The sequence below is a fragment of the Coffea eugenioides genome, chromosome 11, assembly GCF_003713205.1.
Source record: "Coffea eugenioides isolate CCC68of chromosome 11, Ceug_1.0, whole genome shotgun sequence".
Classification (NCBI taxonomy): domain Eukaryota; kingdom Viridiplantae; phylum Streptophyta; class Magnoliopsida; order Gentianales; family Rubiaceae; genus Coffea; species Coffea eugenioides.
Window position 1 is genome coordinate 11435697 of NC_040045.1, and position 72089 is coordinate 11507785.

Genomic DNA, 72089 nt, shown 5'->3' on the forward strand with positions numbered 1-72089 from the left:
ACACAACCGCGGGACAGATAGAGAGTTAAAGACATGTTACAGTTTATGGTACAAAACAATAAATTCAAATATGAACATACAAAATCTAGACAAGTTTTGCGCATGCTCCAAGTTGACATGATTAGAAATGTCTTTAAGTCTGCTTTTGTTTATCTGGGATATAATTCAAAATCGAAACTACGTTCATCGAGGAGCTTGGTAGAAACTTGGTGCCACTAGATGTATCAAATTCTGGTAAATTGTTAGGCAAGCTTTGTATTCTACTTTGACCAAATATGCAGGTGGATTAGGTGCAGGCAACGTTACAGAGTAACTGTTGAGCATAAGAACTACTGAAGCCATGGTTGGGCTTTGTTCAATTTTGTCTTGAACGCATAGCAAGCCAATATGGATGCTCTGGACCTGGTTTGTTTGGATAGTGAAATTATCCCAAATAATATTTTGCTTGTATCATAGATACATTTCCTAACCCATCTTTTTATATTCTCAAATACTTTTTTATCTCATAGACATTACATCACAAAAAGTGTTACAGTAATTATTCCAAATAATATTTCAAATAATACACTATCCAAATAAACATCTATCAATGCTAGTGTTGTTCCATCCCTCCATTGTCTCCAAGCCTGCAACATGTATTGCAAGTGATGATAGCGGAATTGACTATGTCGTTAAAATGCATACAAGAGCTCTCCAACGAGAACGCCAAGAAATGCCAAGAAAATGAGATGTTTATTTTGCACTCACATAACTTAGAAGGTCATCTCCGCAGTGAGCTTGGTAGAATTGACTGTTCTTCTTGCCACTTAGAATTTCTAAAGCTAAAACACCAAAACTAAACACATTTGACTTTACAGAGAACAAGCCATGCAATGCTTACTCAGGAGTAGAAGTGTCAAAATGGGTGACTTGGGCGGGTTTGGGTTGGGTAAAATGGGTAATGGGTATAAGTGAATCAACCCATTTATACCCATTATACCCATTTAATTAGATGGATATAAATGGGTAAATCAAAAAATGAATTGGATTCATATTTCTATCTAGTAATACGTTACTGGCTTTAAGATCGCAATGTATAATCCTAAGTCGTGAATCTTCATGAAGATAAAGAAGCCCCTTTGCTATTCCTCCTATGACCTTGTATCGTTTTGACCAATTTGACAATGGCTTCTTTTCTAGGTCTATGCAAACATCAAACATGACAAGTCTTGTTAGTTTCTTTGGGTACAAAATTTGATTTCCACAAACGGCTCGGCAATTCCAAAATAAATCATGAGTATTTGATTTGAAGTTGAAGCCTACCAAAGAGACAGTAGTCAGGGCTTTTGTTGGTAATAAATTCATAGATAAGTATCCTTTCTTCTCTTTCCAAGCAGAAACCAAGTAGTCGGACCAGGTTTCTGTGTTTAAGCCTAGCAACCAGGGTAATTTCATTTTTAAATTCTTTTGTACCTTGCGCTGAGCTTCTTGATAGTCTTTTCACAGCTATTTCTTGTCCATTATGAAGTGTACCCTGATTGCAAATTAACAAAGTATAAGCAAAATTTTGATTTACAACGATCATATTCATAAATTTTCAGCATACTTGAAAATGGCTCAAACTTAATGTACCTTGTATACAGGACCGAATCCACCTTCACCAATTTTGTTTCCAATGGCAAAGTTGTTCGTGGTAGCTTGAATATCAGTGAGGTTATATTGTAATGATTCTGTGATTGAGATTTCACTTGTACCTACAAAAAAAATGATACAAACTTAGTGAATTAAATGAATCGACCCTTTTAAGAATGATAAATATGTTTACTTCAACTGCACTTCTTAGTCCTTATAATATACCGATTGTTGCGATAATGGCATCATATTTCTTCCTGGATCTCCTTGCTATGTAGAAGCCCACAATAAATAGCAAAATGGCAATATAGACTGGGACAACGATTGCAACAATTGTTTTTGTTGAGATTCGGCCCCCCTCTGAGTATTTTGATAAAAGTTCTTTAGCTCAAAAATATGCTTTTAAAGTAGGTAAGGATCTAAAAAGTGAAATGTTCAGATTCATTTATTCCTTTAAATTCTTTATCAAATGAGACAATTTAAATTCTAATACTGGAATTTGTCAAAATAACGGATCAAAGGAAAAAAAGTAATGAAATCCATACAATCCACATGGGAATACGATGAGTGTAGTTGTTGACTACCACGTGGGCTCAATAGCTATAAGGGTGAAAGACTTGAATTACTAACTAATCCTAAAATAAAATTGCAAATGAGAGTTCAGATAAATTCATATCAATTTAGTAAGAACTGGAAGTGACCTTCACTATTAGTGGAATTGGGAGAGGAGTAGGACCAAGATTCGATGCAGGCTTGGGTGTTGGGCTTACAGAACTGTAAAACTTGTACAGTGCATACTTAATGTTATAGCTAAAAAACATAGCTTTACAGCCCAAACTATTCGAACAGTATCTAGATATTTGAAAAATGGCATTTCTAAGGCACTTCTCGCAGTCATTCCTGGAAAGATCTGGAGTACACTGTCCAAGGGCGTATATCCGCTGAGATGGGGAATAATTAGCTTCTTGAACAGCAAATTTCTCCCTTGAACCCCATTTGGCAAGTGAGTTTTTTAACTATTTGTCTAAAACTTTACTGTAATTTATAGAAGTTTTTTAAAAAATTTTTGAAATGTGTAAATTTTTTAATATTTTAAAGTGCATAGTTTAAAATTTTTGAAAAGTTTTTTGAGATTATTGTAGTTAAAGTTTTTAAAAAACTTATAACAGACAAATTTAGCAAAAAACTCCAAACAAGGCCATCATTTGTAGCCCGACTTGCTATCTCTTTCATCATATCTCTTAAGACCTGGTTGAACTTGTTTGGATCAGCGGCATTATGTGAATTCCGAGCAAAGAAGGAGATACCCCAATCGGCTCTTGAGAACATGCACTCATTTCGAATAACGCAACAAGCATTCGTCATGCGAAATAAAAGCAGTCTTTCGATTCAAGAATGTCTTTAGAATCTTCCCACGGGCATTTGCTACACATTGTCCACAAACATCGGGATTCACATCACCTCGACAAAGAAACAGGCCATAGACCATGTTAGAGGGGTCATGGCTAGCAGTGAAGTTGTAGAAGCCATTCCTGCTGGTCAAGGAAGCATTTGAGGATAAAGTGGAGAGGAGGAAATTCAGGTTCTCTGTATACGTACTGCCAGTAGAGCTGTTAGGATTATATGTAGTATTTACACACCACTTAAAAGGCATAAATCTGTCTCATGTTGAAGCTAATCAAACAAATTAGCAGGAAACACGAGAATAATATACTTCTGGAGATCATCTTGATCAGAATCAGGCAGATCAAAAGTAGACAGTGGTACATTTTTGCATTCAAGCATGCTTGATACTTGAGATGGAAGTATGAAATGCACTATGCCAGAGAACAAGTCACATAGGAAGACTTCTGAAAGGTCCATGGACGTGTTACATACATTCCTTGATTTGTGAAAGGGGGAATCACGAAAGTAACGAAAAGTCTTTGGTCTTTGATATTGAACTAGGAGGCATAAACTGCACAATACACGGTAGCAACTAAATAGTGCATGCCTAGTTAAACATAAATTATGGAGGCACTCCTCCTCTATTCATGTTTCTATGTATCCACATCTTTATCTGTAGTGCGTGTGTCTATATATATCTGTTAATATATAATATAATGGTGTTTCTTCCCTTTTTTTTTGTAATGCATAATATACTCTTACTTAGATAATAATCAATTTAATCTAGCAAACTCCTAATTCATGTCACTTCATGATCCTATGATTCCTATCTCAATATCACATAAGAGAAGTGCTGAATTGAATTACCTTCTTTTTTTATTTTTTTTAAGCTCTATTTCCTCCGATGAAGTAAATTAGAACCCTAAATCTCCAGCCACAACTCTTTGCCAAGAAAAATCAGGTACCACAATTTACTCCCATAAAATATGTAATCAAGCATAGGACAAAACTCATCAAGATGGTATACTTTCCATTTGAAGAGATTGACGATATTTTGAACCTTATATGTATTGGGTGTGGGCCAGCCCATTTGTGGGCCAACCCAAAACATAAGCTACTAAGACCTAAGGGTTCCTCAAGCTTTATTTAAAAAGAGCAACCACAGGAAGCTTCAGCGTTTTTGGGCGAGAGAAAAAGAGCCAGCCGGCATCCTTTCTTTGAGAGAGACGAAGAGAGAGAAAGAGGGAGAGCTAGAGAGACAAAATTCTTCGCAACTTTGAAGCCTCAATTGGAGGGTGATTTGAAACCCGATTGAGACGAAATTTTACACACGGGATCCTCTCATCAAGCTCTACTCATCTACCGGTTCAGATTTCAGATTTCCTTTTCATTTGGTAACACCTTTCCAAACCCACTTCTTTGGCAGTTGTAGTTTTTGGGGGGTGATTTTGTAGTAGATTGGCTTGGTTGGTATTGGTGATATTATTGTCATTCGAATATTTCGGGTAGACCTGTGTATTCCCATTATTGTGATAGTGGAGATTTTTGACTGGACTAGGTCCCGTGATTTTTTCCAATTTGGATTTTCCACGTAAAAATTTTGGTGTCCTGTGCCTTTTATTTTTTCTTGCATTTTATTATCACTATTGGTATTATTACTTGGTGATTTGGTTTATTCCTATTTTAACTGGTACTTGGGGAAATAGAAATTTATCCTGGGCTAACTCTGATATTGTGTGCTGTACTAGTACCCCTTTCCCAACAAGTGGTATCAGAGCAGTCAGGTTAGGCTGCTCAATTGTACCTGTTAAAATGGATGATTTGGATAGTGGTTGTATGATAAAATTCAATGCTACTAATTATTCGATTTGGAAGCCTAGAATGGAAAATTACCTGTATTGTAGAGATTTGTTTGAACCTGTTCTAGGGAATAAATATAGACCAAGTGATATGAGTGATGAAAAATGGGCTAATATGCACAGGAAAACTATTGGGAATATTAGAAAATGGATTGGTCAAAGTATTTTTCAACATTTTGCTAATGACACCAGAGCTGATATATTATGGAAAAGACTTGAGAGTATGTATGAAAGAAACACAGGTTTGAATAAGACTAGTTGTCTGAAGCAGATTACTCGAATGAGATATAAGGATGGGAAAGATATGACTGAACACTTGAGTAATTTTCAGGGATTGATAAACCAGGCAACTACACTAAATTTGAATCTGGATGATGAAGTGCAGACATTATTATTATTCAGTTCACTACCGGATAGTTGGAAAACCATGGTGGTTTTCATCAGTAATTCAGTTCCGAATGGTGTGTTGACCATGGCTATTGCAAAAGATGCCGTGATGAATGAAGATTTCAGGAGGAAGGAACGAGAAATTGTCTATGAGTCCCAAGCCCTGGTGACAGAAAAGAAAGAAAGAAGAGGAAGAAGTAAAAGTAGAGGACCCCATAACAGGAATGACAAATCTAGAGGCAGATCCGAGTCGCGAAAAAATGTTGCATGCTATTATTGTAAAAAGAATGGGCATTATATGAAGGAGTGCAGAATTGTAAAACGGGATCAGACTGAGAAAAAGGGTAAGGCGAAAGAAAAAGATGATGAGAACACTACAGCAGTTGTAGCAGCCCATGATGACATGTTTGTGTTCTGTGATGATGGTCAGGTGAATATTATTCACTATAACAGTGACTGTGTAGTTGATTCAGGTGCATCCTACCATGTTACTCCTCACAGGCATTTCTTCTCAACCTACACCGAAGGAGATGTGTTAGGATGAAAAATGAGGTCTCATGCAAAGTTGTTGGCATAGGAGACATATATTTGGATACAGATACCGGGTGCCAGCTGATATTAAAAATATTCGACATGTCCCTGATATTCGCCTTAATCTTATCTCTACAGGAAAACTTGATGATGAGGGCTACTATAGCTCGCAAGGTGGACGGAAATGAAAACTCAGCAAGGGAAATCTCGTTGTTGCTAGAGGAAAGAAGCAGAGTACCCTCTACTTGATGCAAGCCAAGTTGGGGAAGGGAGAAGTCAATGCAGTTCGTGATTCATCAATTGACCTGTGGCATAGGCGACTTGGACACATGGGTGAAAAGGGGATTCAGACACTTGTTCGCAAACAGCTCCTACCTGAAGTTAGAGGTAATGCACTTAAATCTTGTGTTGACTGCATTTATGGGAAACAACACAGAGTTGCATTTCAAAATTTTCCTCCATCCAGAAAATTGAATCATTTAGAATTGGTGCACACTGATGTTTGTTATATGAAAGATAAGTCTCTTGGTGGTGCTGTTTATTTTGTGACTTTTATTGATGATTTTGCTAGAAAGGTTTGGTGTTTTGCTTTGAAATCCAAAGATCAGGTTTTGGATGTATTTAAGGATTTTCATAGCAAAATTGAAAGAGAAACTGGTAAACAGTTAAAGTGTGTACGTGCTGATAATGTGGTGAGTACAGAGGACCATTTGAGATTTATTGCAAGTCCCGTGGGATCAGATTGGAGAAAACTGTACCAAAAATTCCTCAAGAGAATGGAGTAGCAGAGAGGATGAATAGATCCATCACTGAACGGGTCAGATGTATGCTCTCTAATGCTAAGTTGCCAAAATCTTTTTGGGGTGAGGCAATGAGGACTGCAGTTAATTTGATAAATCTTTCTCCATCAGTTCCTCTAGATGGTGATATCGCAGAGAGGGTATGGACAGGAAAAGATGTATCCTTTAAACACTTGAGAGTTTTTTGTTGTCGGGCATTTGTTCATATTCCCAAAGATGAAAGGTCAAAACTTGATGTAAAATCAAAGCAGTACATTTTCTTGGGTTAGGGACGTGAAGATTTTGGTTATAGGCTGTATGATCCTATTGAGAAGAAGGTGATCAGGAGCAGAGATGTTGTCTTCTTTGAAAATCAAATCATTGAAGACATTGATAAATGTGACAACTCAAAATTCTCAAATGACATTCCTGGTAGCTCAAATTCAGATCCAGATCCAATTCCAGTACCTGTTGATTTTAATCAAGGGGGAGCTGAGACAGAGCAAAGAGAGGATATTAATGACGGTGATAATCCTACTACTGATGAACCTGAGCATGAGGCACCACCCACTCCACCACCGCCACCACAAGATGAGGTTAGGAGATCTACCAGAGAGAGAAAATCTTCTAGCAGATATAATCCTCATGAATATGTGTTGTTGACAGATGGAGGAGAGCCAGAGTCCTATAGTGAGGCTTTAGAGCATGAGAATAAAGAAGATTGGTTGCGAGCCATGCAAGAGGAGATGGTGTCCCTGCATGAGAACCACACTTATGAGCTAGTGAAACTGCCTAAGGGCAAGAGAGTTCTGAAGAGCAAATGGGTCTACAGGTTGAAGACTCAGGATCACAGCTCACAACCAAACTACAAAGCAAGATTGGTTGTGAAGGGATTTAGTCAAAAAAAGGGTATAGATTTTGAAGAAATTTACTTTCCTGTGGTAAAAATGTCATCAATTCGAGTTGTTCTTGGTATTGCAACCAGTTTGAATTTGGAGATTGAACAACTTGATGTGAAGACAACCTTCCTGCATGGCGACTTGGAAGAGGAGATCTACATGGAGCAATTGGAGGGGTTCAAAGAAAGTGGTAAGGAAAACCTTGTATGCTGTCTCAAGAAGAGCTTGTATGGGTTGAAACAGGCACCGAGACAGTGGTATAAGAAGTTTGATTCCTTCGTGACAGACTATGGGTACCACAGGACTATATTTGATCACTGTGTCTATGTGAAAAACTTTTCAGATGGTGATTTTGTTATTCTCTTACTATATGTTGATGACATGTTGATTGTTAGTCGTGATACTGTGAAGATTGACAGATTGAAAAAGGATTTAAATAAATCCTTTGCAATGAAGGATTTGGATCCAACTAGACAGATACTGGGGATGAAAATCTCACGTGACAGGCAGAATGGGAAGCTCTAGTTGTTTCAAGAAAAATACATTGAGAAAGTGCTCAACAGGTTTAACATGAGCAATGCTAAGGAAATCTCAACTCCACTTGCAGGTTACTTTAAATTGAATATCAAACAGTGTCATACAAGTGAGAAAGATAAAGAAGACATGAAGAAGGTTCCTTATGCTTCGGCTGTTGGTAGTTTGATGTATGCTATGGTTTGCACCAGGCCAGATATTGCTCATGCAGTTGGAGTAGTCAGTCGGTATTTCTCTAATCCTGGTAAGGAGCATTGGAATGCTATCAAATGGATTCTCAAGTATTTCACGGGAACTCCTAGATTGTGTTTATGTTTCGGCAATGGTAAAACTATGCTAGATGGATACACTGATGCAGATATGGCAGGTGATCTTGATAATAGGAAGTCCACATCTGGGTACTTAATGATTTTTGCAGGGGGAGCAGTGTCGTGGCTAAATAAGCCACAGAAGTGTATCGCTCTTTCTAGTACGGAGGCAGAGTACATTGCAACCACTGAAGCATGCAAGGAGACTCTTTGGTTGCAAAAATTCCTTCAAGAGTTGGGTATGAAACAAGAGAAATATAGTCTCTATTGTGACAGTCAGAGTGCTATTCATCTGTGTAAAAACTCCACATTTCACTCTCGGTCCAAACACATTGATGTAAGATATCATTGGATTCGGGAAGTATTGGATTCCAAATTGTTGACACTTGAGAGGGTGCATACAGATGACAATGGTGCTGACATGTTTACCAAGGCATTGCCTAAGGAGAAACTTTTGTTTTGCAGACAAGAAGCAGGTTTGGTGGAGCCCCCCAAATGAGTTGGAGGGGGAGATTATTGGGTGTAGGTCAGCCCATTTGGGGGCCAACCCAAAACATAAGCTACTAAGACCTAAGGGTTCCTCAAGCTTTATTTAAAAAGAGCAGCCGCAGGAAGCTTCAGCGTTTTTGGGCGAGAGAAATAGAGCCAGCCGGTATCCTTTCTTTGAGAGAGACGAAGAGAGAGAAAGAGGGAGAGCTAGAGAGACAAAATTCTTCGCAACTTTGAAGCCTCAATTGGAGGGTGATTTGTAACCCGATTGAGATGAAATTTTACATATGGAATCCTCTCATCAAACTCTACTCATCTACCGGTTCAGATTTCAGATTTTCTCTTCGTTTGGTAACACCTTTTCAAACTCACTTATTTGACAGTTGTAGTTTTTGGGGGTGATTTTGTAGCAGATTGACTTGGTTGGTATTGGTGATATTATTGCCATCCGAATATTTTGGGTAGACCTGTGTATTCTCATTATTGTGATAGTGGAGATTTTTGACTGGACTAGGTCCTGTGATTTTTTTCAATTTGGGTTTTTCACGTAAAAATCTTGGTATCCTGTGCCTTTATTTTTTCTTGCATTTTATTATCACTATTGGTATTATTACTTGGTGATTTGGTTTATTTCTATTTTAACTGATACTTGAAAAAAGAGAAATTTATCCTGGGTTAACTCTGATATTGTGTGCTGTACTAGTACCCCTTTCCCAACAATATGTAACCTGTTTGAGATCAAAGTCATTCAGCCATCAGATATATAAGTCGGACAAAAACCAACAATCAGCAACTGATCCATTGCTGACAAGATGTAGAAAACACCAATCTACAAAACCAGCGGCATATACCAACAAACCAAGGGTGATGTGCGTTTACAGAATAAAAAATTGAAGCCTCAAGTTTATCAATTGTTATTGCATGAGTATAGGTGTTTTTGTTTTAAATTTTTCAAGTGAAGCTATTTATTCCTTTTCTTATGAATATAGTTAATATGTTTTAATACATGACTGTACCATCATATTCTAATTATTTCATTCTTTTTTTAAAAAAAAAAAGAATTGCTCTTCAACATTGATGGTTCATTGTTGTCCTAAAATATGTTATTTGTATTTGGGTAGTAAATTCCCATCCTGAATTCGAAATTTCATTCAACTTGAATTTATTTAGAATCAAGGATTAAAAGCTGTGATTGTCTTAAAAAGTTTGAATTTTATGGGTTATCTTTTGTATCAAGTATTGTGGAAAGTAGTGATTCTTAAATCCTACTTATTAGTAAGTCCTTCTTAATGCCCAAGAATATCTTCTGATTTTACTTTTACATTTGGTGCTGCAACATACAGGTGATTATTAATGTATTTTTTCAACATTTTTTGTATCACTGGTAGTGATTGACAAAAATATAATTTTTCACACGTGCACTTTCTCAGAAACATATGGTCCACAATAGAACTTCCCCAGTCTCAAGAGAAGAAAATGTAATGCCTTCTTTCTAAATTCGTATCTTTCAAGTCACTAAATATATAAGGCATCATTCCTATCAATGTCAATTATGCCATCCTCTCATTTAAGACCATGAGATAACTGGCAAAATCATCATCTTTTTGCAGCGGATTTTTTGTTGCTATTGTAGTGAATGCTAAAATCATTAGATTTACTTGAATCAATTACTTCTACAAACTTCATGCAGCTCTTCATATTAAAGTGTAGATTTTTTAATAATCAATTTAACTTATCAAGAAAATGAAGAAATAGAAGTAATGGCATGGCATGTCCTGACTTATACTCCTGAGTACGGATAAACTTTAATAGAGCTTGCAAGTGTAATGGATTTTTGATTGTAGTAAAAAGCCTTTTGAAGTAACTCATGATGGTGCAAGTGCTCCTCTCCCTATATGATTTTAGTTTATCTCTGATTGTAATTGTAGCTTTTAGTTCGCTTTTGATGCCCACAAATCTGGGGCCATTATAGTGGACAAACTTACTTTGGTATGAGAACCTAATGTATAGCAATTTTTTGTGTGATTTGTTGTATAAAAGGTTTACAAATTTCCTACATTTCGATTTGGAAACTTTCAGGTTCAACATTATAAATAAACAGTGCCGTAATGCGTAACAATTTATTCCATTATGCTAAGTAGATTCCTTAAATTGGGTTACGTTCTTAAATGTAAAATAGTGCTTGAATACTTTACTTAGAAAACTTCCTCTTTTCTTTTTCTTAGACATTGGTAAGTCGATCTCTATTCTTACAAAGTAGCTCAATGCAGAACTATAAGTGTAACTATGTGTTGGCCTTGGTCCCTTGCTTTTGATGTTTACAAAATAATGGATAATACTAATATCTCTTCAAGAAATACTTTCAACTATGAAGCAAATCAGATTCAAAAATTAATCACATTTAAAAAGGACAAAGTATGCTGAAGCTGTCGGACACTCAAGAAGTCAGGATCGAACGTCCGATAATCGTTGCGACACTTCGGAAGCAGAAAACCAGCCTATCGGACGTCCGAAAGAATTGAAGAAAAATTTCCAGTTTTACATCATACCTTCGGATGCAGAAAACCAACCTACCAGACGTCCGAAAGAATTGAAGAAAATCTCTTAAACTCACTGCCTGCTGTCAGACGCATAAAACAGGGCTATCGGACGTCCGACACTCCAACGGCTAGTTGACTCTTCAACTACTTTCTATCCGTTGAAAACATTAATGAGGCACTTTCTTGATCCTATATAAATAGTGATTGGTCAGATACTTCAAACAACTTTGACACACTGAAGATACAAAAGATCTAGAGTGATTTTAGTGAGAAAATACTCTTCAAAGAAGATTTGTAGTCTTAGTGGTGTGAGATTCATTGTAAGCTTTTCATTTGTGAGTGAATATTTCATGAATGTAGGTCTGTGAGGGTTGTCCTGAGGGATAGTAAAACGTCCTAACTTGATCGAGTGGAGTTCGGGGCAAGGAGGAGGTGAACCTTCCTTTGTACACAAGAGTGATTGTAATTCATCAACTTGAAGTAGCTTGGTTGAATTAATTTACAAGCTCAAGAGGAGCTGTGTAGTTAATTGGTTTGCAATTCTTTCCTTTTTATTTACTTTTTGTTACGTCAGTGTTCTTTAAATTGATTATCTCTTCTATTCCCAAGCAGTCTTGCTTTCTTATTAATTGTCTCATTGGTTGTCTTCGGGCATTACAATTGGTATCAGAACTTGGTCTCCTAGAGATTAAGCTCAATCTGTTTTGGAGTAAAGATGACAACCAACAATGCTATATTTTTTGAAGGACATTCTGTCATTAGACCACCTATGTTTAATGGGTCAAATTATATGAGTTGGAAAGAAAGAATGATTATTTTTTTACAATCTATTCATATTGAATTGTGGTTTATTATTAGTGAAGGTTCATATGATGCCTCTCTTATAGATGAAAATACTCAGAGATCTAGACCAAAAATAAGAAGTGAACTGACTGCTGCGGATAGAGCTCATCTCACATTAAATGCAAAAGCCATGAATGTGTTATATTGTGCTTTAGACTCAAATGAATCTATTAGAGTCAAAGGCTGCAAGTCAGCCAAGGAGATTTGGGATAAATTGAGAGAAATACATGAAGGTAGTGAGAATGTTAGAAAACAAAAGAAGTCCATTCTAGTTACAAAGTATGAATCCTTCAAAATGCAACCTCATGAAAACATTGATGAGATGTATTGTAGATTCAATGACCTTATTAAGGATTTGGAGGTACTGGAAAAGGAATACTCTCTAGGTGAGAAAAACAGAAAAATTCTAAATGCCTTATCCAAGGATTGGGAGAGTAAAGTGTCTGCTATTGAGGAAGCTAAAGATCTAAATACCTTACCCATTGAATCTCTTATTAATTCTTTAACTTCTTATGAGTTGAAACTCAAGTTCAAGGTGCAGGAGGAAGAAGATACAAAGGTGAGAAAGAATATTGCTCTAAAAGTCTCACAAGATGAAGATGATACAGCCTCGTTAGATGGAGATGACATAGAAGGTGATGACAATGATATTGCACTCATCACAAGAAGTTTCAAACGAATACTCAACAAGAGGAGATTCAGAAAAGGTGGACCTAGCAATTCATTTACAAATCAGTTCAATAACTCGAGAAACAAAGGGAAGCTAGAGTTCAACAAAAAGTAAACTGATAAGTGATTTGAATGCGATCAACCTGGACACTACGCAAGTGAGTGTCCAATGATGAAGAAGAAAGAAGGAAGAAAATCAAGATTCAACAACTTTCAATTCACATGGAACGAGTGCAACTCCGATGGTGAAATTGAAGAGGAAGAAGAATCTGCTCAATTGGCTTTTATGGCCATTGGAGATGATGAGATAACATCTTCTAACTCTCAATTTGAAAGTGATGATGAAACTGATGATGATCTTGAATCCTTCATTATAAAATTGCATGATAGTTTGAAAGAATCTTATGCTAGAAACAAGGAATTAAAACATAAAATTAGCTTTCTTTTTCAGGACAATGCACGTCTTTTTCAAGAAAATAAAAAGTTAAAAACTGAAAGTGATTTCTTAAAAAAGAGTGAAACTATTTTACACTTTGAGTTTGATAGAAAAATAAGTTTTTGTGAAATGTTCAAAAAGGAACAAGATAATTTGAAAAGAATGATGGATAATTTAAATGAGTTGCTCCAACATAAAAAACAAGACTGTTTTCAAAATAATAAATCAAAACTTCATTTTAAGATAAATTTTGCTGCAAATGAATTTGCTATTTATACGAGAAAACAAGTAAGATTTATTAAACCTGTTCATGTAAATAACTCTTTGGTTATGTGTAATTTTTGTTCTCAAAAAGGTCACATGAAAAGTGATTGTTATGTGAGAAAGAATTTGAGAAGAGGTATGAAATGCATGTGGATAGTTAGACATGATACTAACAAGTAGGAGATATTGATAAGTTTGATGAGATTCTTGTTTATAATGCTCTTTTATAATTTTCTTTTGATGTTTCTGATATTTTGAACTGAGTTTTTCTTGATATTTTTATATATTACTGAAATTTTATGATGACAAAAAGGGGGAGAAATGGATGCTATGTGTAAGGGGGAGTTATTTTGAAATTATAAGTTTGGATGCAATGAGTGAGGGGGAGCTTATGCTCATATGCTCAATCTTTTTATTTCTTCCATCCATTGTTTTGTCATCATGAAAAAGTGGGAGAATGTTGGCCTTGGTCCCTTGCTTTTGATGTTTACAAAACAATGGATAATACTAATATCTCTTCAAGAAATACTTTCAGCTATGAAGCAAATCAGATTCAAAAATTAATCACATTTGAAAGGGACAAAGTATGCTGAAACTGTCGGATACTCAAGAAGTCAGGATCGGACGTCCGATAATCGTCGTGACACTTCGGACGCAGAAAACCAGCCTACCGGACGTCCGAAAGAATTGAAGAAAAATTCTCAGTTTTACATCATACCTTCGGACGCAGAAAACCAACCTACCGGAAGTCCGAAAAAATTGAAAAAAATCTCTTAAACTCACTGCCTGCTGTCAGACGCATAAAACAGGGCTATCGGACGTCCGACACTCGAACGGCTAGTTGACTCTTCAGCTACTTTCTATCCGTTGGAAACATTAATGAGGCACTTTCTTGATCCTATATAAATAGTGGTTGGTCAGATACTTCAAACAACTTTGACACACTGAAGATACAAAAGATCTAGAGTGATTTTAGTGAGAAAATACTCTTCAAAGAAGATTTGTAGTCTTAGTGGTGTGAGGTTCATTGTAAGCTTTTCATTTGTGAGTGAATATTTCATGAGTGTAGCTCTGTGAGGGTTGTCCTGAGGGATAGTAAAACGTCCTAACTTGATCGGGTGGAGTTCGGAGCAAGGAGGAGGTGAACCTTCCTTTGTACACAAGAGTGATTGTAATTCATCAACTTGAAGTAGCTTGGTTGAATTAATCTACAAGCTCAAGAGGAGCTGTGTAGTTAATTGGTTTGCAATTCTTTCCTTTTTATTTACTTTTTGTTACGTCTGTGTTCTTTAAATTGATTATCTCTTCTACTCCCAAGCAGTCTTGCTTTCTTGTTAATTGTCTCATTGGTTGTCTTCGGGCATTACACTATGAATGCTTATTCTATCAGCAAAAATATGTAAGCTTACATGAATGAATATAACGTGTTGCTTTTTGAAGGCATCAACATGATAGTTACTCAATTGTGTTCAATGTATCGTTACACAAACTTTATGGGTGATTTTTATTTATAAAGCTTGATATGATTCAACTTAATACATTTCTAACAAAAAAAACCCAAATTTCCTACCATTTGACAATTTTTAAGACCATTCTTAATATTGACTTTTAAATGATGACACAAAAAGATAAAAGAACTTTAAGATCACTTGTTACTGCTAATCTAAATTAATGCTCAAGGCATGTATATGAACCTTGAATTGTATTTTCGTCTACGTACATAGAAAGACCTAATGTACAAATTACTTTGAAAAGTATCTTTCATGTAGCCTTTATTTTACTCATACAATAGTGGAGAATAAATCATAATAGCATCAATTTTTCCTTCTCTATTATTTTTGTCCTAAAAAATAGAGATTGGACAAAATAGTTGTTGGATTTAAGTTTCCAATGAAGATAAACAGTACTAAAACACACAACACGAATATAGCTGCATATGTGTTTGAAAGTATAGTATTCTTTCATGTTGTAAATTTTTAGACTAAAGAAAGGTAGCTTCGTCTAAGGAAAATTAATATTTTCCTTAATCAGCTTTCATGACACCTAAAATTAACATATAAAATGGAGATATTAAACAACGTATTGGAAAAAAGTCTGAGGACTAAAGTGATAAAACAAATAGCAAATTCTTTAGCAGGAGCCTTGTCTTATTCTATGTGGGAATTGAGACTAGCAAAGATGCTGTTTTTTATTCAATTGCAGTATTATTATAATTAATGAATATAACGGTTGCCTTCGACTCATTTGTCTCTCGCCTATTTTGTTACATGTAAATAACTTGATGAGAAGGGATCATGTCATGACACCATCAGCTATTCAAAAAGATTGATTTTAGATTTTGTATTGTTATTATGCAGCAGACATGAAAAAGTTTTGAGGTATGAAATGTGTGGAATAAGTCTTAAATTAACTTCATGTACTTTGCCTTTTTTTCCTTTTTTTTTTGGGATTCTAAATTTTTCCTCAAATTCTATGCTATTATCTGGAGAAAAAAAAACATTAATTGTCTTTGTTCACAAGTATTTAGCTCTATACGTAATTGGTTGTGCATACAAAATTAGATTCGTAATGCTCCTTCTACATGAATACTATATGAGTTTGAAGGTTAATTAATTTACGTGCACCAACTTTGAGTTTTGCTAATTCTTAATAGTATGTGGACTTCCTATTTTTTTTTTTTTGGAGTTCTTGAATTGTTCGCTTTCCTTTGAAAATGTAACCTTCTTTGGTAGATACTAAATGTTACTTGGTATCAGTAGGGATGAATTTTCAGGTCAATCTTATTATACTTTTCAAGTTTATATTAGAAGAGAGTATTAAGGAAACAATCTCATAAACACAAATTTTCTTTCTCCTAATTTTATTGTAAGTTGATAATGAAGATAGGAATCACAAAACCCATTAAGAAGCTTGACTTAATGGAATGAAAACTTCTTCACATATCGATTGTTTAGCAAATATTGCATTCCAGACAGTATAATATTTTCCTCTTTATGAAGTCTTATGCTTATCCAATTTTGAATCCTATCGCTGGCCAACATGTATAGAATCAATTTGGAAGCTCTATAACTTAATAATTGCACTAACTAGCAAATCCTTAAATTAAAGTTTCGGTTGATATTACTAAAACAGCTGCTTATGAAAAAAAATCAAGTTAAGTACAAACTTATGACTTTAAAATGAAAGAACAAAAAACCCGCACACACATATATACATGTATGTTTGTTCCAAAACTTTTTATAAAGTTATATCATTTCTTACCTTTTTTATATTTAAATCTTTAAGCTATCAAAAATAGCATTAAGTAAATATATTTTATGTTGTGGGATGGGATGGGTTGGCTAGTATGGAGGGAGGGAGTGCACGTAGGAGATCTCAGCACTTACACACTAAAAAAATGTAAATAGATTTTATGCATACAAACATAAATTTACGAAAAAAAGGTCTCAATTAGCAAGTCTATGCTATCTCTTCTTCTTTTAACCTATGTGGCTTATTATATTTTATCAAACGTGTGCAATCAAGTTTTATCCACCATCATATCCATTGATATGTGCATGACTTTCAACAAATGAATACATACTAAATATTACATCAATATTGTTAACAGTGTTGTACAAAAATAATTTTCTTTTTTTTCGCACTAAAAATATGATGTTATGATTCCATATGCCCAAGCACTTCTATGGGACATCCTGTTGAATTAAATTTTTACATCAAGTATGTCACTAATTAGAAGTTTTTCTTCTCATTTTATAGTATTAGTTCTGTTTCATCTTTTCTACTGCAATTTGTGGACTCTTTTGTGTTTTACATCAAATCAGTTTAGTGGTAGTTTAGACCAAGTTCTTTATTATACCTTTTTCTCATTTCTTAGTTTCATAAAAAGGCCACTTATAGGTGATACTTACCTATCAAATGATTTATAGGCACTCAAACGGATTCTATCAATTATGGCATTTACATTTTTATAGTAACCATATTTGTCATTTTACACAAATAACTTGAAAGCAAAGTATCATACAATATCTTATTTATCACAATAATTGTTTATGTCTTTCTAGAAGTTTATGCATCAACACATTATAGCTAACAAATAAAGACAAATGGTTATAAAAGAAATGAAAAGATTAGAGATCATTTGAAGGAAAAACAGTAATAAGGAAAAAAAATTGAACACACAATTAGTCAACATGGCTTCATAGAAAAGGTAACTTTTAAAATAAGCGTTTCTATTTACTTTTTTGTTAATTCTTTGCCTACAGTATATATAACATAGAAGCATGACAAGTTTTAGTGCAACAAAACACACGCAATGTACCTGCACTTTCCTAGTATATATATATATTGCTAGTTCCTATGATTCGAATACACATCAATTCTCGAGCTCCGCTGTTATTTGTTACATTTAAATAGGTTTGAGGTTGAATCATATCATTTTGAAATATGTTCTTTCAATGCAAGGGATGAAGGAAAAAAAAAGGAAATATTCTGTCTAAAATTAAAAAAAATTGCAATTTCCCAAGACTTATTTCTATTGGTTTTATTTTATTTATCCCTTATCTCGAAATAATGAATTGAGTCCGTATAGGCATTTTGGATGCTGCTATTGAAATAGCCCTTCTAGCTATATATATATATATATAATGCAAGTCACTGTAGCAAAGCATTCCGAATCTAAACGTTATAAACCAAAAGCATAATGAAGTAGTATGTTTTGAGAATAAAAGCCTAATTCTGATGACCACAAGCATGTATTTTTCTTAAATCAGGGTAAGACAGAAAGCTTTGCCCAATCATTTGAAGGTCAATCTATCCCCGCTGTCATCCAATTATTATACTTGTTTGTGCTATTCTTTTTTTTATCATATATCCCATCGTCAAACCATCTATATTTTCTTTTCCAATTGAAATGGTCATTACACTCTGGCGGCTTTGCAGTTGACCATCGTCTCTGGATTCTCCAAAGCAACTGCGGCCGGAGACTACATAGTCTGGATGGCTGGTCATATCAAAACCTCTCCTATCAATGAGCCTAAGCAGACAAAAGCAATCGGCTCTTGCACATGGTCAAAAATTAGCACTCGGCTTAGCATCAATTAGTAATAATCAATAAGGAGACAAATGCAACTATAACGCTGTCTTCCAATCTTTCAATACCATTGTCTAGAGCACTTGATCACTAATTGCAAGTAAATGCTCAAAGCACCGAAAGTGAAGAATGCCACTAACCTATTACACCTCTTGGATACAAAATTCATGACCTTTCTGTACTAGAATTCAGATAAAAACCTGCAGAGTACAAAACAATAAATTAAAAAATGAACTTACAAAATCTTGACAAATTTTCCCTATGCAACTACTTGACGTGATTCGAGGTGTCTATCATTCTGCTGTTGTTTATCTGGGATGTAACTCAGTGATTGAAACTTCGTTGATAGACGGGTTTGGTGCTGACTTGGTGCTGGTAGATGAATCAGATACTGGTAAATCGTTAGGTGAACTTTGTGTTCTACTACGACCAAAATATGCAGGCGGATTTGGTGCAAGCAACGTTATAGAGTTACTATTGAGCATGAGAACTATTGAAGCCATGGTTGGCCTTCGTTCAATTTCGTCTTGAACGCACAGCAAGCCAGCATGGATGCTTCGAATAACTTCATTTCTTGCATATGTATCTCCGATTGTTGGATCTACCAATGCTAATGGTGTTCCATCCCTCCATTGTCTCCAAGCCTGCAATATGTATTGCAAGTGATGATAGTGGAATAAAATTGTCTCATTCAAATGTATACAAAGCGCTCTCCAATGAGAATTCCAAGAAAATGAGATGTTTATTTTGCACTTACATAGCTTAGAAGGTCATCTCCTCCTTGAGCTTGGTTGAACTGACTGTTCTTCTTGCCACTCAGAATTTCTAAAATTAGAACACCAAAACTGAACACGTCTGATTTTACAGAGAACAAGCCGTGCAAGTATTCAGGAGCCATGTAACCACTACAAATTAGAACCATTTGTAATAAACTTCAGGATTCAGCAATTTGAAAATTTAAAACTGATGATGACAAAATGTAGAGAATGTAATTAAATATTAGAGTTTTAAAGATAGAGGGATCATTGTGTTATTACAATCATATAACCATGTAGATAACAAGATGTGGGTGCAGAACTTACTATGTCCCTGCGATTTTACTTGTATTTCCTTCAGATTGATCAACTCCAAAGAGCCTTGCCAAGCCAAAATCAGCGATCTTTGGATTCATATTTCTGTCTAATAATACGTTACTGGCTTTAAGATCACGATGTATAATCCTAAGTCGAGAATCTTCATGAAGATAAAGAAGTCCTTTTGCTATTCCTCCTATGATCTTGAATCGTCTTGACCAGTCCAAAAGTGGTTGCTTTTCTGGGTCTATACCATCAACAAACATGACACATCTTTGTTAGTTTCTTTAACTACAAAAGTTAATTTCCAAAAAAGACTAGACAATCAATTCCAAAATAAATCAAGGGTGTTTGACTGGAACCTAACCAAAGAGAAAGTAGTCAAGACTTTTGTTGGTCACAAATTCATAGATGAGTATTCTTTCTTCTCCTTCCAAGCAGAAACCAAGTAGTCGGACCAAGTTTCTGTGTTGAAGCCTAGCAACCAGGGCAATTTCGTTTTTAAATTCTTCTGTGCCTTGAGCTGAGCTTCTTGATAGCCTTTTCACAGCTATCTCTTGTCCATTATGAAGTGTACCCTGATTGCAAATTAACAAAGTATAAGCAAAATTTTGATTTACAACGATCATATTCATAAATTTTCAGCATACTTGAAAATGGCTTAAACTTAACGCGCCTTGTATACAGGTCCAAATCCACCTTCTCCAATTCTGTTTCCAACGGCAAAGTTGTTCGTGGCGGCTTGAATATCACTGAGGTTATATTGTAATGATTCTGCGGTTGAGATTTCACTTGCACCTGCAGCAAAAATGGTACAATTGCTTAGTGAAAATTAAATGAATCGACCCTTTAAGAATGGTAAATGTGTTTACTGCAACTGCACTTCTTAGTCCTTATAATTTACCGCTTGTTTCCATAATGGCAAAATATGGCTTCCTGGGTCTCCTTGCTATGCTAAAGCCCACGACCAATAGCACAATGGCAAGAGATATTGGGACAACAATTGCAACAATTGTTTGTGTTGAGATTCCGCCCCCCTCTGAATAAATCAATAAAAGCTCTTTAGCTCAAAAATCTGTTTTTAAAGTAAAGTAGGCAAGGATTTGAAAAGTGAAATGTTCAGATCCATTTATTCTTTTAAAATCTTTAACAAATAAGACAGTTTAAATTCCCATACTGGATTCTGTCAAAATAACTGACCAATGGAGATTTTTGTGGTTTTCATAGTTATATATAGAGAAAAAGATTCGGGATTTCTTCTTCCGCTGCTTCATTAAGCGAGCAATTGGCTGCAAAAAAGTAATGAATTCTATACAATCCACGTGAGAACTTGATGAATATAGCTGTTGACTACCAGGTGTGGCTCAATAGCTACAAGTGTGAAAGACTTGAATTACTAACTAATCCTAAAACAAAATTACAATTAAGAGTTCAGATAAATTCATATCATTTTGTTAAGAACTGGAACTTACCTTCACTACTAGTAGAATTGGAAGGAGGAAGTGGAGGAGGAGGAGTAGGAGGATGACTCAATGCAGGCTCGGGTGCTGGGCTTATAGAATTGTAAAACTTGTAGAGTTCATACCTAATATTGCAGCTAAAAAGCGCAACTCTACAGCCCTGACGGTTATTACAGTATGTGGGTATTTGAGAAATGGCGCTTCTAAGGCAATTCTCGCAGTCAAGACTGGAAAGATCTGGAGTACACTGTCCAAGGGCGTATAATCTCCTCTGAAATGGGGAATAATCCTCTTCTTTGATAGCAAATTTCTTCCCTGACCGAACATTTGCAGCCTGACTTGCTATGTCATTCATCATATGACTTAAGACCTGGTTGAACTTGTCTGGATCAGTGGCATTCTGTGTATTCACCCTATAGAAGATGATCCCCTGATCGGTCCAGGGGAACATGGACTCATTTGAATAACGCAACAAGCACTCGTCGTATAACATAAAAACCGTCGTTTGATTCCAGCATGTCTTTAGAATATCCTCACGGGCGTTTGCTACACATCGTCCACAACCATCGGGATTCACATCACCTCGACAATTAAATAGGCCGTAGACCATGTTAGAGGGGTCATGGCCAGCAGTGAAATTGTAGAAGCCATTCCTGCTTGCCAAAGAAGCATTTGAGGATAGAGTGGAAAGGAGGAAATTCAAGTTGTCTGTATACCTTCTGCCAGCAGTGGTGTTAGGATTTACGCACCAATAATCGGCATAAATCAGTCCCGTGTTGAAGCTAATCAAACAAATTAGCGGGAAACACGAGAACAATACGCTTCTGTAGATCATTTTGATCAGAATCAAGCAGATGACCAAAAGTAAACAGTTGAAAATTTTTGTATTCAGGCCTGCTTGATCCTTGAGATATTAGTATGAAATCCACTATAACAGGGAACGAAGTCACTTAGGAAGAATTCTGAAAGATTAGCTGGTCATCCTGCTTCGACGTTCTTTCTTGTGTGAAAACAGGAATCAGGAAAGTAACGAAAGTCTTTGTCGTTGATGCTGACGGGAGTGAAAAAGTGAGGACGCCCCACACTTCCATGCTTTGTCTTTTTTGCACGATATTCTGCAGATTAATAAAACCGGATACTGGGATCGAGGTCCAGTCAACTCAACTGCCGTGTCTCCTTTAAGCGAGTACAAGTCTTCCTCGAAGAATTTTCCAAATGTACCTAATTTCTCCAAGGAATTTCCTCGAAGAATTCATTCTTGTTTTATTTATTTACTCTATTAGAAAATTCAAGACAAACCGGTAAAAAATTAATATATGCATGTCATTATAAGAGTGTATATTACTAGCAATTTGACTATTTAAAAAGATATTAACAGACTAGGACTTTAAATTACTTAATATTTAAAAGTACATCCCGAGTAACTAATATTTTTATTTACGTTTTTTAATTGTTGATTAACTACCATATTATTTCAATCTGAATTTGTTATATTTGTCATTAAAAATTAATTTATTTTAAACTCTAAACGTATTGATTTAAATAATATATGAAATAGTTTATGCATATAGATAATATATACTTGGTTGTATATAGACTTTATATCATTATTAATTCTAATAACAAAAAGTTATAAATATAGAAATAAATAAAGAATAAGTTCAAGAAAATTAAAATCAAGCTATTAGAGTCTTCCCAATTGTCAAGTTTAGAATTCAAATCATGCACTTGTTAGTTGCGGGTAGGAAGGGTATGGGATCAAAAAAATAAAAAATAAAAAATAAAATGTAAATAATAATAGTAAAGAGAAGAAAGCAGTTAGTCACATGAGAGAAGGAAGAAAACCCAAAAAAATTAAAAAAATGGACAAGAAGAAAAAGGACAAAAAAGAGAAAAAAGAATAAATAATAAATAATATGGAATGAGTACTTTTGTCCTAAATATATAAAGCAATGGGGCAATATGCCTATTTATTGAGTTGAAGGGGAGGGAGGAGAAAAATAAAGTGTAACTGGGGATAAAATTCAAAGAGGGTTTAATGCTTTCAATCCTAAACAAAAATTTTTTTCATTAACCTAATATGCCATATTTCGTGGTGGTGACAGGAACCAGATCTATCCAAACTTTTTATTACCAAAATATAGATATGTATATATATATATATGTATTTCACCCCTAGTCTTCAACATGGAACTAAAAAAGCTCTAACAAACTTTTGCATCTAGAAAAGAGAAAGCTGGATTGCAGGCTCAAATTTCAGTCTAGAGAAGTTTGGGTTCTATATCCAAAGTTTAGGAAATAAAAATATTCAATAAGTTCTAGGATAAATTACACTAACTTCTCCTTTAGTTTTTGAAAAGTTAGGGACCTCCTCTCTTGATTTAAAATAACAAGATCTCCATTACCAATAATTTTCATCCAACCACAATCTATTATTTTTTGAAATTACAACTTTAGCCTTTACTTTTCTTGTTCATATTCTTCATATTAAACCAAAGAAAGTTGTCAAAACAAAGAGTTTTTATTTTCTCACAGAAGGAAGAAAAAGAAAAAAGTTTAATTCATGAAATTCGAAGACTTTCTCTATTTGTGGTTTTATTATATATTGTAGATTAATTTTTTATTCTTACCTATCAAAATAAATAGTTGTGCACGTGTATCTGCTCCTATAATAAAATAGATTCAAACAAAATGAGATATGTTTAACCCTACAGTTATCAAATTCTTTAATCCTATGAAATCCCAACTTATATATATATGTGAACACTAAATAACAAAATTAAGACTGAAAGTTAATACAGAAAAAAAGTATTGTGAATGTACTTTTGAAAACAGAAGCACTTAGCACTTAATTTTAAAAAATGAAAAACAAAGGTGATGGATGGGCAACTTTTATGGTTATACATACAATTAGATGTCATCGATTTTTGGTAAGCATAAATTTGAAGCAAAGAAAAACTTACCCTACCTTTTTTTCTCAGATTTTTGAAATATTTACTTATGTCACTATAAGGGCATTTTGGGGATATTGAAGTTAATTTATCACTAGATAAATTAATTTTCTTCCCTTAATTATCGATAGGGGAAGCTTTTGATATTATCTAACAGCCAAGAGAAAGGTAGCTGCTATTTAAAAATTAAGAGTAGAGATCCTTGACTGTGCAAAAACTAGAGGGGAGGTTAGTGTAATTTAATCCGCTATAGTTCGTACTTACTTTCTACTCTGGATCTTTTCTGTTTTAGAGAACTACAGGGAGGCAAATCCATCAATTTGCACTAGATAGGTCCAACTCAACTTTCCTCTCATGCGCACAAACCCACACTAATTACCAACTTAGCACAAGTCTGATAAGAAACTAAACATTAAAAGGTGATTGGAAGTCTCTTTGGCTTTCTAATGTGGGACAAAATCTTTTGAAATACTCAATTATTTACAACAATCTCCTTCCTACTTCAAAAGGTCTTGGACAAAAGAGTAAATTAAAAAATAATCTGCTAGATTTGTTTGGGTGTAATGTAATTAGTTTGGTGTCTTTTGGATTATCAATCAAACTTAGATTGACAAAACATGACCAACAGAATTATTAGTGAAATATGAATTTCTATAAACCAATAACTCTTGATGTATGACAGAGATTTTATCAATCACATTGCAACCCACAATTTACTGTTTAAAGCTATTTTGTGCTTTTAGGCCATGCACCTATCTGATTATTCATGAGAGCTCTAAAGATTCGGTTAAAAATATCTTATTGGAGCAGCTCACTCCATTTTCATATAGGTGAATTCATTAAGTGTATACTGCTTAAATGCACCATCTCAAAGGAATATGCATTCGTTAAAAGTTTTAAACTCAACCTCACAGCTACTAGTAGTCAAAACACTCACCTCAGAAGGGACTTAAATTCGAAGTGTTTTATAGTCAATATTGACTTGTTATTACCCATATGAACCTTAAAGATGGTAATCCAATCACATAGGTTGGGCAACCATCTTTATTGACAATTTATTAGCTTAAGTCCCATTTCTCCTATAGTTTAAAGAATTAATTTTCTTCTCCCAGGCTTAGTATCGGCTAAGTTCAACTCTGACTTTACAAAATCAGTGAAAATTATTCATCTCTAAGTATTTGCTTTACGATATCATGTTTCAATTTCATGTGTCGACTTTTATAATTATAGGACTTGTTTTTAATAATAGCAATTGCTGCTAGACAATCACAGTATATAGACACAGGAGGCAAAAGGTTCTTAGTTGGTGGAATATTGGTCAATAAATTTCTCAACCAATTGGCTTTAGAACCAACCAGCTCAAGAGTTATAAGCTCTGATTTCATAGTTGATCTAGCAATGATTGTCTGTCTAACTGATTCTATGTTATTGCACCACAATCAAGGATGAACACATAACCACTAGTAGATTTTGTCTCATTTGAATCAAAGATCCAATTAACATCACTGTATCCCTCTAATACATTGGAAAATCCACAATACAAGATACCATAATCCATCGTACCTCTCAAATATTTCATTAGTTTGACTAGTGCAAACCAAGCTTCCTAATGGGATTGTGAGTATATCTACTCAGTCTACACACGGCATAAGCTATATCAGGTTTTATGAAATTCATCGAATGCATCAGACTCCCAATAATTTGAGCATATTTAGACTGACCAATTGAGTCACCATTATTTTTTTTGAATTGAGTGTTAGCATCATAAGGGGTACTTATAGGTGTCACATCAAAAATTTCAAACTTCCCAAGAAATCTCTCTATATAATGTTCTTGTGACAACATTATACCATCACCTCTCCTTATGATTTTAACACCCAATATCATTTTTTATTCACCCAAATCTTTCATATCAAAATTAGAAGACAAAAAATCTTAGTACTATTAACAATATTTAGCCTTGTACCAAATATAAGCATGTCATCCACATATAAGCTAATTATTATATATTGATCATTTACAACGTTAATATCTACAGATGAAAATCCTTCTCTTATCAAAACTTGATCAAAATTTTCATACCATTGTTTAGGAGCTTGTTTTAGATCATAAAGAGATTTAACTAATTTACAAACCTTATTTTCTTGTCCAATTACAACATAACCTTTAGGTTGAGTCATGTAAATTTTTTCTTCTAAATCAACATTTAAAAAGGCTGCTTTAACATCCATCTGATGAACAAAAATTTATAGATAGAAACCAAAACAAATAAAATACGAATGGAAGAAATTCGTATTATTGGTGCAAATGTGTCAAAATAGTCAATATTTCCTTTTTGAGAAAATGTTTTTGCTACTAAACGACCTTTGTAATTTTCTATAGAGCCATTAGAATTATATTTTCTTTTAAAAATCCATTTGCAACCAATAGGTTTGCACCAATGGATAAATCTACCAAAGTTCAGATTTTATTTTTCATAATAGAATTAATTTCAGATTTAATTGCTTCTTTCCAAAACTTGCAATCGGAAGAAGAAATAGTATCAAAATAAGTGAAAGAATCATTATCAACAAGAAAGGTTTGAAAATCATTTGCATAAGAAAATTCTTTTCTTAGTCTTTTATTCCTTCTCAATTCCTCATTAGAGGTTATTTCTCTATTTATTTCAACACATACATGAGAAGTTTTATTAGATAGTGAGAAAATATGTTCAAAGAACTCAGCATTCTTTGTCTCAATAATTATATTACAATCAAGCACATCACTTCTTAAAACAAGAAACCTATATGCAACACTATATTTAGCATATCCAATAAATATATAATCAGAAGTTTTAGAACCTAATTTTCTTTTTTTAGGTTCAGGCAATAATACTTGAGTAAGACACCCCCCATACTTTTAAATATTTTAAATTTGGTTTATAATTTTTTTGTAACTCATAAGGTTTTTTGCCAGTTTTTTTATGTGAAATTTTATTTTGTAGGTAACATGTAGGTAATATAGCTTCTCCCTACAAATTATCAAAAGTATGAGAACTAATTAACATGGAATTCATCATTTCTTTTAGTGTACTATTTTTCCTTTCAACTACCCCATTAGATTTTGGTAAATAAGGAGGTGTTATTTCATATATTATACCTTCATGTTTACAAAATTTATCTAAGGCTAAGTATTGACCCCCCTTATCATATCTAATTCCTTTCATTTTCTTCTTAAGTTAATTTTCTACTTCAGACTTATAAGATAAAAAGGTATTATGAGTGTCATCTTTATTTCTAAATAAGTACAGTTCGGTATATCTAAAATAATCATTTATAAAAATTATATTATATTTTTTACCTCCTCTAGTCATAGTTTGTATTTTCTTGATATAGCTAGTGTTAACATGTCTTAAACTAACATAGCATAAAGAAATGGAATCAGCAATATAAGCAGAAGAAGAGGCATTTTCATTGATCATATAGAAAATGTTAAGTACAAAAAGTCCCTGGTTACAATAGCCTTCACCCACAAACACATTATTTTTGTCATTACAATTTTATTTGATTCGAATGACACTTTCACCCTAACTTTTCCTTGCAAAGCCACAAAAATCAGGTTTGCCAGAATGTTTGGCCTATGCACCGCCAAAGTTTTTCCTAAAGTGAGTTTCAAGAGCACTTTGCCTTTACTCAGAACTTTAGTAGTTTATGAATCTCCAAGGTAGACCACATCTTCATCATCCCCTATTGGAGTATAGAAGGTAAATGCTTCTCGATTTACAGATATGTGCCGAATAGCCCTAGATTCTACCACCCATTCTTTCATATTGTCTGCAATGTTCACTTGATAATAACTACATCAATTATTTCATCTCCTTCGGTTAAATTAAACTTAGGAGGATTAGCATTTGCTTTTTCGCCTCTATCTCTGTATCTATATTGGGCAGCATGGTGTCCTGATTTTCCACAAACGTTGCAATTGTCTCTATTTTTCTTACAGTTGGGATTTTTGGGCTTGTAATTTTGGGACTTGTTAGTGTACCTTTTATTGTTGTTTTGTACCAAGTTGGCTTTGAAAGCCATCTACTTGGCTTTGACAGCTCTTAATTCCTTCCTATTAGAATTTTCAATAAAGATGTGTTTCACAAGTTCCTCAATGGTGTAATTTTTCTGCTTGTGCTTCAAGTTCTTTTTGTAATTAGTCCATGATTCTGACAGTTTTCAATTAGCATGCTTGCAACAAATTTCTCAGGCAGACTAATGTTTTCATTTTTCAAATCTTTGAAAAGCATTTGGTACTCTATGATTTGACACTTCATTTCGATGTCATTGGTCATTTGCCACTGGTAGTACTTTGCAACGACAAAATTTTGATTGTTGCATCTTTTGCTGTAAACTTTGTTATCAAAGCTTCCCAGATAGTTTTGTCTCCCTTGCAGCTGGAGTATACGTCAAATAATTCATTAGAAAGTGTTTGCAAAATAGTATGTTGACATACCTTATTGGCATATTGCCATGACTCTTGTGACTTAGCATCTGTAGTTACAGCAAGTTGAGCATCAGTCAGTGCATAGGCAACTCCATGGATGTCGAGCTGTGAGTGTACACATTCTTGCCACCTTTTGAAGTTTTTGTTAGCGAAAACTTCAATTTTGGAGATGTCTGGAAAAGGCTTGGCGAATGGCATTGCGACTGCAACTGATGCGGATGATGAATACGATCTACTAACATTGTCAGAGGCCATAGTGTCTTAGATTGTTGGAAAATAATCCAAACAATGCTAACAATATTGAAGATGTAATTTGAGCAAGTTTGAGTCGTGCTAAACAGCACTATCCTAAGAAACTATTTCACGAAGTTGAAATGTTTCCCCAAGATTAAACAATCATTCTTCTTATAAACAAGAAGGAATGGAAACAACAAATATCATATAAACCCAGTAGAGAAGGAGAAAATGGAATGGAGAGAAGAAGAAGGAGAGAGTAAGCTGCCAAAAAAGATCAACTGGAGCTTTGTGTTGTCAGTGTGCTTTCTAAACTAGGAGTGACTAGTATTTATAGGGCTCAAGAAAGCTACATCGGAAAAAGAGTAAAATTTCAGTAACAAATGAAACATTAGAGTTCTGATTTTTGTAACAAAACAAAGGATAGTTTCTTGATTTTCAATCAAAGAAACATTGCTAAGAGATAAAATTTTATCATTTGATGGAAAGAGTCATTTGTTGTAGGGATAAAAATTTATCCGTAAAGTTTAAGATAAAATCCTTTCACCGTAAACGTACAAATAAAAATTTACTTCAGGTGAAAAAAATGAAGTAAAAAATTAGGTTGTGCTTAACACACATGTAAGGGGACTAAATCTATCAATTTGCAGTAGATAGGCCCAATTCAACTTCCCTTTCGTGCGTGTAAGCCCACACTAGTTATTAACCTAACACAAGCTCAATAAGAAACTAAGCCTTAAAAGGTGATTGGAAATCTGTTTGGTTTTCCAATGTAGAATAAAATCTTTTAAAATACTCAATTATTTACAACACTAGTGAAGTAGACTTTGTGCAAGAGATGAAGCCCTTTCAGAGCATCCATATTGGCTTCCCTCTATGCTCAAGAAGACATTGAGGAAAGGCCTAACATGGCCTTTGTAGTTCTCATGCTCAACAATTCTTCTCACAACATGCCAACACCTCATCCAACCTACATTCTACATCCATACTAGGTGAGAGAGCTAGCCAAAAGAGCCACGAGAGGCTTATAAAGGAACTTTTCTATTGAACTATATCGAGGATAGAGTCACAAGACCAGAAAGATCTAGAGCTAGAAGTAGTAGAACTTAGGGTAAATTACACTAACCTCCCCTCTAGTTTTTGCAAAGTCAAGGATCTCTACTCTTAATTTTTAAATAGCAGCTGCCTTTCTCTTGGTTGTTAGATAATATCAAAAGCTTCCCCTATCGATAACTAAGGGAAGAAAATTAATTTATCTAGTGATAAATTAACTTCAATAACCCCAAAATGTCCTTATAGTGACATAACTAAATATTTCAAAAAACCAAGAAAAGAGGGTAGGGTTAGTTTTTCTTTGCATCAAATTTATGCTTACCAAAAATTGATGACATCTAATTGTATGTATAACCATAAAAGTTGCCCATCCATCACCTTTATTTTTCATTTTTTAAAATTAAGTGCTTCTGTTTTCAAAAGTAAGCTTTACTTCTTTAGTTTTTCTACCATAAAGTAAATTTTTATTTGTACATTTACGGTGAAAAATGGATTTTATCTTAAACTTTACGGATAAAGTTTTATCCTTTTAATAGATGACTCTTTCCACCAGATGATAAAATTTTATCTCCTAGCAACGTTTCGTTTGTTACCGAAATTTTATCCCTTTTCCAACATAGCTTTCTTGAGGCCTATAAATACCTGCCACTCATAGTTTAGAAAGCACATTCATAACACAAAACTCCAGTTGTTCTTTCCTGGTAGCTCACTCTCTCCTCCTTCTTCTCTCGATTCCCTTTTATCCTTTTTTGATGGGTTTATACAATATTTGTTGTTTCTGTTCTTTTTTGTTTATAGGAAGAAGGATTATTTAATCTTTGGGGAACATTTCAACTTTCTGAAATAATTTCTTAGATCAGTATTATTTAAAAAGACTCAAACTTGCTCAAATTATATCTTCAATATTGTTAGCATTGTTCGGATTATTTTTCAACAACTAGGATCCACCAAAGCTAGCGGTGTTCCATTCATCCATTACTTCCAAGAATGGTTCACAATTACAGTGGTGGTTGAAATCTCGGTTGTTGCCATTTCACATTGATCGCGATATAAGTTATTCACAATAAAGGCATATAATGTGGTTTTTGAATTTATTTACTTGTTTTGTTTATATATATGTTGTTGGGATATCAAGTGTGAATCAATATCTCACATCGAAAAGAGATAAGTAGAATGAGGAACATATAAGTGGGAATGATCCATAAACCCAATGCCTTAAGGTTTTGGGTTGGATGTGGTGTCAAACCCATGGTTGTGATTCCCATTCTAGCTCATGGTTAAATTTTCCCCGAGTTTGGCTCTCTCAGAGCCCAACATATGTATATATGTATATGTATTTAGACATATACATACATACAATACATACATATATATATACATACACACACATATATGTATGTATGTATTATTTGACTCGCTTTAAAGCACATGTGTATGGTAATTAAATAATTTTACTAGTTTACCATGATAAGTAAAAGGCCACACTGGTTAAGACCTTAGGACCAAATTCTACATTTGCATTATTATGTTAATGGCGCACTTGCAATTGACGTGATTGTTCAATTAACCCGCAATATATATTTTTGGTAAAACTTAGTTGTCCTACATTGTCAATTCTGACAAAGATAAGGGACTAAATGGCAAATGGTGATGGATTAGGGGCCATACTCACCAAAAAAACACGAAAGAAAATGGACTAAAATGGTAATTTTCATTTAAGGTCTTCAAATACATGTTTAGTTAAGGGTGAACAACTATTAAGTCATTCAACTTTTTTTTATTAATTCAAATTTAGTCCTTTAACTTTTGTTTTTAGTCAATTCAGTCATTTTAGTCAAAGTTTAGCCAAATAGAAAAATTTCCAGCACCAACGAAGGGGTAACTTGGGAAACCAGCAGATGTGATTATTTAGAGGATTATTAAGGAGGTTTGAAACTGTGCGGCTAGTTGGCAGTATGTGTCAAGCACAAAAGGTAACTAGATGCCAAGCTTGAGTTGTGATTTCCCTCAACCCATTTTCCAGACAAAATAGATACCATAAGATTAGATAGTTAGTTGCAATTGAACAATCCTCTCACTACTTCTATATTTTGGTCTTTTTCAATGAATGACTAATATAAAGGGATTAGGGACACAAGCAATCATTAGTCCAAGAGTTCATTTTGAATTAACTGTGACATATGCAAGAGGAAAAATCATATGTGCACACAAAAGTAGAAAACATTCATTTTTTTCCGTCTTTCTTTCCTTGCCTTGTGTACGTAAGAATGATTATGTGTGCACATTTCTATTGTGATTTACATATGTTTACAAGCCCAAGCTAATTCTGCTCATATGCACAAACACTCGTTTCGAGATCCACGAGATTAAAGAAATGTTATATATATATATATATATATATATACTAGGGGAAAAAGCCCGCGCCACGCGCGGGAGTTTAGTATCTGTAATTAAAGATAGTTAATAATTATTATTTGGTATTTTGTAGTATAAGAATTGAAGTATGACATTTTTATTATGTAATATTAAACAGAAAAATCATAAATTACATATTGAGTCAAAAAATATAATATGCAATGAAATATAATTATAAGATATGATCAACCATTTTGCGTTTAATCTGATAAAATAAAATATCTACTTATATCTGCTCATGCACTTTAGGGATATTAAAATTTGTTATTTAGTTTAAATTTGATCTTGATATGAGGGCAATCCACCACATTATCTTGTCATATAAGTGAGATTTGAACAATTAGCATACTTGAAGAAATTATTGCCAGTGGAATTTTAGTTCTTGCAAGCCAAATTCTTGAATTTATATTGATTCCAATGACATATCATCATGAAACCTCCACATTGACGAATCAAGCAATTATGATTTATTGTATGATTTAGGACATATAGCAAAGCATCTCCTTCTTGATAGGGGTTACAATCACAAAACATCAATTTTTGACATAGTTACGAAAATATACAATAACTAACACACTAATCTAGACAAATAATTACCTCAAAAAAATCTTAATCCACTCAATTCAAGAATTAAAAGTAATGAAGTACATACTTTTAAGTAGATAGTTAAACATATTGGGAAATCAAATGAAGTGAAAAATGCCTAAATGGAATCATCAATAAAGTAGCAAACAATTTGAAAATTATAGTAACTAATAGTTAAAACAACAAAAGAAATAGATGCAATCTATAAATGAAAAAATTTATGATGATAAAATTATTTTAAACCAAAAATAACAATTAATAAATGTGATCTCCTCCCTATCAAGTCTATCTAACATGGACAATTGAATTAAAACACTAAAAGAAGTATTGCACATACAACTTGCAAGATCACATATTTCTTACAACCAAAAAAGTAGATTAGCTAAAGAAAACATACCTATTGAGAAAGATGCTGCAAAATGGGAAAGATGGGTAGCTAATATAACAACATCCGAATTAAATAGACTATATGATTGTAATGGAACAAAGTTATAAGTAAATGAAATGAATTTTAATAGATGGGGATTACTATGGCAACAGCCAAGAAACCAAACTTCTCTACTAATCAGCATTAATTGTGTCTTAACATCTATATATCATAAGTTTGCAAATAACTGATGAGAAAGGCTTTAAGAAATTAAGAGACTTGGATATCAATACAATTAAATGATTAAAAGGGTTTTTATGTAATTTTACTAAAACACAAGTTGAATTCAATTGTACCCAATGTTCAATCAAATATCGGTCACATGTTAAACTTACCCCTAGCTTTAAATATCTAAGAGGACATTTAAATAATTATTAAAGAACCAAATTAGCTATAATGATTCATATTCAATACTCCAATTGCACTTTAAATACTCTCATATTCCCAAAATAGCCCCATCTTTACAGTTGAAATCTTTGCCCTAAACTCATTCTTATATAGTATAAGGAATTATTAAAGAACCAAATTAGCTATAATGATTCATATTCAATACTCCAATTGCACTTTAAATACTCTCATATTTCCAAAATAGCCCCATCTTTGCGGTTGAAATCTTTGCCCTAAACTCATTCTTATATAGTATTACTCATTCTTATAGTTTTCCCACGGAGGAAGGTGGGTTAGGGGTTAGGTCGCTGGAGGACATGGTTAAAGCCTTCTCGCATAAACTGTGGTGGAGGCTACGCCAAAGGGGCTCCTTGTGGTCGGATTTTATGTACTCCAAGTATATTGGGGACCAGCACCCGTTGCAAGCGGCGGTAACAAGACCGACTGGTACATGGAAGCGATTGCTAGGTATACGGGAGGTGGCGGAGGCGCAGATTTCATGGAGTCTCGGCCCGGGAATGGTAGATTTCTGGTTGGACACGTGGTGCGAGTTGGGCCCTTTAACTGCATTGGTTCCTGAGGAGAGTGACAGACCCCATTTTTTGGTGGCAGAATTCCTAGATAGGGACGGATGGAACAGGGGCAGACTTCTCCACTGGCTCCCGGCCAATCTGGTGGATTTGATAGTGGACATTCCTTTTGACCTGGAGGGGCAGGATCATATCCTGTGGGCGACATCGGCGTCAGGGCAGTTTACCTTAACTTCGGCTTGGGAGTTGTGCCGGCAACGTTGAACCATATTGCCACTGGCCCAATGGGTTTGGAATAAGGGTACACCATTAAAAATTTCACTATTTGCTTGGAGGCTGTTGAACAACTTTCTGCCCTTGGACTCGGTGATGCGAAGACGTGGACTGCCCGTGGTGTCCAGGTGCTCATGCTGTCTTCAAGAGGCGGAATCAGTGCCACATCTGTTCGTTAATGGACCAATAGCAAGTGAGGTTTGGGGACATTTTGCAAGTAAGTTCGGCATTCTACACTCCACTCCGGATGATATTCAGCTTGTTTGGAGGATGTGGGCCACTTCGTTGACTCGCATCCCTGCTCATCATATTCGGTGTGTCCTACCGTTTGTGATTACATGGTTCATATGGCGGGGACGAAATAAGGCACGGTTCGAAGGCCAGGTTTTTTCAGCAAGGGGGGTCATCGTGGAGGTTGGCAACTTCTTGCACGACCTGGGCAGAGCAAATAGGCTGGATAAGGTACAGTTTCGGGGTGACCAGGATTGCGAGTGGGCACGGTTAGCATCAGGTACAGCCCGTAAACGGCGACCGGTGGTGGTAACCTGGGCAATGCCTCCGGCCCGGCAATACAAGCTAAACACGGATGCGAGTGTGGTCAACGGGAAGGCTAGTGGAGGAGGAGTGTTACGGGACTCACATGGTAGAGTTATCTTTGCATTCTATAAGGAGTTTGGGGACAAAGGAGTGCTGCATGCTGAGGCTTTGGCCGTATTAGAGGGGCTGTTAATGTGTGCGATCAGGGGATTACGAGGGGTTCTAGTGGAGGTGGACTCGGCGGTGCTTGTGTCCTTAGTTAAATCATCGGTACTGGGAGGTTGGTTGTATTGCAGTGTGCTACGGCAGATTCGCCGCCTGTTGGATCAGGTTGCTGTGTCGTTTAGGCACATATTCCGGGTAGCAAATGGGGTTGCAGATAGGTTAGCTGCTTTGCAAGGTTGTCCGAGTAAGGTTTTTGATTCACCGCAGCTCCTACCAAGAGAGGTTCGGGGGTGCATTGCTATGGACGTCGCTCAAGTCCCGTCTTTTAGATTAGTGCTTGAATAGGGGCTAGGAATCTCTAAATGTCTTGTACCTGTTTTTGGTATAAATAAAGGTTAATGTTAAAAAAAAAAAAAAAAAAGAGTTGAATTCAATTGTACCCAATGTTCAATCAAATATCGGTCACATGTTAAACTTACCCCTAGCTTTAAATATCTAAGAGGACATTTAAATAATTATTAAAGAACCAAATTAGCTATAATGATTCATATTCAATACTCCAATTGCACTTTAAATACTCTCATATTTCCAAAATAGCCCCATCTTTGCGGTTGAAATATTTACCCTAAACTCATTCTTATATAGTATAAGCATATGTAATTTTATTTTTTAAGACAAGTAATTTTTCCGTCACAATTAGTATATCATACATTTAATCTGTACCATGAACCAATTGGATCAAGGATTGTTTTGTGCATGGGATATGATCGTCGTAATTATTAATTGATTTGAAAAAAAATCTCAGTTGTTAGTATGCTTATATAGTGCAGAAATAATGAGGGTGTCCACACCAATAGAAATTAAATCTAAACCGCCCATTCATCAAGATTCTGCAAGACCGTAGGATTGGTTGCGTCGTGGTATTACAAAACTAACAATTAGATGCTGGATACCGGGTCTACAAGTAAAAAACACGTCTTTGGTACCAAATAAAAAATATCAAATTCTCGGAAGAGCAAAGCAAAGAAGGGAAACAGTTCTTGAATTTTTATACTTCCCTCCAACACGATCATATCTACAATTAATTGCAATAGCTCCTAAACATAAATCACACCATAAACTAGACGTTAAAGTGGTACTTGAACATTTATTGGTAAGAATTCAAAAAAAAAACATTTATTGGTACACTGAATTGGTTTTTGTTAAAAAAGTTATTTTGATTATGTGTATCTTTTACACAGTAGAGTTTGTTAGTAATAAATCCAATGCATTAAGAAAATACGCATACAAAATATTAAAAACAAATGCTGTTTTTTCAAATAATAAATAAGATATTCAACCTTGGATTTAAAAAAATAAAAAAATGTTAATTAAATTTTAAAATGTTTAAAATAATACGCTATTTGGTCTTTTAAGGTATTCAATTTTGGATTTTTTGAATAGATAATGAAAAAAAAGTGTAAAATATAAATATTAGACTACACAAGAACATATTTGCCTGCACTAAGACGTTACTCGCCAATCAAATCAAAGCAAACAAGTGATTTTATGAAGATTGGACTATAGTTGACCTTCTTAATCATCAAATTGCTAAGACGTTAGTGGCTAATTAAATTAAAGCAAATGAGTGTAAAGGCGCATGATTATATTATACAAGAACCTATTTACTTGCACTAAGACATTACTCGCTAACCAAACCAAAGCAAACAAGTGACAATATGAAGATTGAACTATAATTGACCTTCTTAATCATCAAACCACTAAGACCTTATTCGCTAATCAAATCAAAGCAAACAAGTGTAAACACGAAATTAGACTTATAAATGTAACATTAATATTATATTTTATGCAATTAATTAATTTATTACTTGTTAATTAAATTCTATAGTAATCATCTATTTAATGTATATGCTAATGGTACACACCGATATGTCATAGTACACTCTTTTAAAGAGAAATTAGAGAAAAAAAATCTAAACCATGTGAAAAATAGTCATTGTTAGGGGTCAAAGTCATATTTATGTAGCTAGTTATCCACTGATGCTTAACTCTAAACGTATGCATATTGCTTGATCTTTGTTGGGTTGAAGTGAAATTTTAATGAGATAATTTCATAAATCTCTCCTAAGGTTTCTGACTTTTTTGCTGGCCTCCCTCCAAGTTTCAAAATTTACACTGACTTTCATTGAAATTAATTATCTTGTAAGATTGAAATCCAACCAGTAATTAAAAAGTAATAGAAGGAGAGAAAAGACAATATTATGATTCCATCACCGTCCCTCATTTACTATATTATTTAGTTAATTTAATACTAATCCATACATTAAAAAAATACTAAAATTTGTTGTTTATCACTAAAGATCAAATTACATATAGCATTAAAAAATGGTATATCATTCTATATTTTTTACTTAAATGCAGTAGCCAAATTACTCTTTTTCAGTTACATGCCTAACATAATAAAAAAACAAATAATCAAAAAAATTTGCAACCAAAACATTATAAAGAGCGAACTTTAATATCATTAATATTCTTGTCAATATATTAAGTCACAAGGATATTTATGGTGCTACTGAGATTTTTTGGGCTTTAAAATTCACTCTTTATAATTTTTTGGTTGCTAGTTTTTTTTATGATTTGTTGTTGATTATGTTTGATAATGGGTCTGTAGTTGAAAAGAATAATTTGGATCTTACATTAAGTGTAGTGTGTAGAATAATATACTATTTTTTGATATTATATGTGATTTGATCCCTGATAATAAACAGCAAAATTTAGTATTTTTCTTTAATATGTGGACTGGTAGTAGATTAATTAAATAATATAGTAGATGAGGACAATGATAGAATCATATTATTTTCACTCTCCTGATATCACTTTTAAATTGCCAGTTGGACCTAGATGTTACAAGAGAATTAACCACAAGGGACAATAGTGTAATTTTTAAAACCTAAAGGGTGGCTAGTAAAATAGTTATAAATCTCAAAGGAGGTTTCTAAAATTATCCCAATTTTAGTAGCAACAAAGTTATTATTATTATTTTTTTTTAGACAACAACCAGCAATAAGGTGTTAAAATCATTAAAAGCAAAGAACAGACATCAATTCAGTACGAGTAACTGCAAACTAATTTACCGATGAATACGACATAGTACCGAATAGAACCAGATATTGCATTCTACAACAAATAGGTTTCTCAGAATGTTTGACTTCGTATTTGCAGCAAACTGGTAAAGGCAAGTAAAGGCTGGGCTAAATCTTCATTTTCAACAACACACAGAGAGACCCATCTGTCAATTGCCCAAGCTCTAGTGACCGTACTTCTGGAACTCCAACTCACTGTTATCTAATGGGCAAACCTGGCGTGTCTTGAGCCATCTGCTAATACAGTGGAAGTGAAAAGCATGATTGCAAACACCCCAAGCAACTGTGCATTCCTCGCTAGTAGCACTGGATTGATTAGCTTGACACTCGATGCAAAGATCCATAATATGATTCCTGCAAATTGCACAGTTATCCACTGAAGAAGCACAGAACTTCCCCTTACCGAGCTGACCTAATGAGTTCGGCTGGATGGCGGAAAGAGCGCGTCCTAAGCCTGAAAGGAAGACAAGAGGGTGAACTGACGGGGGCCCTGAGGTTGTCCCCGAGGGCACTCCGACGGTCAAGTTAGTTTTCCGGTGAGTAAGGTTCACGGGAAGTAAACAGTTGAGAGTGATTACTCAGGAATTAGTGAGCGTCCCCTGCACAGTTGTTATGTGTTACTATTTATACCTGCTGAGGAGTCCGACCTCCGTACGTTCCGGGACTTGCCCTGGATAGCTCCCCATCCCACGCTGAGGGGGATTCTCCCCGCCCTCTGCGGGGCAGCTCCTGGGAGCCCTGGGGAGCCCTAGCCGACGGGCGGCCTGGGCTGGTCCCCCATGGGCTCGGAGTCCAAGCCCAGCTCAGATCGCCCTGGGCTGCCACATGTCCAGGCCCAGGAGGGGCCTCTGCACTAGCCCCTTAGATTAGGTCAGGCTCCCAGGCAGACCTGATCTATCCCCTTGCCACGTGGAAGCCCATCATCACACTGCCCTGCCGCGGTCACCTCTGGCACAGTGTTGACATTGGGAAGTGGCGTCCGCGTCCTTTCAGTGGTCGCGTCCCTTCGGTCTCCGTACCTCTATTAAATGTGTTCACACGGGGCGGTTCAAATTCAAGCCAACCGTTTCCCCCCCATTTCGTTCCCTATAAATAGGGGCTGCCAAATTCCGGTTAACTCTATTTGCCATTTTCTCCCTTCCTCGTGCATTTCCAATTTCCAGTAGCGCATTTCCGGCACATTCCTCGTCCACTAGTAAGTCCTTTACCTTTTCCTTTCGCATTTCCTTCCCTCCTTTTGCCACCTCCTGTATTTTATGTCGGGTCACTCCGACGTCACTTCCTCCGCGTCCCAGACTCCGGTCCGTCGTAGAGCCACCAGAATCTTCATTTCCTCTTCGTCCTCGTCTTCATCTTCATCTTCACCTTCACCATCTCCTTCTTCATCCTCTGCTTCCAACCCCGATTTTCCCATTCCTGACTTGCTAGAGCCTATTGACATCATGAGCTCTCCATCCGCCCATTCCCCTTCTGCCCGACTCCTGGAGGAGGCGGCCGAGCTCGATTCCTTCGTCGAGCAGCAAGCCACCTCTGTCCCTTCCCCCAAGTCCCCACATAACTCCCCCGACGGAGCCCAAGAGGGAGCGGGGGAGGACAGGGACTCATCCGAGGGGACCCCTGCTGCCGAACAGGGGGATGACCCTGAGTTCAACTATGGCCACCCCGATCGCGAGGAGACCACCCTCTCGCCCGGGGCGGTGGCCGAGCTGGCCGCGTCATTCTCTATCCCTCCGGCCTTCGAGCCGCGAGCTGCCGGGCCCACCGACCGGGCTTGCCGACCTCCCCCCGGCTTTGTAGCCATTTACAAAGAGCAACTGGTCGCGGGGCTTCGACTCCCCATTCCTCCGGCCCTGGCCGAGATCCTGAGCTTCTGGGGGCTCAGGATCACCCAGGTCCACCCTAACTCGATCAGGAGCATCATCGGGTTCCTGATCTACTGCCAGATCTGCTCCATCCCTTATTCTCTCTCTCTCTTTCGCGCTACCTACGCCCTCAAGGCTTCTCTCCCTGGGTGGTACTACTTCTGCCGCCGCTCCGCTAGCAACCGCGGCGGGAAGGGCGCCCAGGATCTCCTCTACGGGGTCCCCTCTTCCGTGAAGAACTGGAAGGGGGACTTCTTTTTCGTTAAAACCACGCAATTTCCTCCCAACGCGTGGAAGGTTGGGGGGGTCGAGGACGACCACTGCCCAGAGGACCTGGACCCCGAGGCCTTCGGCCAGCTGCTGGGCTCTGCGACGAAGCTGTACGCAGCCAAGTTCTCCACTGAGCAGATTTCCGCTGCCGGGTTGTTGGGGAAGCTGTCTGGGTCCCCCGGAGGGGTAGAGTTCTCCCCTGCCGACCGAGATACCTGTAATACTGCTCCTGTTCCCTTGTCATCTGCTACCTTTCCCCCTTTACTTCTCTGACTTGTAGCACTAATTCAGTGATTTTCTCTGCAGTGAAGAGGCTCTCCAGGCTGCTGGGCGCGTCGACTGAGGAGGTCGCCTCCGATACACAGCCTGAGGCGGCCAAGAAAGCCCCTGAGACCTCTGCAACTCCTGGGGGCAGCTCGGCCCCCCAGATGGAGGCCTCTGCGACTCAGTCCCCCTCCAAGCAGGCCCCCGGCAAGAAGAAGGCAGCGGGGCCGAAGAGGGGACGAGAGGACGAGCCCTCCATGCCCGGGAAGAAACCTACGCAGGGCCAGGCCCAGCGCCCTCTCCAGCTGACGTCTGGGGGCCCCGTCCACCTGGGGGTAGGCTCCGCGGAGGAGCACGCCCAGGAGAGCGCCCCCCCGAGCTTGTGGCACTTCCGCCACGTGGCTCCCTCGAAGCCGGGGCAAGCCCCCACGATGCACGATCCCCGGCGCTTCTGCCCGTCCTGGGAGCTCTCCGTCAATGACCGAGCCCAATTCCTCGAAGTGGCTCGCGAACTGGTCACGGGCGCAGTCCTTCCACGGGACAAGAAGTGGATGGAGCTGGCCAGCCCGTCCGAGCTCCAGGACATGTATTACACCGCCCAGGCCCAAGTAAGCCCTCTCCCCTTTTAGGCACCTCGGGTCCCTGTTTCTTTGCTCCGAGTGAGGCTGGCCATATGCTAACTCTTACTCTCGTCTTTCCAGGCCAACGCCGCCGGTGCTGCCCTGGCCACCCGCTTCTCCGAGTTGTCTCCCGACTTGGAGAAGATGCAGAAGAAGAATCGGGAGGCCGAACAGAAGCTGGCCAAGGCCCTTAAGAAGGTTGACTCCCTTAAGGCCAAGCTGGGCAAGGCTGAGAAGGCGCTGGAGGACTCCCAGGTCCAGCTCGCCTCCACCCGGTCCGAGCTGGACCAAGAGAAGAAGGGCGTGGCGAAGCTGAAGGAGGAGCACGCCTTTGAGCTCTCTGGCGCCATCAGCCGAGAGCGCAAGAAGGCTGTCCGGGACTTCATCTCCTCCGACCAGTTCGCCGAGGATGTGGCCTGCCTCAACCAACCCATCTTCCAGATCGGCGCCACGCGGACCCTAGACAGGGTGAAGGGCCTCAACCCACCCGGCTTCAACTTGGCGGACTTCAAAGACTACAACCCCGCCGCCGAGGAGGAGCTGGATTGGCTCTTCGATGGGTACCGCAAGGGGCATGCCCTGAAGGATCTGGTGGGAAGGAGCGATGTGGGGGCCGAGCTGGCGGAGCTCCCCCTGGAGGAGGAGACTCCTGGCAGGGCTTCTGGGAAGGAGCTTGTGGCCTAAGGCAGCGGCCACTCCAGAAACCCTTTCCGTCTCCTTATAAGGATGTGACCATGCTCCAGTTGAAAATGCTCTTGAAGGTCCCTCTTCCTTATAAGGATGCGACCATGCTCCAGTTGAAAATGCTCTTGACGGTCCATCTGAGACGGAAAGGCTCCCCAGGTCCTTTTTAACAGCCTTCTCCACCCAACCCCCAACCTGCTTAAGGTGCACCTCCAGTTCCTATCTCTCAACATGCTTAATGTGTACCTTCAGCTCCTACCTCTCAACATGCTTAAGGTGTACTTTTAACTCCCGCCTCAAGCGGGTTGCCAGCAAGAAGGAGGCGTAGCTAGGTCCCCCTTTCCTTGTGTAGCTCGGTAGGCCTTGTAATAGATAGGCTGGAAGTTTTGTAATAGATAGGCCTTAAATGCATATATGAAATTCGAAATAGATTTCCTTGCAACTTCTTCCTGCACCCCCCTGCAACAATCAAAGCCAGGTGCCGACCTCCTGGGTCGAGCACTAGGTGCATTCCCCCGTTAATCTAACAACTAAATCATTAGAGGGAACCAGATCGCCGAAAACCTGTGCCGACCTCCCGGGTCGAGCACCACGCCGTCCTACCAGGGCAACGTGCCAGCCTCTAGGGGCTGAGCATCTAATCCTTAAGGTTTAGGGATTTTTCCCCGCCGACCTCCTGGGTCGAGCATCGAACCTTGGATCCCATCAGACCAAAAATCGTACGCTCCATGCCGACCTCTTGGGGTCGAGCATTCACCTGGAAGTTTCAATCAGTGCCGACCTCTCGGGGTCGAGCATCCCATTTCGCCATGGCGCCCGCCGACCTCCTGGGTCGAGCGTGGAATTTTCGGAATCCTTCAAAGTTCTCCAAAATTTTAATCAGTGCCGACCTCCTGGGTCGAACACTCCCTTCTCCAGAATTTCAATCAGTGCTGACCTCCTGGGTCGAACACTCCCGCATCCATTACTAACCCCTAGCCCCCCACTAGGACATTTAGTGAGGGAACGGTAAGTGTGCTAGTGTAGGATTAAAACTCAAAAGACAAACAAATACAAATGAAAAGGAAATTTGAAAGTCGAGCCTTTATTGAATGATGAAACTGGAATTCGGACTCCAAAGAATCAGACAACCGAAAATCCTGGTCTAACCTACGCTACAAACAATCGCAGATTAGACAAGTGCCAAGTGCGGGGTATCTCTGATCCATCCATTTTCGCGAGTTTGCAGTACCCAGCTCGACTTGCCTCTAAGACCTTGTACGGCCCTTCCCAATTTGGACCAAGCTTGTTGGAGCCATGTGCTCGGCTGATCGAATTCTTCCTTAGGACAAGGTCCCCTGGCTGGTACTGTATGGACCTAACTTTGGCGTTATGATAGCGGGCGAGCTGACTTTTGTACTTAGCTATTCGTACCGCCGCTTCATCACGCTTAGCCTCCAGCGTGTCCAAGTTGTACCTCAGCTCTTCCTCGTTGGTTGTCGCAATGAAGTTCTGTGTCCGGGGCGAGGGGAGACCAATCTCCGCGGGTACCACCGCCTCTACTCCGTAAGTCAGAGAGAACGGGGTCTCGTGGGTTGCCGTCCTGGGCGTAGTGCGGTAAGCCCAGAGGACACTAGGGAGTTCATCTAGCCAGTTTGACTGGGCTAGCTCCAGTCTAGTCTTTAGCCCCTGTAGGATGGTTCGGTTAACGTTCTCCACCTGACCATTAGCCTGGGGGTGTCCGACCGAGGTGAAGTGCTGGTTAATCCCGAGCTCTGCGCACCAACTCTTGAAGGGATTTTCAGCAAACTGTCGCCCGTTGTCGGATATCAAGACATGCGGGATTCCAAAGCGGCAGATTATGTTTTTCCAGAAGAACTTCTGTATTGCTCTCCCGGAGATAGAGGCCAGGGGTTCAGCTTCCATCCACTTTGTGAAATAGTCGATGGCTACCACGAGGTGTTCGTACTTGCCCGGAGCTCGGGGGAAGGGACTCAAGAGGTCTATCCCTCACTGGGCGAAAGGCCAAGGACTGTGGATGGGGACCATCTCCTGGGCTGGTTGGTGGCGCAGCGGGGCATGCACCTGGCAAGCTCGGCATTTCTGAACCAGTTCTGCGGCATCTCGGAAGACGGAGGACCAATAGTAGCCCAAGAGAAGGCACTTTTTGGCCAGTACCCGGGACCCCACGTGTGCCGCACATATCCCCTCGTGGATTTCGCGGAGGACGTAATCGCCCTCCTCAGGAGTCACGCACTTTAGCCAGGGGGATAAGTATGACCTCCTGTAGAGGGTTCCCTCAGCGTAGGCGTACTTAGCAGCTCTGAGTTGGATTCGGCGAGCCTCGGTCTTGTTCTCAGGGAGGGCGCCCGAGCTGAGGAAGTTTGCCAGAGGGGTCATCCAGGTGGCCGGGCTGTCTATAGCCAGGACCTGGACCTGGTCGATACTTTTCTGCTTTACCACCTCTACCAGAACTTCCTTGCTTAAGTGGGCAAACGAGGAGGGCGCCGGTTTCGACAGGGCGTCCGCCCGCTTGTTCTGTGACCGTGGCACCCGCTCGATCTCAAAGAGGCTGAAAAGCTTTACCGCCTCCTGCACCTTAGCCAAATATTTTTTCATGACGTCCTCCTTGGCCTCGTACTCCCCGCGGACTTGGAGGACGACGAGCTGAGAGTCGCTCCGGACTTTGATCGCGGTAATACCCATCTGGTGGGTTATCCGCAACCCTGTCAATAGGGCCTCATACTCAGCCTCATTGTTAGACGCGGGGAAGTCAAACCGGAGAGCATAAGTCAGCTCTTCCCCCGTTGGCGATGTGAGCAGCAGACCTGCTCCGCTTCCCTCCTTGCTCGAAGCCCCGTCCACGAATAGTACCCAAGGCTCTTCTGGCCTGGCCTCCTCTGGCAGGGTGCTCGGCTCAATTGTGGACAGGCTGGCTCCTTCAGCGAGAAAGTCTGCCAGGGCCTGGGCTTTGATAGTGGTGCGGGGCTGGTAGCCGATGTCGTGCTCGGCGAGCTCGACGGCCCACTTAGTCATTCTACCCGAGACCTCTGGTTTCGTGAGAATCTGTCGCAAGGGCTGATCTGTCATGACCAAAATGCTGTGGGCCTGAAAGTAAGGTCGGAGCTTCCGGGCAGCATGCACCAGGGAGAGAACCAGCTTCTCTGCCGGCGTGTACCGCGTCTCCGGACCTTGTAAAGCCCGGCTAACATAATATATCGGCCTCTGAGCCCCCCTGTCCTCCCGCACCAAGACCGCGCTGACGGCCTCGTTGCAAGCGGACAAGTACAGGAACAAGGTTTCTCCCTGTTCCGGGGCGGTCAGGGTGGGTAACTCGGCCAAGTACGTTTTCAGGTCGGTAAAGGCCTTCTGGCACTCCTCGGTCCACTGAAAGTCCTTGGACGCTTTTAGGATTCGGAAGAAGGGGAGCCCCCTCACCGCGGACCGTGAGAGGAACCTATTCAGAGCGGCCATCCTTCCCGTGAGTCGCTGGACCTCCTTGACATTCCGCGGAGGTGCCATGTCTATGATGGCTTGGAGTTTTTCGGGGTTGGCCCGTATCCCTTCTCGGGAGACCAAGAAACCGAGGAACCGGCCAGACCTAACTCCAAAGGTGCACTTCTTTGGGTTTAGCCGCATCCGGCTCTCCCGCAGGATGTTCAAGATTTCCCTTAGGGTGGGGACGAGCTGCTGATCAGTTCTACTCTTGACGATCATATCGTCCACGTAGACTTCCATATTCCTGCCGATCTGGTCCTGGAATAACTTGTTGACCAAACGCTGGTAAGTAGCTCCAGCGTTTTTTAGACCAAATGGCATCGTCCGGTAGCAATAGGTCCCTTCCTCGGTGATGAACGAAGTTTTCTCCTGATCCTTCTCAGCCATCTCTATCTGGTGGTACCCTTTAAAGGCATCCAGAAAGCACAAAACATCAAATCTCACAGTAGAATCTACTAACCTGTCAATTCTCGGTAGAGGAAAGCAGTCCTTGGGGCAAGCTTTGTTGAGATCCGTGAAATCCACGCATATCCTCCAGGTTTGGTCCTCCTTCTTTACCAGCACCGGGTTGGCTAACCAGGTCGGGTAGTAGATCTCCATGATGATTTTGGATTCCAGCAGCTTCCCGACCTCCTTCCTAATCACCTCGTTTCTCTCCGGAGCGAAGTTCCTCTTCTTCTGCTTCACTGGCTTGAAGCGGGGGTCTATGTTGAGGGGGTGGACGGCCAGGTCTGTCGGAATCCCAGGCATGTCCTCGACCGTCCAAGCAAAGACCTGGACGTACTCCCTCAGGAGGGCCTTCAGGTCATCCTTCTCTTTGGGCCGTAGCGACGCTCCGATGCGGATTACCTGGTCAAGCCTATCCTCCTTCAACGGAAACTCCTCGATCTCGTCCGGAGTGTCTAGCTGCCGTTCCTCTTCCCCGGGATGTAAGGCTCCAAGCTGGTCGCCTGAGCGACCACCTTCTCATGTCTCCGGAGCATGGCTAGGTAGCAAGTTCGGGCCACCTCCGGATCTCCATGCACCTCGGCAACTCCTCCCAGGGTGGAGAATTTGACGCTGAGTTGAAGCGTCGAAGGAATAGCTCGGAGGGCATTCAGTGTGGGCCGACCTAGAAATATGTTGTACGGGGACGGCTGCTTGACCACCACAAAGTTAACAGGGATGGTCCGGCATCTAGGTGCCTGACCTACTGTGACCATCAGGGTGATCATTCCCTCCGGGTTGATGGGTGGTCCCGTAAAGCCGACCAAAGGTGTCCGAACAGGGGTGAGCTGTCCATCTCCAGGCCGAGCTCCTTAAACACCCTATAGAACAGGATGTCCACTGCACTTCCCTGATCGACGTACACTTTTTTCACCCGATAATTATTGGTGACGACATCTATCACGATGGCCTCATGATTGCCGGATGCCAAGGGAACCGCGTCCCTCGGTCCGAAGGTGATCTCCTCGTCCATGCGCAGACGCTTCAGCGAGTCATCTCCGTCGGGGGGAGGTCGCCTGTTCTTCTGTGCTGTATGGCTGTTTCCTCCCGTGGGACCCCCAGCTATAGTGTTTATAACCCCTGCCAGGTTCTGGGTGCCCTGGTCGGGGGAGTAATCTCGAGCCGCGTCACGCTTCTCCGGTCGGTCGCGGCGGTAGCCTTCACCCCTCTCCCCGCGGTAGGTACGTCCGGTCTCTTGGCCCGACCGTCCTGACTGCACAAACCGCCCCAAGAAACCGCGCTGGATACGGTCTTCAATCTCCTTCCGCAAGGCCCAGCATCCCTCCGTATCATGCCCCACATCACGGTGGAAGGCACAGTACCGGTCCTGGTTCCTTTTATTCTGGGGCGTCGCCATCTTGGGCGGCCGTCCTCCGAGACCTTCCGACTCCATCACAGCCAGGATCTGTGCCCTTGGCTGGGTCAGAGGGGTATACACTTTTTCTGGGAGCGGCGGTTGAGCTGGGGCTTTATCCTTAGAGAGGCGATCGAAGACGTTCCTCCTGGCTTGGCCGTCCTTGGTTTCAGGGGGGTTCCCCCGTCCTTTTCGGTCTCCGAGTTCCCGATCTGACTCTCGTTTCAGGCGGCCGGTCTCCTCTGCGTTGGCGGCAGCGTGAGCTCGAGTTAGGAGCTCTCCCAGATTCTTGGGGGGCTGTTCGACAAGCTTGTAGTAGAGCTCCTCTACCCTCAGCCCGTTCATGAAGGCAGCCATGACCACCTTTTCATCCTTGTCCCTGATCTGCAGGCTTTCTGTGTTGAAGCGCGTCATGAAATTCTTCAGGGACTCGTCCGGCTTCTGCTTGATGGCCATCAGGTGAGCCGCGTTCTTCGAGTAAGTCTTTGAGGAGACGAACTGGGCGGCGAACTGTCTGGCCAGCTCGGTGAAACTCCGGATAGACCCCTAGGCTAGGCCCTGGAACCAAAGCCGCGCCTTACCCTTCAGGAACATGGGGAAAGTCTTGCAACGGAGTGCATCCGCGGCGGTCTGTAGACGCATGTGCGTCAGGAAGACCGAGAGGTGGTCTTCCGGGTCGGTCGATCCATCGTACAGCTCGATGTTCGGGATTTTAAACCTCCGAGACAACGGGTAGTCCTCTATCTCCCGGGTGAAGGGCGAGGCCGCGTAGTTGTCCTCGTACTGTTGTGGTCGCAGGATCTGCTCGATTTCGTCTCGGACGGGCTGCCATTGAGGAGGGTCCCGTGGCCGGCTCTTGATAGACCGGACCGGGGAACCCTCCGGCTCGTTCCTCGCAAGCTTCCACGAGGAGGGGTTCCTCAAGCGGCCCCCAGCGGACCGGTCGCGAGAATACCTCTCACTGTCCCCGACCACCGAGGCTCGCGGCTTGGGAGGAGTCCGCTGTCGTTTCCTCCTAGGGGGCTGGTCCCGGGACTCGTCCTCCGAGGGAATGGGGAGCGACTCCTTCTCCTTCCTCTTCGCCTTAGAGGTCTGCGCACCCCCGGTCTCACCCCCTTCCTTCGCCTGCCGGATTATGTCTTCCAGCATGGGGAGATTCTCGGTTACAAACTGATAGATCTGCTGTCTTCGTTCCCCTGAAAGGGCAGAGCCCCCGGCGCCTCGGGTTGCCTCAGTCTCCAACCGCCGGGATCCCTCACCGGCTCCGGGATCAGTGTTATCCACGGTTCGCTTGGAACGCGTCCTCGCCATCAACGCAAATACTCATACCTTCGTTCCCACAGACGGCGCCAATTGAAGAAGCATGGAACTTCCCCTTACCGAGCTGACCTGATGAGTTCGGCTGGATGGCGGAAAGAGCGCGTCCTAAGCTTGAAAGGAAGACAAGAGGGTGAACTGACGGGGGCCCTGAGGTTGTCCCCGAGGGCACTCCGACGGTCAAGTTAGTTTTCCGGTGAGTAAGGTTCACGGGAAGTACACAGTTGAGAGTGATTACTCAGGAATTAGTGAGCGTCCCCTGCACAGTTGTTGTGTGTTACTGTTTATACCTGTTGAGAAGTCCGACCTCCGTACGTTCCGGGACTTGCCCTGGATAGCTCCCCATCCCGCGCTGAGGGGGATTCTCCCCGCCCTCTGCGGGGCAGCTCCCGGGAGCCCTGGGGAGCCCTAGCCGACGGGCGGCCTGGGCTGGTCCCCCATGGGCTCGGAGTCCAAGCCCAGCTCAGATCGCCCTGGGCTGCCACGTGTCCAGGCCCAGGAGGGGCCTCTGCATCCACCACGATATCCCAAGCCCAAAGAGCGACGGCGTTCCACTTCTTGATCTCGAATCGCTTGGCTTTCTTACCAGAAGTTGAGGTGGACACCGTGGAGGATGAAGGTCCGGCTCCGCTGGAGCCTTCTCCAGCCGGAACCATGGTGACTTCGGTGTCAAGAGATGCCATTGGGTTGGCTCGAAGAGAGCTCTCTTCGCGAGTAGCAACAAAGTTAATTCTGTCAGATCAGTTAACATATGTCAACTCGCTTGCACTATCTCTTGTTCCTTTGTTGCCCCTAATTAAGGGTGTGTTTAATAATTTTACTTAATGCTAAAAATTAATTCATTCAAAACTTCTTTTGAATTTGGCATGTTTGATAAATGAAATATCTTACCACTTAATTTATTAAGTACTATTTAATTTCTGTTCAAAATTTTAGGCCATTTAGGATCTGTTTGATAACTCTACTGCTAAAATTTATTCATTCTGAGCCTTTTGAATCAAGCATGTTTGATAATAGAAATGCCTTACCACTTAATTTATTAAGCATTGCTTAATTTGTGTACAAAATTTTAAGTAAAAATTTTCAGTGAATCTTAGGGTTGGTAATTTTCAACATGATTTGAAAATACGATATGAACCTAATACGAAATTAATATGTTTGGATTGAGACTTCGTGGGTTCAGATTAGAATTGGGTCGAACATGATGAACTCGAAAAAAAAAACAGATCGAATTCAGGTCGCTTATGGGTTGACCCAATAACCCGTTTATGAATTACAATAATTTAATAAATATCAAAATATTTTATCTAACTAAACTAAGTTATTCTCTTTTTTTTTTCCAAAGGCATTAACCACTTAATTCTAAATGAATTTGTTTAACTTGTGTGAAGTTGAAATTGTTATGTTTGGACAAATGATATATTACATTATTTTCTATTTTATAGTATTTCAATTTATTTTAGATCTGGTTTCGGAAAAAATAATTTTACAGTGTTCTAATTTATTTTAGATCTGGTTTGGGATTGTTTTATCGAGATTTTTAATACTTGATTATGTAATTAGCCTTGTGCAAAATTGGTTCTATTAGACAGTGATAAATTAGTAAATTGAAATTATGTTTCAAATCATTCGGGTTGACCCACCCACCCGAAATTTTCGGGTTTAGGTCACGATACCTGAACTATTTTAGGTTGGTGGGTTGTGTTTGGATCAACAAGTTATTTGTTATACCCGAGTCTCGAGCCAACCCATCAACCTATTTCTGACTTGATTGCTATCCCTAGTGAATCTTCTGAATTGACTACCAAGCTATACCTTTCACATATACAATACACTCTCATACTGTTCTTGCACACGATACATGTTTGTTTTCTTTATGTTTGACACGCACATAGACACATACACATGGACACACTCTCTTACAGACAATGCACATATTTAGATACCACCTCTAAATTATTTCATTATTTTCTCTCTCTCTCACACACACACATTTTTCTTTTTCTCCAAACACTCAAATAAATGCAATTCTTTTAAAAATATAAACACAATATTTGTGTGATATTTCAATTCAGTATTATAATCCAGTTAATTATTAAAAAGATATAATTTAAACAATTTAGCAACTTAATGCTTTTAGCAATTAATTTTCAAAATTCAGAATTTTAATTTATCGAATAGGCTCTTCATATATTAAGCACTATTAATTTGTGTACAAAATTTTGTACTCAATATTTTGATATATTACGCTTCTCACATATATAACACATTTTCATACATGCTTTAACACAAAGTGTTTAACACAAAGTGCACATTTGTTCTCCTTTTGTTTGACATACATATATGCATGCATACATACAATGACACATAAATACACATATTTAGTATACTATCTCTAAATTATTTCATTATTCTCTCTCTCTCATACACAGACACACTTTTCTTTCTCTCCAAATACACAAACAAAGACAATTATTTTTAAGATAAAAAAATATTATTTGTTCGACATTTCAATTCAATATTGTAATTTACTTAATTACCAAACATATATATATTAATCAATTCAGCAACTTAATATATTCAGTACTTAAATTTTAGATTTTAGAATTCAAATTTCAAACTTAAGTTTTATCAAATAGGCTTTAAGTCTGTAACCAACCAATAGAATATTCCTTATGTTAGCTTCAACTAATTTTTACCATAATTATTAGTTAAATTCATAATGCATCTACCTTCTCACTGATAACTTAAAAGTCTTACATAGGTTTCAAATGAATATATGCACTAGAATAAGAATAGACGATATCTATTTTTTAGGCAAAATAACTCTTTTCATTAAATAAGGAAGGAACGGTTTCTAATAGCAAGAAAAGTTGCCCTATACAAGCACAATAGAACAAGAACCCATGCTATATGGAGAATAAATCCTATAGCTATACAATATTAAACTAAGGGAAAAAATCTACTAACCAAAATTCCATCCAATGCTAACTTCCAGTTATTACATGTCCTTTGAACCTTTTGCCAACCTGCTACAGTTTGCCTAACAGTAGAAATGACATCCTTATACTATATAAGAATGAGTTGTGGTCAAAGGGGTTTTGAATTTCAATCGGATGGATAGGAATTTTTGGGAATGTGAAATATTGTATAGTTCTTTTAAAACTTTTGGTACAACTGAGGGCAGCATGTGTTTAGGCATATTTACCGAAATGCCCTTACTTTGGTACATTTAAAGCTCTGATTTATAGAGACATTTGGGTATTTCTAAAATATTAAATTATTTTGCAATCGTTTTTGCATCAAGTACAACTCATATAAGCTTACGTATTGGTATAATTACTAAAATGGTGTTATAGATACATTTAATTGAAGTGTGACTTTTGTTGCGCAATTAACACAAAGAAATATTAACATGTTGTGCAATTAACAAGTTGCTATATGAATTGCTAGAACAAAGCTTGTACTTAAGTCCAAGCTTTTATATAGCAAAATAAAAGAAACATAACCGATTAATTTCCTATGTCTTTTGGTTGGGGTTGTTGATACATTAGTTGCTATTAGTATAATTAATTATAGCTGAGAGCAGTGCCAATTTCTTTTTATGCCCTTATTTAGGTTTAAGACCTCCAACAAAATAGAATTAAGAAAGAAACCTACTTAGGATCTTGGCAGGCTCTTCATTGAATGGTATTGAGTATTTATAATGGGAAATTGTAGCAATTACTACACCATGGCCAAATGATTGATCTTTGTACTTCTTCTGTTACTTTGTTGGCTTTCTGTTTCTCTGTGTTATTGCTTTTTGAGAAATAGAATCCATGAGGATGTTTTCGCATTGTTATGGTTTCTCTCTGGGACTGAGGTTAGTTGTTTCTTTTCCTTTTAGCTGATCACTTTTTTGTAAATTATGATTTACTGGATTCTATTTGCTGCAAATTTGTGCTGGCTTTTTAGGCAAATTTTGAAGTTAAATAAATATATTGTAGTACACAACTGTAAGAATTGCTACAAATCTTGGTCAATGTGTGTTTCTTTGGATATTATGTTTAATTGATCAGAACTAAAAAGGAATCTGTGTTATCTTAATGTCACGTATTCCTTTGTCTGAAACAACTTATATCTACTCTTAGACGATTTTCAATTGACATCTGTAGAAACCTTTTGGAAATAGTAAAATTTTAAAAGCATTGATAAAGCAAATTGTACAAGTGTGTGCTATAATTAGAATGTAATATTATTAGTTTTGTCATATTTGATGACTATTTCTTTCTAGAATGTATTATTATTAGTCCAATGAAAAATTCTCTCTAATCACAGGTACCAAACACCTGTGCAATACGTGGGCATTCCCCCCTATGTTGTATAGCATAATCAACACTTGACATCTTACTATTGAACTACCTTTGATTGCACTCACACCAAAGAAAGTAAATGGAAGCCCCAAGAGCCAAGCTATTGACTGTATGTTGCTTAAATATAAGCCAAGGTAAAAATGCATATCTAGGAATGTGTTGCTTAAACCACACCACTTTATACTACTCAACATTCACTCTATGTTCTCTCAACGAAGCAATAGCAGACTCTATGGTCAATTTTCCAATTTTGTCACGCAACCATCTGAATGTATCATCCTCCCTAGGCAAAGGTACACAAGCAGAAAGAAGATTATGAATCAAATCCAAGCACCAGCATTCATAATTGAAGCCAATCTTGCATTCTTTGAACTATTAAATTGCCTAATAACATCAGACCTATAATATTGTTACAGAGGTCCATGTGGATGCCATGAATCTTGCCATGTATGAATAGTATGACCATTGCCTACTACTACCTAAATATGTGGTCTTGCCAAGTCTCGCATTCAGAGCAATTTCATCCAAAACCATGAACTATCAATAGGGATTGACATAATCTAGAAGGAATTATGCTACAACTTTGCAGTGTGAATCCATGCTATACAAAAAGAATATTTTTTGTGAAATATATTCCGTACATGCTTTTACAATAGAGCTTTCTTCCATATCTGCAATCTAGTCAATTCATGACCTCCCTTCTTCAAGGGTTTACACAACTCAGCCTATTTGATTTCACTCTAGATGTTTTATAAGAGCCAATCTAGACAAACAAAGATAAAACATGTTCTATATTAATAACTTTTTTAAGCAGCATAAACACAGTATTGCAATATAACTGTAAGTTGATTAATATAGTTTTAACAAGTTGTAACCTTCCGCCATAGGATAGAGTTAACTCTATCTATAAATCCTTTTTTTGATTTTATCAATAACTACTGGGCAATCAATTACCCTTGATCTAGTACTGATAAGAGGCAAACCAAGATATCTGAGTAGGATAGATCCATCCTAGATTGCAAGCATGGAGCTAATAGTTGTAAGGCCCAAAGACAACCTAAGAGGAGAGTGAATTAGGTTGATTAAAAATACTTTATTGAGTTTATGCACTTTTTCTTTAATAAAAATTTACCTTCTTTTCTAGTAGTGATCAGCCAAGTAAATTTAAAGAAGAGAGCAATGTTGATCAGAAATAAGAGTGTATATAAGCAATGAGAATTTTATTAAACAAAAGGAATAAGATAGAGTATCAAACCGATTGTCTACCAAGCTTTCCTCAAACTTGAAGACCAATCACAAAGATGAGCACCTTCTCTTTGATGAAAAATAATCAACTCAATGTACAATGGAGGGATCACTTCCTCCTTGCCCCAAGCCTCACTTAGTCAAGTTAGGAAGTTTTACTATCACTCAGATAACCCTCAACAAAGCTACACTATTGAAAATTTCAAACACAAGAGAAGTGCTTACAAGAACTTCACACTACTTGGAGAACAAATCTTGCTTAGAAACTATTTTCTAGCTAAAATATCTCTTGAGATCTTGTAAACGAAGTGTGCAAAAGTCACTCCCTGGTTCAGAATCGTTTGTATTTAAAGGGGACCAAAAATGGGCTTCATTAATGCTTCCAACGGATAGAAGGCAGATGAAGAGTCAGCTAGCCGTTGGGGCTGTCGGACGTCCGACAGCTTAATCATCGTCCGATCCCATCGTCCGAAAATCAGCCAAGTTGTCGTTCGGACGTCCGATGGGATTTTATCGTCCGACAGCTTCTGCGTCCGAACGTCGTCAGAGAGTCATCAAAACTTTGCGAAATTTTTCGGACGTCCAACGCGATCGATGTGCGTCCGAAGCGTGCGTCCGATCCTCCCGGACGTCCGATGCTTCCTCACGAGCGTCCGACAGAGTTTCCTTCTTGATGTTCTTCATCCTTTCGGACGTTCGACAGTTTCCGGACCGACATAAGTGCCCTGTTTTTGCTTCTTCTTTTGGTTGATTTTCTTTCCTTGACACCTTTGTACCTGATTCTCTAAAAAGCAAAACACTTATATTTGAAGAGAATTAGATAAACATTTCAAAGTGCTTTGTGATCATCAAAATCAAGAATAACATTCTCCCCCTTTTTGATGATGACAAAACAATGGTTTGAAATGAAATTTGATGATTACAAATAGGCTCCCCCTTTCTCATTTGACAAAAGCTCCCCCTTACTTAGTCAATCGTAGAACAAAAATTGAAAAACTCCCCCTCACTTGGCTATTCACAGATTTATTCAATCATCCAAAAACAGTTAAGCAACCGACATTTTACCAACTGTCCAGCCAATTCAACGCATCCCGCACATATCCATATTCATATCTTCATATCTCTCCCCCTTTTTGTCATCACAAAAGTCAAAAGGCAAAGAGACATTACAAGAACCAGTAACATGAAAAAGAACTAAACATTCATAACAAAATAGCTTACGAGCATCACAAACATTACATCCACATATCCAGTTTTGAACATTACAAGCACCAGAATCAAAGAAACAAAAAAAATCCGAGGCAGCCATCTAACATCCAGCAAATAGAAAACAGTCAAATAGAATGAAATGATCCTAATAGGTCTAGTGATCCTAAATGGTAAACTAAGTGGACCCAGGCGTCCTTCGAGTAAGCAGATACTGAGAGAGATCCTCCTCCTCAGTGTCTTCATCATTTTCAGCATCTTCACCAACTGGTTTCTTGCCTTTGTCAGATGTGGAAGGATCATGAGGTGCCACGGGAGTAGAGGTGAGGTCGATGGGAGCAGGACTCATAGAGCGAATAGGAGCTGATGAACTGGGATCAGTAGAGCGTGACTCTTTGCCATGAGGAACTTCCTCAACCACAGGTGGGGGAAAGAGAAGATTCTTTTTATGCAGAAAGTCTGCTTGTTGCTCGGATGACATGGTGAGCATGAGACCATGTTCAAGAAGTAGAACATATTGTTTAAGATCTCGAAGGAGCTCAACCACTTCAGAATTTGAATAAGAAGATGCCTTAGTGGCAATCTTCTTAGGATGAATAGAAGTCAGTGCAACAGAGGATGGAGTATGAATGGGATCATGTGCAGCCTTAGATCTAGATTCATTAGACGTGGCCCCCTTATAAGCCCACATATTATCCCTAAAGACAAGATTCTTGCGCTCAAAATAAGCCTTAGTAAAGGCAGAAGAAAACGTTTCTTTGGGACAAACACCAAGGATGGGTACTTTGTAAAATTAAAAAATCTTCTGAAAAAATTTTCCATAAGACAGTTTTCTAATAGAATCAGTGGTAAAGCGAAGTAAAAACTTGCACATGACAAAGCCAAAGTCAATGCGAATTTTTTCTGAAAAACAATAAAAATGATACAACTCCATTTTATTGGCATCTGTCCTATGACCATCGGTAGGCACAAGCAAATTTGAAATGATTGAGAAAGCAATGAGATTCACAGGAGTAAGGTCATTTAGTTTTGCATCAGCAGGGGCAGAAAACTTCTTTTGAAAATAAGATAACATCTTAGCACTATCAAAGTGATTATCAGCAGTGGGATGCTCTTCATAAGAAAAGAAATTGACAATTTTACTTTTGCATCCTGGTTCAATAACAGTATTTAAAACAGCATTCATAATCTCAGGATCAAACACTAAATCTACCCCATTTACCCTGGACATAATTTCAGTGTGGTCAGTGCCTTTCCTAAGATTGGCAAAGAATTGATATAGCATTCCAGGGTAATAAACGTTAGGCATGAAAATGATATGTGACCATTTCTGGAATTCAAAGAGACGCAGAATGGACTCTAAACCTATCTTGCGAAATTCAGAGGGATTTATGGTACGTTGAGGAATGAAACCTTTTTGGGATATCCAGGAGTGTTTTTCTTTGGCAGCATCATCAAAGAATGGGGAGACTGTGGTTGATTGGGAGGGCTATTGAGATGTAGTCCCTTGTCCGGATTCAGGCTGAGCAGAAGGCTGTGAAGTTTGAGCCTTTACTGCTCCCTTTTTGACACGTTTGGAGGATCTTTTGGCCCTAGGAGAATCAGCATCCTCATCCCTGAGTGTGTGTTTGCGTCCGGCAGGCATTTTTCCTTCTCTTAGATTCACCATTACGTGAAATGCGTGAGATGTAAGATGCTAATGATGCACACAGTAGTATGAGAGTGAATCACACAAGAATTTTGGGATAAACGAGCCTTGAAGATGATTGAACAGAATGGCTATGGGAAAATAGGCTTTTGAGGGAAATTTTGGAATTGTCGAAATGTGATGAGATTTGGTGAAAAGATCAGGAAGATGAACTCGCAATGATCAGGAAAAGTTTTTGGTTGAGTCAATTTTGGAATAAGTGCTTCAGAATAGCATGAATTGAGAGTGAAAAGGAGAGACAGTTTTCGTCCGAGAGAGAAGAGAAGAAGAAGGGTCTGAAGCAAATGAGGAGGGAAGTTACTTTAAAAAGTGTACCGTTGCACTGTCGGACGGCCGAACGAAATCGTGCGTCCGACAGTTTCGTCCGAACAGGTGCTTTCTGGGAAAATAGCTGAAGAACATTATCGGACGTCCGAAAGTTTAGAACAGAAAAATTTTTAAGATGATTTTTTGATTATCCCTAATTTTGATCTTAGATGAATGAATTGATCCAATGGCAAAGCTTTTGTAAAAATATCAGCAATTTGATCTTTAGAACAAATATAATTCACACAAACTTCACCTTTTTGAACAAGATCGCGAATAAAGTGGTGCTTTATATCTATATGTTTTGTCCTAGAATGCTGAATTGGATTTTTGGTCAAATTGATAGCACTAGTATTATCACAGAATATAGGCATGCAGTCATATAACAATCCAAAATCATTCAAGGTATGTTTCATCCATAAAAGTTGAGCACAACATGCACTAGCGGCAATATATTCCTCTTCGGTTGTAGACAAAGAGATTGCATTTTGTTTTTTGCTAAACCAAGAAACTAAGCAATTACCAAGAAAATGACAAGTTCAACTAGTACTTTTTCTGTCCACACGACAACCACCAAAATTCGCATCCTAATATCCATATAGAGCAAATTCACAAGATCTAGCATACCAAATACCATAGTCTAATGTACCTTTCAAATACCTAAAAATCCTTTTAACAGCGTTTAAATGTGATTCTTTTGGACAAGATTGAAATCTAGCACATAAGCAAACAGCAAACATAATATCGGGTCTACTTGCGGTTAAATAGAGTAGGATTCCAATCATACCTCTATAGTGCTTTTCATCCACATGTTTACCTTCTTCATCTTTGTCAAGTTTTGTAGAAGTGCACATTGGAGTTCCAACTTGCTTTGAGTCCTCCATGCCAAATCTTTTCAGCAATTCCTTGGTGTATTTTGCTTGATTTATAAAAATTCCCTCTAGGGCTTGATGTATTTGAAATCCAAGAAAGAAATTTAATTCTCCCATCATATTCATTTCAAATTCACTTTGCATAATGGTGAAAAAATCCTTGCATAGATACTCATTAGTAGCACCAAAAATAATATCATCTACATATATTTGCACAATAAGAAGATCATTTAACACTTGCTTAGTAAAAAGTGTGGTATCCACAATACCTCTTTTGAAACCATTTTCAATCAAGAAACCACTCAATCTTTCATACCAAGCTCTTGGAGCTTGTTTTAGTCCATCTAATGCTTTTGAGAGTTTAAACACATGACTTGAAAATTTTGTATTTTCAAAACCGAGGGGTTGATCCACATATACTTCTTGATCAATAAAACCATTTAAGAAGGCACTTTTAACATCCATTTGAAACAATTTGAAACCTTTGAAGCAAGCAAAAACAAGAAGCATTCTAATCGATTCTAATCTAGCTACGGAGCAAATGTTTCATCAAAATCAATTCTTTCTTCTTGTGCATATCCTTTAACAACTAATCTAGCTTTATTTCTTACAACTACACATTTATCATCCAACTTATTTCTAAATACCCACTTCGTGCCAATGATAGGTTGATTTTGAGGTCTATCAACAAGTGTCCAAACCTTATTTCTCTCAAATTGATTAAGTTCCTCTTGCATTGCCAAAATTCAGTTTTCATCCTTTAAGGTATCATTGATATTTTTAGGTTCAAAAAGAGAGACTAAAGCAAAATTGTCTATCAATTTCTTAGATGAGGAACGAGTCTTTACCTTCTCGGATGGATCACCAATTATAAGCTCTCTTGGATGATTTTGGCTAAATTTCCAAGCTTTGGGAAGGTCTTTGAATGAATCATCATTCTTGTCTTCATCTTCCTTTTCTTGATCTTCATGAGCTTCACCCTCCATTTCCTTTGCTTCCGGTTTAGAGTTTCCTTCATCTCCAATTGTTAGCTTTTTCATTTCTTCACGAACACCTACATCATCATCCTCACACGAACTTTTGGAATTATCATCATTAGTTTCATCAAATGTTATGTGTATAGCTTCTTCTATCACAAGAGTTCTTCTATTAAAGACTCTATATCCTCTTTTGTTCTCACAATACCCCAAAAATATTTCTTCATCATATTTTTTTTTCAAACTTACCAAGATGTTCATTTAAATTCAAAATAAAACATTTACAACCAAAAACTTTGAAATATCCAACCGTAGGTTTCTTATCAAAAATCAGTTCATAAGATGTTTTATTCAAAATAGGTCTCAAGAGAATTCTATTCATCACATAACATGCGGTGTTTACCGCTTCAGCCCAAAGATATTTTGGCAAACTACATTCACTCAACATAGTTCTAACAGCCTCTTGGAGTGTCCTATTTTTCCTTTCTACAACACCATTTTGCTGTGGAGTTCTTGCAATAGAAAACTCATGTGTTATACCATTATGATCACAAAATTCTGAAAAATCACAAAACTTGAATTCCGTCCCATTATCACTTCTAATTCTAACAATTTTTAAACCAAGCAGATTTTACACTTTAGCAAACAATGAAGTAAAATTCTTGAAGGCATCATCTTTATGAGTAAGGAATATCACCCAAATATATCTAGAATAATCATCAACAATCACAAAACAATATCTCTTACCTCCCAAGCTAGTAATTTGAATAGGACCAATTAAATCAAGATGCAAGAGTTCCAAAGGTTTAGAAGTTGATACACACTTCTTTGGTTTAAAGGAAATTTTTGTTTGCTTCCCAAATTGACATGCATCACAAATTTTGTCCTTTTCAAAACTGATTTTTGGCAAGCCTCTAACCAACTCCTTTTTCGAAATTTCCTTTAGTAATTCCATGTTAAAATGACAAAATCTCCTATGCCACAACCAAGGATCTTCATTTGAAACTTTAAGACATTGGAAGCTAGATGAATCAAGTTTATCAAGAACAACAATATAAATATCGTTAAACCTCTTACCTTTGAATACAACATTATATTTAGAGTCAAACACAATGTATTCATGCTTTTTGAACAACACATTCAAGTCTTTATCGCATAATTGACTAACACTAAGCAAGTTATAACCTAAGTTATCAACTAAGAGCACATTATGAACAAAAGTTTCACCATCCTTACCAACATCACCTATTCCAATTGTCTTAACTTTGACATCATCACCAAATGTCACCTTTCCACTTGATTTTGATTTTAGCTTTATGAACAACGAAGGATCACCGGTCATATGCCTTGAACAGCCACTGTCAATGGACCATTTGGACTTGTTTGAGTCTTTTCCCTGAAAAGAGAGAGTGTTTGGTACCCTTTAACTTTTGGGTCCACAATAGTTAGTATTGTGTCTAACTAACCACATGCATCTCATTCCTTTATTCAGATTTCTTTTCACATAACAATCACCTTTCAAATGCCCTATTTGACAACAAAAACTACACATAATGGAAGAGTCTTTAACATGTAATGGTTTGATAAATCTCAATCCACTCCTCTTATATGTTGTGAAACCATGTGCATTTTTGTTGTGTGCTAATGTTCTTTCATGAGCAGCAAGAAAGGTGGTTGACATGTTCTTTTTGAGATAATCTTGTTTTCTAACTTTTAAGGTCTCATCCAAATTGTCCATCCTTTTATTCAAATCACCATGTCTTTCCTTTAGCATTTCACAAACACTTGTCTTTCTATCAAGTTCATTTTGAACATCAAATCCGGCTCTTACAAGGCACTCATTGTCAGCCTTTAGTTGTTTATTTTGTTGAAAAAGTCTTGCATTTTCTTGAATGAGAAAAATAATTTTTTGTTTTAGCTGCTTGTTTTTATCATAAGATTCCTTCAAGGCATTATGCAATTTTTCAACAAAGGATTCAAGATCATCATCATCTTCATCACCACTTTCAGATTGAGAGTGTATGGAAGTTACCTCATTATCTCCAATAGCCATGAAGGCCATTTGATCTGATTCTTCTTCTTCTTCAACTTCACCTTCGGAGTTACATTCATTCCATGTAATTTGGAAGTTGTTGAATCTTGGCTTTCGATCAGCTTTTCCATCTTTCTTTTTCTTTAGGAAGCATTCGTTTGCGTAGTGTCCAGGCTGTCCACATTTGTAGCAGTTGTCTAATTGTTTCTTGTTGAATTCTTGTTTTCCTTTGTTCCTTGCGTTTGAAGACTGATTCTGGAATTGATTGCTAGGTCCTCCCCTTCTAAACTTCCTTTTATTCAAGATTCTCTTGAAGCTTTTTGTGATGAGAGCAAGATCGTTGTCATCACCATCCGAGTCTTCATCATCCAACTGAGTTGGATCATCTTCACCTTGAGCTGCCTTTAGAGCTATGTTTCTCTTTGCTCCCGCGTCCTCTTCCTCCTGCACTTTAGTTTTCAACTTCAACTCATAGGAGGTTAGTGAGTTAATGAGAGATTCAATAGGCATAGAATTCAAATCCTTAGCCTCCTCTATTGCAGCCACTTTACTTTCCCATTCTTTGCCCAACGCATTGAAAATTTTCCTATTTTTCTCTCCCAAGGTGTACTCTTTGCCCAACACCTCGAGATCTTTGATCAAGTCATTGAACCTGCAATACATTTTGTCAATATTCTCAAGGGGTTCTATTTTAAATGATTCATACTTTGTGACCAAGATAGACTTTTTCTATTCTCTCACGTTGTTACTACCCTCATGAATTTCTCTTAACTTATCCCACATTTCTTTGGCAGATTTACATTCTTTTACTCTAATTGATTCATTTGAGTCTAAGGCACTATAAAGAACATTCATGACTTTGGCATTCAATGTGAGATTGGTTCTATCTTGAGCATTCAACTCAGCTCTTGTTTTTGGCCGAAACAAACCTGTATCTGCATCAAGAACGTTAGCATCATGCGGTCCTTCATTCACAATAAACCATAGCTCAATATCAATGGATTGTAAAAAAATAATCATTCATTCTTTCCAACTAACATAATTGAAACCAGTAAACATGGGAGGCCTAGTGACAGATTGCCCCTCAACAAACATGGCATGATTGGTTGTCATCTTTACTCTAAACCGCTTGAGCTTAATCTCTCGGAGACCAAGCTCTGATACCAATTGTAAGGCCCAAAAACAACCTAAGAGGGGGGTGAATTAGGTTGATTAAAAATACTTTATTGAGTTTATGCACTTTTTCTTTAATAAAAATTTACCTTCTTTTCTAGTAGTGATCAGCCAAGTAAATTTAAAGAAGAGAGCAATGTTGATCAGAAATAAGAGTGTATATAAGCAATGAGAATTTTATTAAAAAAAAGGAATAAGATAGAGTATCAAACCGATTGTCTACCAAACTTTCCTCAAACTTGAAGACCAATCACAAAGATGAGCACCTTCTCTTTGATGAAAAATAATCAACTCAATGTACAAGGGAGGGATCACTTCCTCCTTGCCCCAAGCCTCAATTAGTCAAGTTAGGAAATTTTACTATCACACAGATAACCCTCAATAAAGCTACACTATTGAAAATTTCAAACACAAGAGAAGTGCTTACAAGAACTTCACACTATTTGGAGAACAAATCTTGCTTAGGGGACTATTTTCTAGCTAAAATATCTCTTGAGATTTTGTAAACGAAATGTACAAAAGTCACTCCCTGGTTCAGAATCGTTTGTATTTAAAGGGAACCAAAAATGGGTTTCATTAATGCTTCCAACGGATAGAAGACAGATGAAGAGTCAGCTAGCCGTTGGGACTGTCGGACGTCCGACAACTTAATCATCGTCCGATCCCATCGTCCGAAAATCAGCCAAGTTGTCGTTCGGACGTCCGATGGGATTTTATCGTCCGACAGTTTCTGCGTCCGAATGTCGTCAGAGAGTCATCAAAACTTTGCGAATTTTTTCGGACGTCCAACGCGATCGATGTGCGTCCGAAGCGTGGTCCGATCCTCCCGGACGTCCGATGCTTCCTCACGAGCGTCCGACGGAGTTTCCTTCTTGATGTTCTTCATCCTTTCGGACGTCCGACATGAGTGCCCTGTTTTTGCTTCTTCTTTTGGTTGATTTTCTTTCCTTGACACCTTTGTACCTGATTCTCTAAAAAGCAAAACACTTATATTTGAAGAGAATTAGATAAACATTTCAAAGTGCTTTGTCATCATCAAAATCAAGAATAACAATAGTAGCTTTTAAAGGAAGACTTGAACCATAAAAAATAATTTCACTTTTTGATGTACTGGGGCGGCATAATCCATACCATTTACTAAAATCATCCAAAATAGATTTCATCAACTCAGCTGTTTTTAGAGTAGTTGCAGGTAGTGAGAAGAGATCATCAGCAAAACTTATATGAGAAATATTCAAAGCTTCACATATTGGGTGAAACTCAAATCACGACTGTTGTATTCTTGCATCAAAAAGTAAAGAAAACACCTCCGTAGCTACTAAACATAAGTATGGTGGTATAGGATGACTTAGTCTTAACCCTTTTGCATTTGAAAAATAATCCACTAAAGCACCATTGAGATTAACAGAAAATTAAGCTGTACAGACTTCATTTCTCAACCACTTGGGAAATTTTGAAGGAAACCTCATAATTTCCAAAGCTGTGAAAATGAATTCCCAATTAACTGTATCATATGCCTTCTGCAAATCTACTTTTATTACACACCTTGGCTTTCTCATCTCCTTGTGATAACCCCTCGTAATGTCATGCATTAATAATATGTTATATGCACTAGACCATCCTTTCAAAAATCCATTTTGCCTATTACTAAGTAGCACCTTCTTGAATCTTTCAGTTAGTATCTTGGAGTAACATTTAAAGATAACATTACAACAAGATATAGGCCTGAAGTCTTTCATGCTGTTTGGATTTTGAATCATAGGAACTAAAGTAATACTAGTGCTATTCAAAAGGAAATACATATATCCTTGTGAAAACTTGTAATTGATAACTCGTGTAAACTCAAGTTTTACTATCTCCCTGTTTTGACTAAAAAATTCAATCGTGAAGCCATGAGGTCCAGAAGCCTTTCATTTTTTTAACAAATGCTAACACAGACACACACACACACGTGTATATATATATTAACACTTGATATTGCGAGAGTTAATTACAAAAAGGGGGCTATTACACTTATTTCTTTCTTTACTATATCAACCAACCATACTAGGAAATCACATTCCCATCCTACGTTTTGGACTTGCTTTATAGCAAATTGAGCTAGTGCATAGCTGCATTTGTTTTTTGATCTAGGCACAAAAGAAAAGCTACAGTATTGAAAATATTGTCTTAAGTCCTAAATGTCTTCCAGGACAGTTGCAATGTTATAGTCATAATCATTACTTGTGTTAATCTGGTCCACTATTGATTTGCAGTTTGTGTAGACCTCTATTTTGGCCCACCCTATATCCTTGGCCATCACTAATGCATTCTCACAGCTAGTGCTTCCTCTTTACTTGCCTCTCCATTTCTCTACTTTACTATCCTTTCTGTCCTTACAATTTTTCCCATCCAATTTCTTACTATTATCCCCAGCCCAGTTCTTACCATCCTTACAGATATGGCAACATTCATGTTTAATCTTATCACACATTCATTTTGTGCTCCCTTGTGATTTGTTGCTATTGCTGCTCAACTACTAGGATAGTGTCTTCTTTGTCTATTTCTCTTGCCTGTTCATACTCAATCCATTCCTACTGGGCTTTCTACACAACTCTACTTGGATCTAGGTTGGAATCTTCAAATGCCTTTTTGTTTGTAGCTTTCCAAATTTGCCATAAGTTGTTGATAGCAAGAGGGATGCTTTCTATCAATTCTAAATCTTTTTTACAAAATAGGTGTTGTAAGATCTCCCCTCTCCATCTATCACCATCTATCAATTCACTCACCTTCTCCAAGTGACAAATTTCAGCTTACCTGTGGTCACTCTACCATTTTCTGAGCCTGTTATCCACTTGTCCTTCCATATGTTCATTCTGTTCCCATCTTCAATTCTTTTCCATAATCTAGCAAGTAGTAATTTCCTTGCATTGTGGATGCTTTTCTAGCTCCATGATGCTGAATTTGGAGGGTCCTTTTCCAGCCAATTAGGGTTATTCATATATTTTGCTTTCATCATCTTGCTTACTAGCAAATTAGGCGAAGTTAAGAATCACCAAATTTGCTTTGCCAGCAAGGCTGTGTTGAAAGCCTCTAGATCTCTAAAGCCAATCCCTCCCATTCCTTTAACTTCTGTGAGCTTTCTCTAGCTTGCGTAGTGTGTATTGTTTTCCTTTTCTCCATTGCCCCAACAGAATTGAGCTATTCTTGAAGCAATATCTCTGCATAATCCTTTAGGAAGCCTACAACACACCATTGTGTATGTTGGCATTGCCATGATGACTGACTTGATAGGTACTCTCTTTCCACCTTGGCTTTGCAACCTCTATTTCCAACCTTGCATTTTGCTGATGATTTTGCTTTTTATGTATCTAAACACCTATTTTTTCTATCTTCCAGTGGCCATAGAAAGCCCTAGATATGCCACATTTGTTGCTTCTCTTATTTTGTCCAATGCCTTACTTGTCTCCTGCCTTGTCTGGTCAATAGTGCTCTTATTGAAGTATATTGCTGACTTGTCAAAATTCACCACTTGGCCAAAAGTTTTGCCATATTGGTTAATAATTTATTTTACTTTCAGTGCCTCTTATTTTGCTTGCTTTGCAACACAACAGTGAATCATCTACAAAAAATAATGGGAAATAGGAGGGCTATTTTTGCAAATTTTTATTCCTATTAGAACCTTGTTATCAACAGCTTTCTTGAGTAAGTTGGGTAGTTCTTGAGCACAAATTATGAAAAGATAAGGTGATAAGGAGTCATCTTGATGAATGCCTCCACCGGGCCTGATGTACCCTATTTTTTGACCATTCAAATTGAATGAGTAAGACATAGTTGACAAGCAGACCATGATCCATTTAACCAACATAGGACAAAATCCCATCTATATCATCAATCTACCCAAAAATTTCTATTCTACTCTATCATAAGTTTTAGATATATCAAGTGTGATGACCATGAATCATGCCTTACCTTTTCTTTTGTTTTTGAAAAAATGGAGAATTTCATGAGTTATAGCTACATTGTCTAAGATTTGTTTGCCTGGGATAAAAGTAGATTAGGAGTAGCTAATACAATGCTTAAGAACTTTTTTAAGTCTATTTTCCAAGATTTTGAAAATAATCTTATAGAGAACGGTGCACAAGCTAATTAGTCTATAATTGACAACACTCACAGAGGCTTCAATTTTTTGAGAGATTTGAGGTGACAACCATTATGAAAGAAACTGTTTATAACAACAACAATGTTATTGTTAATTTTGTGCTAGTAATGTTGGAAAAATAGTGGCAACATTCCATCAGTACCTGGAGCCTTATTAGGGTGCATGGAGAAAAGGGCCTATCTGATTTCTTTTTCTTCAACAGGTTAATCAACTACTCATTCATTTGACTAGAGATAATACATGGCACTTCTATTAATATTTCCTCAAAGTTGTCTAGATTAGAACTGGTGAACAATTCCCTGTAATAATCACTTAGCTCATTTTCAATTTTCTACTCATGTGCACACTAGCTCCCATCAGGTTTCTGCAATATGCTGATTCTGTTCCTTTTCTTTTTTGTCTTGACACTAATATGGAAGAAAGTTGTATTTCTATCTCCTTCTTTCAACCATGTCCTTGTAGATTTCTGGCTCCAAAACAACTCTTCTTCCTTATAGGCTTTACTAAGTTGTGCTTTTAGGTCAGCAACCGAGCATTTCTTTTGTGGCTTATTTGCTACTTTAACCATATGTAATTGGTATTTCAGCTCCTTGATCCTTACCCTTGAGTTCCCTTTCACCTTCTTGTTCCTTTATTTTCATGGTCATCTTATACATTGTAAATCCTGTTAACACTTTTTTCCCAAGCCTCTTTAATCACCTCTTTTGTTTTGGGGTTTTTAGTCCATCTTTGATCAAAATAAAATCTCCTTTTGTTTTTGCAGGTGGTAGGATTATTATCCAGAATCTGAAGAAGATGATCAGAAGCCTCCGTTTCGATATGTGTGCAAGTAGCCTTATCAAATTTTTGCACCCAACAAACATTGCTTAAACACCTATCTAATCTCTCCTTTACTTTACCATCCCCCTCCCAGCAATTACTCTATGCCCATAGTACCCCCGGATATCCTATATCAATAAGTTCATTATCTCTAATGAAACTGTTAAAATCTTTTAAGCTCCTTTTGGCTTTCTCCCTTCCTTCCTATTTCTCCCCATTTGATCTAATATCATTAAAATCTCCCATCATTACCTAGCTCTCTCTCCATTCCTTTTTCCTATTCTCTATGTGCTTCCATTGTTTCTTCCTAGTATTGCTATCAGCACTCGCATATAAACAAACTAGCCACCATTGACACTTTGCTTCATTATTTTCTATCCTTACTGATATATACCAACTAGTATCTTGCAACTTGGTCTATCTTCACTTCATTATTCCAAAACAAAGCCAATCCTCCTGCACTACCCATTGAATTCACAAAATATCCATTTTCATACCCAATCTATTTTTAGAATTTCTTCATGAAGCATTTTGATTTTTTGTTTCACAAAAAAACACAATGCTAGGAGAGTGGATGTTTAGCACCTCATTCAATTGGGGAATTGTCAAGGGGGCTCCTACATCTTGACAATTCCACACCGCAACATTTATTTGTACAATTAAGGCATTATGGGGTTAGCCTCCAATTCCCTAACAGACAGTGTACTTGCTATTTCATCTTCATTGTGTTTGATTTTGGAACATTTACAGAGTCTTCCTCTATTGATTCTATCTCCTGATAAAGTGTTGACATTTTTCTCTTTCCTCCCACCTCTCCTGTCTTTTCCTTATTGGTGATATCCTTCAGTAGTGTTCTGTTTGTCCTTGTTACTTTTCTAACTTGACTTCTCTCCTCTCTTCTATTGTTGTTCCCTTAGTCTTGAATATTCTGCTCTTTCTTTTTCCCTTAAGTGAGTTCTAACTACTCAGATACTGAATAGAGATAGCTTGTTTGGCCCCTTATGTTCTTCTCCTCTATAATCATATCTGCCAAATCATGGTCTCCTCTTCTTTATTTCATTGTTTCCTCCTCTGAGTTTCCATCTTTCTTCACATCTCTCTCCTTATGGTGATTACTCTTCCTTTCCTCTTTTTGGTGCTCCTTTTGTTGTATGTCTTGGTCCTGTAGAAATTCTCTCCATTTCTCCTTATTTACCTTTCTTCTCACGTGATTATGGCTGTTTTCCTTATCTTTCCTTTCTCTATTGAAAAGGAATTCTCCTTATTATTTTGCTTCCTTGTGGCTACTGTTAAAACTTTGTTACCTTCTGCTCCTTCCATTATTCTCCCTATTTTTCTTTAGTTGATTTTTCTCACATTTTTAGAAGTGATGCCAAAATATTCTCCGCCCTCATCCATACTCCATATTATTCTTCTTCCAAAATCTATCCTTCTCTACCCCCCTCCTTACAAGATTTATCCCCATGCCTTATCACCTCATAGTCACCTTTCACATTTAAACTCAAAGTCACATAGTCTAATCCTTTAGTTTTACCATTGTTTCTCTAATCAAAGGCTGTGTCACATCAATTTCCGCCATTATTTTCATTTTGTCTTCCCTCTTTCCCACGAGTTGCTGGTATTATTACTTCTTTCACTGAGTTGAAAATCTCCCCTAAGTTGAATCCTACAACTCGGCTCATCCAATGAATTGGAAGGTTCCATAGCTAGATCCATATAAAAGTATGCCTAAAGCTGTTAGGTTTCCTTTCACATCCTTCTGTCCATTCCTTAATGATCAACACCTGGTTATCTATTATCCACGGGCCACCTACTAAAACCCTTCTTCTATCTTCTTCTTCTTAATATGAAATTGGAACAGATTTGGACGCAACTTAGTTACCATCATCTTTTTAGGGTAACCCTAAGCATGATTTGTAAAGTTCTTGACACCTGTGAAATTTGCCACTTTGTCACCTATAAGCTTTCCCACTAAACTGCCACTGCAACCTTGAACACTTTCCTTTATATCTTCTTTACCCAGATCTATGCCCCCTATTTTAGATCAAACTTTTGGAATGCCTAGGCTAAAGACTCTTCCATTGCTTTGGAGTTATTAGAGAAGTGCCTTAACTATTCACGGTCTCTGAACTACCCAGTTGTTTAAACCTGCAAGTGAATCAAATAGATAAGGCTCCAAAGACGGATTAAAGACTGGACGAAAATGGCAGGCACAAAGAAAATTAATCTATCAAAATGATCAATTATAGCTTCATTGAAAAATCTAACAGGACAAGGGTTCCTTAGTCGCAATCTTGTTAATGAATCATGTTTTGTATTGACATTAACTTCGACAATAAATGGTTGTAGTAAATGTTAGAAGCACTAAGACAATCGAGGGAACATTGTCAGATTCTGGAGTGAATTTTGTGTGGAATCTGAGTTCAATGGAGTTCGAGTTTTTGAATTTTTGGATTTTTTGAATATTGAAACTCCTACATCGAGGAGGGATTCTCTAGACTCTATCATTTGAGAGAGAAACTCCATGTAAGAAGGAGTCCTAACACTATCATTGTCTCATTCACTTTGTCCAGAAACCTTTCCTACCCTTATTTAAAATAAAGCATCTTTAATCTCCTCTTCAGTAATATCTTTTTGTAAATCTTTGGTTTGGCATTCAAATGTATATTTTGTAATCACAAAACTCAATTGCTCCTTATACTCTGCATGGAATGGACAACTCTTAGAAAATAAATTTTTATAATAATTAACAGCAATCCTCTTTACTTCCTCATAATCATCTACTCTTCTACCCTACTTATCATAAAGAGATAAAACACAGTTCTGGCCAAGCACAATTTTACAGTTTTATGAAAAAAAATTTATTTCTTTCTCCATCCTTCAACCAATTTGTGAAGACTCGTAAAAACTATTATTTTATGCCTAATTTATGGCTTAATAAATTATTTAATTGGTGAAGGAACTGAGGAACAAGCAGATACCACTAGTGAAAGTTCTATGGAAGAACCATGGAGTAGAGGAAGCAACATGGGAAGTTGAAGAGACAATCAGAGAGAAGTATCCAAACTTGTTCATCAACCAAGGTAAATTTCGAGGACGAAATTTTCTTAAGGGGGAGAGGATGTGAAGACTCGTAAAAACTATTATTTTATGCCTAATTTATGGCTTAATAAATTATTTAATTGGATTTTATTTCCAAGGAATATTTTCTAGTCTTATTAGACCTAAATACATGGTAATATAATTTCGTTATATTTTTAAAATGATTCGTTTCAAAAATTAATTTCCTAGAGCGCGTTTCGTAAAAATAGTGAATAGTACTTGGAGATTTTATCCGCGTAGTAGCACAATAAGCTTGGAATATTGGAGACTTGTACTATGGTCCTAAAATAGGTAATCTTATGAATAAATATTCAAGTGATAGTTAGTAGTGCAATCGTTATAAGAATTTTCCGAAAGTTTCGCGTTATAGCGTTAAAATTGACGGTACGCGTTTTCACACGCGCGACTTCATTTGAGGGACTTTAGACCCTTATTCCGGGACAATTAAGAGTGAATAATATTTACATGAATATATATGCCTTGGAGGTTTAGTGCACTAGTGAACCAAACACGCGAAAAATCGAGCCGTAATCGCACCAAACGGCCCCTAATGAGAGTTGACTTTTGGGTGATTTTGCACCACACATTGCACCTTCTATTGGAAGCTAACTTAGATCAAACACACTCTCTCTTCCCTCTCCTCATGGCCGGCCAAAACACTCCCTCTCTCTAACTCCTTGTTCTAAAATTTCTGCACACTAATCTCACCCAAATCACCTCCAAATCACACCCAACTTGGAGACCACTTAGCAAACCTCTTGGAGATTATATCTAGCTAAGGAGGAGGGGAGCTTTCACGGTTTCTTGGAGCTTCAAGAGGGCCGAAAATTCTGACCTTGCAAACCAAAGGAGTAGGTAATGATCAACCCTTGGATTCTTATCTTATGGAGATTATATGGCAAGATTAAGCTCATGCATGCACTTAGTTACTTGATTATGGTGTAAAAATGTGATTGTGGGCTCTTGGAATTCCCACACTTGGGTTGTTGTTGCTGATGTGATAATTAATGGTGATTATATTGTTGGTTTAGTGATTATAATGATGCATTAGTGGTGGGTAATTAGTAGGAACTTCATTGGGTGCAAGAAGCGAAAACTTCCGATTCTACCCCTGTTTTATTCGGCCATTTTAAGGCTAGTTTTTAATGAACTAATGGCTTGTACTGGATGCTTATATGATGTATTAGAGGTGTGGAAAATTTCATCCAAAAATAATGAGGTTTGAATGGGCAAATGAATTTTTTTTAGAAACCAGCAAATCGGGAAAACTGATTCGCGTATGCCCTGACCAGCGGTAGTATTTTGGCTATAACTCTGTCCTCGGATGTCGAAATCATGTGCCGTCAGTGGCGTTTGAAACTAGACATTCCTAGCTTTAATTTGGTATAAAATGCACGTTCTGATTCCTTGTGAGCAAGCCGAACCAAATGTTTTAAGTTCGCTGTCCTGTTGCTCTGTTCGTCTGGAATGAAGTGTTCAGGCAGCAACT

At 38.1% G+C, this 72089-nt stretch overlaps 3 protein-coding genes and 1 pseudogene across 3 annotated transcripts; 1 reads left to right on the plus strand and 3 right to left on the minus strand.

Moving 5' to 3' along the window:
• Positions 1 to 183: 183 nt before the first annotated feature.
• LOC113751951 lies at positions 184 to 3474 on the minus strand (annotated as a pseudogene).
• A 15310-nt stretch (positions 3475 to 18784) lies between these two features.
• On the minus strand, positions 18785 to 21049 carry LOC113754406 (cysteine-rich receptor-like protein kinase 10). Its single transcript, XM_027298808.1, has 7 exons — positions 20901 to 21049; positions 20605 to 20739; positions 20377 to 20498; positions 20068 to 20278; positions 19710 to 19947; positions 19385 to 19532; positions 18785 to 19271 (listed from the first exon to the last, which is right to left on the minus strand). The coding sequence occupies exons 1-7, from the start codon at positions 20923 to 20925 to the stop codon at positions 18936 to 18938; spliced, it is 1215 nt and encodes a 404-aa protein (XP_027154609.1). The 5' UTR covers positions 20926 to 21049; the 3' UTR covers positions 18785 to 18935.
• Positions 21050 to 34581: 13532 nt separating this feature from the next.
• Positions 34582 to 35532, plus strand: LOC113751952. The gene has a single exon (XM_027296096.1). The coding sequence runs from the start codon at positions 34582 to 34584 to the stop codon at positions 35530 to 35532; it is 951 nt and encodes a 316-aa protein (XP_027151897.1).
• Positions 35533 to 38482: 2950 nt separating this feature from the next.
• On the minus strand, positions 38483 to 49363 carry LOC113753901 (RING-box protein 1a-like). Its single transcript, XM_027298176.1, has 3 exons — positions 49186 to 49363; positions 42486 to 42489; positions 38483 to 38706 (listed from the first exon to the last, which is right to left on the minus strand). The coding sequence occupies exons 1-3, from the start codon at positions 49345 to 49347 to the stop codon at positions 38495 to 38497; spliced, it is 378 nt and encodes a 125-aa protein (XP_027153977.1). The 5' UTR covers positions 49348 to 49363; the 3' UTR covers positions 38483 to 38494.
• Positions 49364 to 72089: the final 22726 nt, after the last annotated feature.

What these genes read in the sequence shown, in the direction of transcription:
- LOC113751952 (XM_027296096.1), top strand. Translation starts at nt 34,582, where the DNA reads ATGCGAAGACGTGGACTGCCCGTGGTGTCCAGGTGCTCATGCTGTCTT.
- LOC113754406 (XM_027298808.1), bottom strand. Translation starts at nt 20,925, where the DNA reads ATGAAAACCACAAAAATCTCCATTG. An exon ending in TGCCATTATGGAAACAAGCG is followed by an intron (nt 20,499 to 20,604) that starts GTAAATTATAAG and finishes TTTTTGCTGCAG; the next exon opens with GTGCAAGTGAAATCTCAACC. An exon ending in GATTTGGACCTGTATACAAG is followed by an intron (nt 20,279 to 20,376) that starts GCGCGTTAAGTT and finishes ATTTGCAATCAG; the next exon opens with GGTACACTTCATAATGGACA.
- LOC113753901 (XM_027298176.1), bottom strand. Translation starts at nt 49,347, where the DNA reads ATGGCATCTCTTGACACCGAAGTCACCATGGTTCCGGCTGGAGAAGGC.